The following is a 60,948-nucleotide window of genomic DNA, read 5'->3' as shown; positions in this document are numbered from 1 at the left end:
AAAAACAAAAACTGAAAAAGAGAAGGAAAAAACAAAGACTTGTGCCTTTGCACAAAGAACAAGAAAAATGGTAGCAACCACCACCTGTCGCCACACAGCGCCACCGTGAGCCATCATCAGCAATGACGTGGCCCTTACCGCCAGGTTAGCTTTCCTCTTCTTCTTCCCTGCCTCCACTGTTCTTGTAAATGAATAGTGGAGAGTCCACTGTTCCTGGGTCGGGATAGTGCCAACCCAGACCAAAATACTGGGTCATGTCTAGCCCAGTATCATTAGGAAAGAAAATGTTGGGCCAACATTGGCCTAACCCTTTTTTGGGCTGATCTTAGCCCAACTTGTTTGGGCTGAACTCAACCCAATTTCTTCTAGGCCGATTTCAACTTAGCTAAGATGGGCTCAGCCCATATAATTGGGGCAGGCCCATCCCCATTTTATTATTACAATATGATAATATTATATTATATAATATTATATATTAATTAAAAAAACAAACAAACAAAATTCCAAAAAAAAAGTTTCAAATTTTTTTGTTTTTCTCGTGTATTTTTCTATCAATTTTGCTTAATATTGGTTTGTATTTATACTGTAAAAATATAAATCTGGTATTAAAATACCTGATTTTCTGTGAATTATTGCAAAAACAAATATATGAAAAAAATAAAAAACATGTCTTGTTTTCATGCATACGACCAAGTCTCTCAAAATATACAAAATATCTCATATCATATTTTCATACAAAAAAAATATGTATTAGCATGCATTTTGGGTTTTAATAATCAGTTTATTAAAGCTATGAGAACTAGGCCTATATTTCAAAAATACCAAACAATATTTTGTTTTCTTTTAGTATCTGAGATTACGAACTTATATGTAAGACGTATTCCCGATATTAAAATGGTAGTTCTTTTATATATAGACATTAGAACGGTTATGTTTTTACCTGATAAGAAAATAATCTCTTTACTGAGGAGGACTTTTCTTAAATTTTAGATAGACCAACAATTTGAAAACACAACAATACTCTAGTTATATCAGACAATTAAACAATGTAGCTTAGATTAGGTAAGACGTATGAGGAGTGTTAATACCTTCTCTCTACGCAACTAGTCCCTGTGCCCGATCTTTGAGACCAGTTAGGGTTCTTAGTGATCAAATACTATGTGGCGACTCTCATTCCCTCCTTCCATCGATAAAGGATAAGAATTCCTTATCATGTCCATCTCCTACACCATACACACTTGGATTATACTAAGAAGATGCTCTTCGCGACACCGCACACGTGTGACAATGTCATATCCCACATCGGTAGGTGAGGGATTGGTAGCTGACCTTATTAAGAGTGATGGTTGCTAACTTGTCATATGTGTTTTGGGGCGTCATACTCAAATGTGAGCTCGTGTCACCAGGAACAAAACCGTGAGGGCGATAAGGTCCAAAACAGAGAATATATGGCATATTAGTCCAGGCTGTTACATTTGGTATCAGAGCCGACCTCACTAGCTGTCCGATTGTGCTAACGGGTTTGTCGGGCTTCTTAAAGGGGGTGGATTGTCATATCCCACATTGACGGGTGAGGAATCGGTAGCTGGCCTTATTAAGAGTGATGGTTGCTAACTTGTCATACATGTTTTGGGGCGTCAAGCTCAGATGTGGGCTTGCGTCATCAGGAATGAAACCGTGAGGGCGGTAAGGCCCAAAGCGGACAATATATAGTAAGTTGGGCTGGGTTGTTACAGACAATGTGCTAAACATTCAAACCAGAAATCTGGGCTGTATTGTTAGTTAACTTATGACTAGGAATTAACCTAGATAAAGGCATAATATGGAGTATTGCCCTGCATAAAAGTTGTAAAATTAGGTGTTAATGTTTAAATGGAACTAGAATCACTTAAATTAGAGCTATAAAACTCTAGATATTGATAGAAAACCTTAGACATGTCAAATTGAAAAATTCTAGACATTATGCACACCGAACCTTGAACTAAAATTTTGGGCTTGTAGCTGAGATAAATTGGGATAGATGTCTACATGAAAGATGTGTGCCATCATGTTAGATTTGATAAGAAATAAGCCTTGCTCCATTTGGAGTTATAGAACTCCAGATATGGATAAAATACCAGGCATAGATCTGGCTGTGCGTTACAGGACAAACCTGTTTACCACTGTATTTTGACAAAGTTGAGTGTATAAATAGCAGAACTGGGTTGACCCTTTTTATCCCGAATGAGTAATTTTATCTTAGCTTAGTAAAGAAATAAACCCCAAAAGGAACCAAGTTTTACAACTCTAGTGGGGGGAGAAACACTAAGCAATAATTTAGTACACTTGCCATTTATTGTTTGAATATAATAAGTTTGAGATGAAATTAATAGAGGTGATTCTTACATAAAGAATGAGTATGTAAACTTGCTAAAGCAAATGCTGATGGGAAAATATTTGTATGGTGCAGGAGGAACGTCGGGCACGAGGTCTTCTATCCAAGGAGGTCACACGATTGAAGAAGCCGGTAAGTGAAATCTTACCTCAAATGAACTAAGTTAAATTTTGAAACTTTGAATTCTTGAAAATTCTTGAAGATTCAAAAAGTTATGAATGATATATAAATGTAATATGGTTTAAGAGGAATTCAATTTGGGTTGCTTTCGCAATGAATGAAAGCCAATGTTAAACTTGTTTCCGGGAATGCAGAAACCATTAGATTTGAGTTTTTTTTTCGCAATGAGTGAAAACTGATATTGAACTTGTTCTCCGGGAATGCTGAAACCGTTGGATTTGGGTTGCTTTTGCAATAAGCGAAAACCAATGTTTGATTTGTTTCCGGAGGTATGGAAACAATTGAAATTGAAACTTGCTTTCTCATCGGACGAAAGCCAATGTTGAAATTAAACTTCAGAATTGTGAGAATATTAAAAAAATATATATAATTGCTTTTGTTGGGGATGAGAGCCATTGTTGGAATTGTTTTTCTGAGATCGAGGAAAAGCAATGGATTTGGTTTGTTTCCAAAATGAGTAGAAGCGAATGTTGGTATTGTTTCCGTAGTGTCGAAGAATGATGAATTTTGAGTTGCCTTTGATATAAAATTCGAATTTTGAGTTGCCTTTGATATAAAATTCTGAATTTGTATCTTGTATGACTAGAAAATTGTGCTTTAGTGTATTTTGACATGTTTCATAGTGGTCACAAAAGACATTATCATTAGTCATGAGGAAATTCTATAATACACGATAAGAGAGTGGGTGCTCTCAACTTCGATATCTGTAGAAGGTAAAATTATTATTTTAATTTGAAAATCTTGCTTAATTAAATCTTATTGCACGACCTTCACATATTGATGGACCAAATAACTAGAAGGCAGAAGGACTCCAGGACTTCAAGAATCCTTTGTTGTGCATGTAATTGATCTTGTAATTTAAATAATTAACTCTCTTTTGCAACAATACTATTCACTTGAATGTTTCATATAATGAATTCTTTAGACGTATGTTTGTTTTATGTAGGATGATAACCAAGTACTCTCAAAATAATTTCAATGCATATTCTCTTTTTATAACTAAACTGCTCTACTCAAAATTATATATATAACCATATGTGCATGCCTTAGGATAATCATATATGATTGTATAATCATTCTTCCTTCGATCTAAAGTACGTTTCGAAGTTATACTGTTAAGAATGTGTGTGATTTAAATACCAAAAGATGAATGGATTGTGCAATGTTGATAACATTTCTGAGTAAAGAAATTGAAATGAATAGCCTACGTGGTTATAGAAGACTTGAAAGACAAGTAGTTGTTGATAACTTAGTATGTTTAATTATAGGGGAAACTCTGCTGAAATTTCGTTAACCATCAAATGAATTTAGAAATATTTTTTTTTTACCATGCTATTTTCTATGTTGATTTTTAAGTATATTATGTTGTCTCATTAATTTGGATGTTACATAATTTGACTTTGAATCTACTTTGTCTCTATAGTTTTGGATAAAATAAAATACAATTAGGTTCCTGATTTTGTTTAAAATTACAGCTTATTTTTTTTTTCATGTGAAATCCTTTTAACTTGTTTTCGTCAAGATGTTAGTTTTTATTTTATTTTTTATTTTGAAAAAAAAAAGGATGAATTTGAGGACTAACCCCAAAATGAGTCCCGACAAAGTGTGAAAATTCCTAGAAAAATAAAATAAAATGCATGCAATCTGAAAAATGAAAGCAACAAGTAAACAACATAATGAAAATAACTAATACTAAAACATAAATAATAGTCAAATGGAAATATTTACAAAAATTACACAAGAAACTAGCAATAAAAAAGAACAAATGATGAGAGAAAGAACACAAGTAATTACGTTGTCGAATTTGACGTTATGATTTGGACTTCCTAAAATAAAAAAGATGTTAGAATAATTGGTATCATCTACTAATAATTAAAGGAAATTAAAAATTCTAAAAACTAACACTATTTCTAGAAATTCAAGATATGAGGTTTATTATGTTTAAGAAAAAAACAAAATATTTAATTTACACGAAATATTTACCTTTACCATGTGTTAATTTTATTCTAAATTTATCTTTTTAATTTCTATTAAATTTCTTAATTTATTTATAATTCATTCATGATACTTAATGGATATTTTCATATATTGGTCCTAAAAAGAATACAAAGTAAAACTCTCATCTCATGGTTTTCAAAATTCCCATTAGTGCAATCCTGACAAGTTTGAATTGTTATTTAAAATATAATTCATTTGAAATATGATTACATTAAGAATAATATATACAATTTCTAGAAAGATAATCTATATTATTCAAATTATAGACCAAAGATAAAACAAAAATATAATTATTAATTGCAATAGTAATTAACATTAAACATCAATCTTTACGGCATCCACCACAATCAGAGTGAAATCAATTTTAAAAACAACATTAATTAACCCAGAGGATTAGCGAACCAATTTAATCTAAAAAATAAAACAAAAATACCCTATAACAAGTTAATTATGAGTTAAACAATAACTAATAATTATTTATATATAATAGGAATATTGGAATTAATGATAATTCCACGTAATAATAATAAACTGGGGTGTACGCGCATGGCACAAGACCCTTAATTAATTTTACCAAGGCGGTCAAGCAATAAAATAATTAATTAGAAGCCAATTAGCACAAGACCGTTTTGTCCTTGTTCTAATCTAATGAGACCTTCGTTGTTGACAAGGAATTGGAAATCTTAATCCGATCCGTAATTAAAAAGCCTTCAGGCAATATTCATATATATATATAGTTAGCACTTAGCAGTACTTAATTAGTAGCACTGCAAACATTCATTAGCATTCATCATTAGTCAATTATTTAGCATAGCAGCATGGAAGAAAGAAGCTACCATCCCCTGTTCCTGATGCAACCTTTCAATCTGCTACTGGTAATTAATTAAAGAAAACGTTTTTATTATTATTAATTATTGTTTTTTCATACCACATTAATCAATATGTTTACCGTACTGTTAGTTTAATTACGATTACTCGATCAATTAAGCTGGGGTTACTTAATTAGGGTTCTCTAGCTATCTAGTTTTCTAGGGTGACATGCATGCCAGTGATGATGATATTAATGTTATTATTTAATTAAATAAATGACGTGCGATTAATCCGTCAACATACAATTACAGCGATGGATGATATCCCCCATTAACATCTTTATTTTTCTTGTGGATATACAGAGGTAACAAGATCAAAAAGGAGCATCCCCCCAGCGGACTACACTCTTGAAAATCGAGTCCTTTTCTTTACTGTCACAAATATTCTCAAAGCCAGATGCACAGAGTTACCAATCTGACAGCTTTGAGGCTGGAGGTCACGAGTGGTACGTTTCTTCTTCTTCTTCTTCTTTTAATAATCAAGATTTTATTAAAAGAGAAGTGGATTACCAATAAGTTAATGGAGATTTGTTGTCTTTCGTCTGACAGACTTGTATAATACAATTGTTTCTGATCAGGAGATTATCTCTGTACCCCTCAGGGGACAGTATCAGAAACGGGAATGGTTACATCTCTTTCTACATAATTCTGGCAGATCCCGATACCATGCCTGCTGGTTTTGAAATAAATGTCAGCTTTAAATTGTTCGTATATGATCATTTTCAAGACGAGTATTTGACCATTCAAGGTAATTAATTAGCTCTCAGATCTTATCTCGTCAATGATCTCACTATTTACTTGTTAGCAATTCATTTTCTTTGCTGAATTATTTGTCTAGACATCAATGGAAGAGTGAGACGCTTTAACAAAGTCAAGATCGAACATGGTTTTACCAAATTCATTTCCCTCGGGACATTCAAGGAACCATGCATCTAATGGATATTTGCTGAACGACTCATGTGTATTTGGTGCTGAGATTTTTGTCATAAGAAATACAAATAAGGGAGATCGACTGTTAGTAGTAAAAGAACCTGCTCATCGTTTTTACACTTGGAAGATTCACAACTTCTCCAAGCTCGACAAAAAAATATTTTCTCATCAATTTTCTGCCGGCGGAAGAAAATGGTATATACATATGTTTCCACCTTTTGATTTTCTCCTCGATTTATTATAGTTTAGTAACTTGACTTGATAGTAATGAAATAATTTCCTCAACATATATACACAGGCAGATATATAGGGCTTTATCCTAGAGGCAATCAATCCCAAGACGGACAGAACTTATCTTTGTACATATTCCTGACGGATTGTTTCGTATTCCCAAAATATTTCATGTTGTCTCCTTCATACATCCTGACATTGATGAGAAGATACGGTCTCAAAGGTCCATCCCAAGGAACGAAAAATATATGCTGAATGCGAAATCCGTTTATTGGATCAGAAACGTGGTCAGCATGTGGACCGCAAAGGTATAATGATTTCTTTCTTTCACTTCGTTTTCTCCTTATCTAATAATTATACATTTGCTCGCTCCTTTTGACCTAGCTAACATTTTCACTTTTCTTCTTCTTCTTCTTCTTCTTCTTTTCAGTTTGTTACTGGTTCAGTACGTTTTCTAGTGTTTGTGGATATGGGAATTTCGTGGACTTGAAGACTCTTGAAAACCAAGAACGTGGCTTTTTAGTAGATGATACTTTAATTGTTCAAGTGACATTTGATGTTGTTTTAGCCGATACTGATTCTTTCTAGGAATTGATATCGTTTTTATCCAGTTCAGGAATGTATTGTTGCGTACAAGGGATTTATATATATATATATATATATATATATATATATATATATATATATATATATATAAGGTTTAATTAGCAATATGAAAGAGATTTGTGTTTCGTCGGCCCCTAGATTTTCCAACAGGATCGCCGGCATAACATTCGTGCTAAAAGAATCAGATTGCACTACCCATTTTCTATTGGTATATCCATCGGCAACCTTAATCATCCCAAACACAAATGGTTGATTATTCTGTCACCTATTCGATAGGCAAATTATTATAAAAGCAGGAGATTTATTGATTTAATAACTTAATTAAACTCCAAATGGTGATAACTAATACTTCCATTTCACTCCAAATATAACGCATCATAAATGCAACCATGCAATTAACGACTCGTTTCCACAAAGAATGAGTACGTAGGTTAACTACTGACATAAATACTGGCTCTGTGTGTGTATATATATCGGCAATTGAAGAGCTATGTGAAATCTAAAGATAAAAATCCCGAGCCCAAACGTATTAAAAAGAAAACTTTGGAGTACGGACCAGAAAAACAACTTGAAATGCAATAACACAAATTGTTTTTGAATGCCAACCAAAGGGCATGATTTTCTCTTGACCCTAAGGATGGATACTTAACTTACTGAGATTACAGAGAAAATGTCATGCCAACACCATTGGTCAATTAATTATGCATAAGGTGATGAATGAGCGAAAACAGGAAAGTACTCTATGTTTCGACATGAATACACTTTACAAACAGAGCATGACGTCGCAATCCGATTGACACATTTAAACCCTACAATTTCCTTGCTAGAAAACCTTACAATGGTTTGACTAATCACCCTCTATCTGTAAAAAATCCAATCAAACAATCCCTAGTAGAAAGCAAATGAAAAATATCAAATATTCAAAGAAAACCGCTAATAAGAAAATGGGAGGAATTGAGCCTCCTCGTCATCGTGGGGAGTTGTTGAGGGTGGTGGAGGAGGAGGAGGGACTGAGACTGCCAAGGTTCCGCGTTGGCGCTGGCGCTGGCTGGACCTGCTTGGCTGTGAGTCCGGGGTTGGTTGTGGAGGGGATGCAGGTTGGGGTTGGGGTTCTGGGTCGTAATATATAACAACCATGAGTAGCTGATGCAGATTAGAGTAAAAGTGCCCTGGGAGCAAGGAGTTGGTAGAGAGTAATTGTCGTCATCAGAGCTCCCTGTGATATCGTCAAGGAGTTCAAATAGATTCATGCTCGCTACCGGTGGACTGTTATGAATCACATGAACATCTGCAATGACAACGTTGAGTTCCATGGAGGTAGGTTTCGGGTTTCTTTAATTCTTGAAAGGTTTGAGAGGGAGGGAGGGAGAGGGAAATTAAATCAACTGAATTCCACTTGTGGCTAGTGTCAAATGAGCATCGGATGGCTGGGTTTAAATAAGACTAGTCTTTTTCCCGGTGTCTTGCCGCTGTCAGATTAAATGTAAAAAAAATATTAAGAGTAAATGATATTTTTTTTTACAGTAATATTAAACTTGGTTCAACGAGTTAATATTAATTTTTTTTAATATAATTTAAATTTTTAATTGAATTGTATTGGAGCCGACTCAACTTCAATCGATCAATTTTATAAATTTAAAAATAATCTGGATGACCAGTAAAAACATGATTTAGCTTTTAAAAAACCCTCAAAGTGACAATGTTTTCAAAAATATATTGAAACAATAATAAATTGAATTGATCTCGTTATCACTGCAACCCGAGTCATGGATTCTATTGGGTTCGGTAATTTTTTTATTAATTTTTTTTATTTAATTATATGATAAAAATATATGCTAATAAAATTAAACAATAACCTTAAAATCAATATTTATTCGAGATTGTGATTACTTATAGAAAGTAAACAAAAACATATCATGCAATTTATTTCCTAACGAATCTAATATTGAAAGATAAAATAAAAAAATTAATTAAAAAATTAAAAAGAAACACATATTCTCTCAGTGAATAAACCCATCAAATTTATAAATCGGGTAACCAGAACTAGCACCCCCAAACTCATGAATCGGGTTACCAACTACACTAGGATTGCAATTTATTTTTAGCGAGTAATTGTCATCATCAGGGCTCCCTGCGGTATCGTCAAGGAGTCCAAATAGGTTCATGCTCACTACCGGTGGATTGTTATGAATGACATGTACGGTGTGACGCGGACTGAAAATAGGATAAAGAAAACTATAATGGCAACGTTGAGTTCTGATTCTTGTAAGATTTCGGGTTTCTTTGTAATTCTTGAAAGATTTCTGATTCAGAGAGAGAGAGAGAGAGAGAGAGAACTTAAATCTGTATGTTTCTATTAGTACTACATAATAAATGCAACTGAATGCCACGTTACTAACTTGTAATCGTCAGCTGAGTGATCATAACAATCCACGTACAATGTGAACAGAGAAACATTTTGAGAAGGCACAGTCTCTGCGTACTTTTGGTATTATCATGGACTCTTTGGTACAAGGATTGAATAGCAGCACAGTGTCTGGATCGGAAGAAACACATATCAAGCCATTACAAGGTCCAATGAAAGTGAAATCATCAAAACCCCACTTCTTCAGTGAATACTGCTATGGCATCATAATGTGCTTCATGGCCTCCAACAGGATAGAGTGAATGAAGAGAAGGGGATATCAGGATAAGTCTCTGCCTCTGGTGTTTAACATAACTGTCTGCTATTGCTACATTGAGGTTCATTCTAATGAATTGTGGGTAAGAAATTAGAGAGCACCAAGATTTGCTTACGCATTTGAATCGCAGAAGAGACTTTACAGGTAGCCTTGAGAGTATGTAGCTGATGATGTCAAGAGGAAGGCTTCCAGTCATCTTTTATATATTTTGTAATCAAGCCTAATGTTAGACTGCTAGCCTTGAGAGTACCAGGATTGCATCAGGCAGGATGGTTTTGTACTGTCATCCTTCTCATTTATAGGCAGGAATTTTACTTGACTTACTGCCCTGCATATGCTTTGTTCCTGTAGCCATGTTTGTTGTGACCTTTCATCCTAGGTGGAGCGAAAAAATAATTTTATATTAACACCTGTTGGAATAATCAAACTTTATTGTCTTCCAAATTATTGATTACATATCCAACTGGATGTTGAGGAATTCTAACTGAAACTCCAGGGAATTTCATTGTTAGCTCCTTGTGGCAAGGTCCAAGAGATTTGTAACTTGTGTGTAAGGGGGGGGGGGGGGGGGGGGACGATGCAATCAGAAGGTTGAGTTGTCGGTATGCTGTGTAGACAATTTTAGTGTAGAGCTATAAAATAAAAGAGAACAAGAAGGAAGAGAAATCAAGCACACACACAGTAGGAATTGACATGGTTCGGCAATTTAGCCAAATCTGTAGAGTTGCAGAGATTTCACTGTTACAATGTTACAAGAATAATTCTGTCAAGCAGCACCAACCCTAATGTTAGTGAGAATATAAATATACCCGCAGATGGTCGGACAATAACCAAACAATGTTATGGGTGTTTTCATCAATGAATGCCAAATGCTGAGTATGGTGTTTCATTTTATGTTGAAACATTGTCTGAATCATGTGTTTTTAAAGGTGTAAATTTTATCAACACTTTGCTTATAAGAAAATGGATCATCTCCATCACCATCATAGAGCAAGAATGAATCAGCAACAAGATTTTGATCGTTTCGATGACATCCATGCCAAATAATGTCCCACAGTAAGTCCTAAAAAATGTCATTATCCAATCCTACGAGGGATTCTTGGCCTATAATCTCTACTGACTACTACCTAATCCTAAGAACTAGTGATGATTAAAAAATAAAGCAGCAAGTTGAACATTGTCATGAATGAAATCTTGAAGAGTGTTAAGACAATCAAAATTTGATCAATTATTCCTCGGTCTTTTCCAGTCGATTGGTTCAAACACGGCAATCTTCTCCGCTTGATCACGAAGCAAAGTGTCCGAGTTTCACGTCTTCGAAACATCAAATAGTAACGAAATCTTGATGATCTCCAAATCATACTCGTTATAAAATGCTTTCCATTTTCCGAAGAGGACATGCGTCTTGCCTGCACAAATCTTTTACGTCATCCCAAACTGCATGCCATCAGGACCATAAGTGTTCACTTCAATTCCGTGAGCAAGATTCTCCCCTTCATTCAACAAAGGATGGAGGTAATTTCCGGCATCTGATTTGCTTATCGTCAGTCTGCTTTGACTATCTTTCAAATCACTAGCTGTTAACTGCTTCTCAAAAAGGCTTGCTGCATCTTTCAATCAGTTCGTTATTTAGTGTAGGGACTGAAGGGATATCAGGGGGGTTGTAACTTTTTATCATCCTTAAGATATGTTCAGGTCTTCCTAGTGGTAAGTCTCCGGGCAGATTTCTAAGATCGTTGGTTTCTTCTTCAAGAAGGTCCCTTTCTTTTACCATAATTGCTGAATCTTCAGTTTGAGGTTCTTCAATGATTTTGTGAAGGTTGGTCGCGGCTGTGATCACCAAGAAATTTTCTTTTTAATTTGGCCAAAGTAGCGCTAGTTTTTCTATCAAACTTTGTGTGCTTGAGAGCAACAAGTTTCCGCTTGCTGAGTTCCACAGGATATTCACTCATGGCGATTGTTTCCGACTTGCTTAATTCCTTTCTCCATGATAGATTTCTTGCAAGTAATATGCAGAGATTAATTACTGTAAGTTCTCTGCAATACAATGAAGGAATGTTCGTAAAAAAAGAGATATACAACTCATGAACCCTAGACTGAGAGAAGAAAAAACCCTAATGGAATTTCAGTTTTACCACAACTCTATTACCCCTAAAAAAAACGGAGAGTACCTTGATTTTTTTCTCAATGATAAGTAACATGCAGAGGTTAATGATTGTAGCGTTCGCTGCAATACAAAGAACGAATAATTTGTAAAAATAGAGAGATACAATTGCGTGTTTTTGCAATGATCATTGACTGCATGTCTGCGGTGTGATAAAATTATACTAGAGAGCTCAGGACGTCCATATTTTATTTTGAGTCAACACATCCTCTTTCCTACCGGATAGCATGGCATCGTCCGCCATTTGCAAGCTAATAGCACTGATGGGCTAATTTATGCATACACAATTTCTCCTTGTCCAGAGGAAAAAACAGAAGCATAAACTAACACCAGTTACACAAAATTAATCAGTGAATAATGTCCAAATCAAGCATACAAATTAACATGTTCATGCCCACAAAAGGTCATCTATTTATGATATCAACATACAGCTTTACCATTCTCATTAGAGAGAGAGAGAGAGAGAGCGAGAGAGAAGCATTATAGCATCTTAGAATTATGAAATCTTGATTTGTATAGAAGCGTATAGAAAGATTGAATCCAGCTCACCGAAAATTGCATCCAGCCAGCCAACTTTGAATAAAAGCAAAGAGAGAGAGATTTTGACTTCGAAAAAAGGCTAAGAGAGAAAAGCAAAACAGTATATAGTAATTGTTTGTGCCCTCTAGCAAGATTTATACAAGTTTTAGTTAATTTGTTGAAGAAGTTCAGTTCCTGTAGGAATGAAATCCATCACTTTTTTTTGTAGTTTACTTAACAATTGACTAAACAAAACCTAGAAAAGATACAGATAGCAAAGAAAAATAGAATCAGACAAAAATAAAATTCATTAAGAAAAGAGAAGCTTGTCATAACTCTAGCACCCCTTATTCTATAGACAATAGCAAGAGATTCTTTACAGGATCATGATTTTCTTTGTCAAATAAAACACAATGTTCATCAAATTGAAAAGACAGCAACCAACTAGATGCATATCAAAAAGGTTTGAACCCACCACTGTTGTTTCTCATTATGCTTGTTGTCTAAAACATTAGACATGACCATCAACAACGGGTGAAACCAGGCTCTGAATGTACACATCTGCTTCTATACAAGAGCTAGCACCATTCATCACAGGGTACCTGAAAGTACCATGTTTGGGATTGTAAATCACTAAAACTGACTTGTACTCCAACAGAACCTCACCTCCAACATCAATGCACAGAGGCACTGAATAATGAAACCACAAAGGATCATCCAAATATGGTATGCTAAACAGCTTAGTCCAGGAATCTCTAACTCCAAACTCCTTCAAAACCCAGGCATCAGCACGAACCCCTTGATAGTTACACATCACACAGAGCCGGCCTTGTAAGACCCCCAACACTCTCTCATAACCAACCGCCCCATAATCAGGCTGCACAACCTCCTCGAACATCTCTTGGGCTAAATCAAAAGCAACAATAGACCACGCTGACCCTACACTCCCTTCAGGCATAACCGGCCAACAAAGCTTCCCATCAACATGTTTTCCTGAAACATCATATGGAAGACCAAGCCCAAAATCCTCAAGCCTCCTCCAACACTCACCCTTCAATGCACAAACCTTAATTCTTGTCACATATCTACTACCTCCATACACACTCTTAGTCAGAAAACAAAACATAGCCAGCACCTTATAGTCATCTATTTGACTATCATAACCGAACCCAAAAACAGTATAACTCCCTAATTTCTTTGCAAATCCCAAATCAGGCAATCTGTTAAAAACCCTTGTAGATGGGTTCCATAAGACCACAAAATCCTGCTTAATACCCAAACACAGTAGCCCATCACAGGACCCAACAACCCAATCATAACGATAAGTATCCTTCAATAGATAGTAATCAAGCACAACAGCATCAGTCACTGGGTTATTATAAACAGAGTAAAGTGAGCAGCTCTTGAGCCTAAACAGTGGCTCGCTGGAGGAAATAACGATTTCTGGAGAGAAATCAGGGTCGTTTCTTGATAAACTCTTGACCTTTTCGAGATGGGTTTTGATGAATTGGGGATTTGAAATCAGGGATTTGAATGATTTGGAAACGCACCTGAATTTGATTAGGGATTTGGCTGGCAACCGAGATAGGATTTCAATGATGAGTTCGTGAGGGAGGTTTGGCAGTAGAGGTGGTGTTTTCTTGGTTCTTTTTTTATTGGTTTGTGGTGGCGAGAGGTTGTGATCGTTGTTTTGCCGTTTTTGAGATGGCCCAGGTGATGTTGAAGAAGAAGGGGTTGGCATTGGTGGGTCTTTAAGAGTTGGATCTGTGACTCGCGAGTTCTTGGAGTTGGTTGGGAATGGGTGAGTTGCCTCGCTTTCTCTGTTTTCAGACTCCATTTCTGGGATTCTCTTCCCTGTTTGGTTTTTGTGCGTGAATACGTTTGGGGGATGGATTTTATGATGTTTCGTACGGTTTGTCATTGCGTGAGGAGTGATTGTTAAAGTAGTTTTTAAAATATTTTTCGTAAATTGATGATTTTTTATTTAATTTTCCATGGTTTTGATATTCTTATAGTATTTTGTTGAACATAAACTTACCTTTTCCATCGTAATAATGAGAAGACTTTCTGCATCTATGGATAAATTGATGAATAAATATCTTTTTTTTAGTCATGGGTTCTTAATTTGATTAAAAAAAATGAAAAGAGTTAGAATAAATGTTGATAATTTTTTTCTCATTCAATATTAATTAGCATATTATTATCAAAATTCTTTTTATTGTATTAATACATAATTATCCATAAAACAATTAATAATATTATCATCAAAAAATTCTAGTCTTTTTCAAAACAACAATCATCTTTATCTAATAAAATGAGTGGTAATTAAAATAAAAATTTTGTTAAGAAATTAAGCTATTTGAGATAAGTAGAAAACATACGAATCTAAATTAGTGAAAAGATATTTTTTAACTGAAATCACTATTTTTTAAAAAAAAATTCCATAATTTTCAAAACAAGGTAAATATATATATATATATATATATATATATATCAAAATAATGTTTTCATATTTTATACGTGACTCAAGGCTTAATAACAATAAATATTATAAAATCATATAAAATATATTTTTTAAAAATTAAATATAAAAATTTGATTTTAAATGATCATTCATGAGAAATTTATTATTATTATTGAATTAATTCAAGTTAATCAATTTCAAATGCATGAAAAAGTGTGGAGTGTTACATATTATAATGTTAGACAAATTTTAATGAGAAGATTTTAACAATACCTTGAAGGATCATCAAACAAGTTTATAATTAACCTCTCCAAACAAAACATTTAATCAAAACATTAACCCCTTCGAACAAAATATTTAATCAATTACAATCTTTTTTTATGATTTTTCAAGGTATTATTATAATTATCTTATCAAAATCTTTTATATAAAAAACAATTATTATATCTCCAGTGACTCATTACTTCTTTCTTTCTTTTTTTTCTATCATGTCATCTTATCTTCTTTTTTTTTTTAACCATTGAATGTTGAATCCTATCTCCTTGCCATGTTTATAAAATTTTAGCTTTGACTTTTATGAAAAACATTCATTTTGAAACATGGTGGAAGCGGTTATGTATACTTCAAACCTGTTTGGAATTATAACAGCGCAGTTTAAAGTATTTTTTGCTTAGAAATGCATCAAAATAATATTTTTTTATTTTTTAAAAATTATTTTTAAAATCAGCTCATCAATACAATTAAAAATATAAAAAAATAATAATTTTTAACAAAAATAAAATAAAATTTAAAGAAACACAATAACCACGTTTCCAAACATTCTCTTAAAACCATAGTGGAGTGCAAACCGTTATCAAACCCTCAAACATTCTGATAAAATTTTAACGAGACTGTTATTTTTCAAAAAAAAAAAAAAAACCCATATAAAAGGGGGTGAATGCAAGGGAGCACTGTTCCCTCTCAAGGCGCATAAGAGATGGGTCCCTCTCGTTTCTCAAAAGGAAATGATTAGGGAGATCTTACAGCTTATTTATTCCTAAATTTGCCATCAAAAAACACCACTGGAATAATATACAAAATAGCACAACATGAGACACAAGGGCCAGATGCTGTCTCCAAGAATCCAATGTATCAAAATCGTAGTTTTGTTTGAGAAAACTACAGATTTAAGCCTGCAAGCATGAGGGATATCACTCACCTGGCCAAACCATCATTCAGACAACAGCTACATACAATGTATCAAAATCCCACTTGCTCGTGGATGATTTTGTACACATCCATGGCATCAACGACTAAGCAAGCCCAGTTACCTGCAAGCAAGTCACTCATGTGATGCAAATATCTAGAAAATAAAACAGCGAGGATTCTATCTGTGGCAATTTATATGGTTACTTGAAGGCATTCTATTATAGTGCCTTAAAATTTCGAACTATTAATACTTTTATCGATTGTATCGTCATATTTTATCTTCTTTCTCAATAAATTAACTAATTACCGGAAATCATACTAGTTACTAATATTACAGTACAATTACGACTCAAAAAGCACGTTGTTGCCTTCAAAAAAGAAGATAGTTTGAACTTTGAACAATTAATTATAATTTTAATTAAAAAAAAAAGGTTCCTTGTCACCGTAGAGAAGAAAAAAAAATGTTATTACCGTTTTTAAGTGCTTGCACTTGTCGAGTCATAAACTTTATCTTATTATTTCATAAACTTCAAGGCACAATAATTATAAATGTCTTAAAGCAACCATGACAAGCAGCTTCTATTTGGAAGTCCAGTAGATATTTTTAGTACGAAGAAAGAACTTACCAAGGCAATGGTGGAACACGAAATCAGACCAAGTAATAGTCAGACAAGAGAGCAGCACCTACAACACCAATCAAGCATAGCAGAGAAACAAAATCTGCCATCCCAATCGATGAGTCTGATAAGAAATAGATTTTATGGGAGTTGCTGTCACCTCTAAAACCCCGGACAATCATTGCCTGTAAGATGCCACAACATCTGGAATATTAAAAGCAGAAGTCTTTGGATAGCAAGATTTTCCAAGCTAATTGTAACTGGCTTTAGGTCTAATGCATATAGTCCACAATGTCATGAGGAGAACACATATCAGAAAACCATAATTACATTCAATAATTTAATATACATGGCCAAGAAGATTATACATCGATACAAGAATGACTTGGGAAGACGCACATATATCAGGATCTGCACTAATCATGGGGGTGTAGATTCTCAAAACTGTTTCCAAAATCAAAAATTACAATCAACCGTTTTTATTAAACATATATAAGTGTAATGCTGAAACGCAAAAGTGAATAATTAATCCAGTTGTGCCTTTACCCAGTTATTTTATATTTTTTGAGGAAGATGCTATATCGAAAATCCTACAGCATAATTTCAAGCAAGAGTTTATTTTTCAAATGAGATCACAGATTAATTTTCTCGTACTATTCTGGTCAAATTTGTTACATATAACCAGCTCCCTGACTTTCAAAGAACAGCCTTCGGTGTAGGTAGAAAACTCACCAATACAGTAGATCACAAGCACTAAAACTGATGATAAATTGTGAGGAAGAGTGGGTTCAGATATAAACCTGAGATATCTGCTCTGCGTGGCTAAAAATATTCTTGAAGATCCGACGTATATAGGAAGCGAAAACTGAAAAGTTAAACACCAAATTAAAAACTATAACAGAACATACATAGAAGATAGTCTACCATCCCATCCATCAGAACAATATCCGGCATATTCCTAGTTCTTTAAAACATGGAACTTATTATCCCTGTAAAACCTCAAATTATAATTTTTTTAGAGCAGGCACCAACCATGAACTCTTGATATTGTATACTCTTTATCCCAGTCAAAAACCATGAACTCTTTATAAAAGTGTATGCTGTGTAATAAATAAAAATATTGCTTGCAATGCATAACAATAAAAGTAAAGGAAGATGGCTGGAAGGTTCCATTAGACTAGCAATGAAACTCTGAGTCTCCATTGAGAGCTTAAGAAAAAGTTAACACAATCCAAAAAAGATACAGAAATACCAATAGACATTTTCTGGGTATTCGCCATCCAAATAATTTCCAGAAGAATCAAAACTCCCACGGACCATGCAACATCCCCTGTCCCTCCCAAAAACAAGAGAAAGGGGGAAGAGATTGTAGCCGTTTACTTACTATCTATCGTCTCAATAATCGTCAATTGCTTCCATTTTATCCTGCGAGATACAATCCCTAGTGAAACATTTCGGACCTGTAAACCATAACTTTTCAATTAAATTAAAAAAAAAAACATTTATTAATGCTATACTAAGAGAAATCAAATGGGAAAAAAAACATGTAATGTTATACTAGGAGAAATCAAATGGGTAAAAAAACACGTAATTCAATTTAATGGAAAAAATCGGACTCTCACCTCATCAAAGACTAGATTGATGAACCTCAATGATAGTAAGAGAGTAAGAGTTATTTCAGCCACTGGAACACCAATGTATCTTAAGGGAAGCATAAACCACCGCATAGCAAACGCTAGTTGTTCAGGAGTTGTGGTTGCCAGGCAAAGGCTCGCACTTTGGAAGACCTTTTAGGGAAAAACAGACAAAAAAAAGATGCAATTTGTTCTTGGACATATGTAGTTGGGTACAGAAATGAATATTACTAGTCTAATCAGCACAAAAAAAAATAGAAACTTTATGAATTTTGAATTAAAAAAAAATCAACTTTTTTGTTCTCTGAAGCAACCCCAGTAAACAATATGCAAGAGTGTTTCACGTGTGTGCAAGTAAAATCACCCCATAAATGTGCACAACGCAGATATGAAAGAATTAATTATCACAGACACACTATAATAAAGAAAGAAAAAGGATGTTGAGAACGAAAAGCAACTTACAGTGAAGGTTAAGCATGCAGCTGTGCTTGCTACTGACAAGCCCTTCCTTGTAAACTGTAAAGGCCCTAGCTTCATGATTAAATACGAATAGCCGCTCAAAGACATTGGAAGATTAGGCAAGCCTGTGATGGCAGGTGGTGGCGTTCTCAACTGGACAAGTGGAGGCACACCATCTGATCCTAAACCCAATGTAATAAATAGGATTCCAGAAAGCAATGACACTCTTCCCAATTGATCCTACAAGGATTGCTGCAAATTCAGCACGGAGAACAACCACGACAACATATTGCTTATTATTCAAATGTAACAACATACCACATTATTTAACACCAAAAAACATAACAAAACATAAAAAGTCATAAAATATTAAAGAGACATTTAGAACAATTCCCCACAAAGAACAACCTTCTTCCAGTCACTTTGAGCAGAAATCCTTTTTATTAAAAAAAGAATCAATATTTAGCAATATAAACAACGGAATTTAATGACAAGCATATCTTTTGCATAACAATATTGAAGTTGTAACTCAGAAAACTAAACTCAGATCTAAACAACCTAAACATGTATCGCAACCATTCTATTTTAGACATACCAACACAATGTCCCTGAATTACCAAAAATTCTTTTGCATTTTCTTTCTTTTTAACTAATAACAATGTAATCTAACCAAATTATTTCAAAACCTCTTTGCATGTTACAAGTCAGAGAATTTGATTACTTACCATCCACACATGCCTTGGGAGAACCAATACAGACAAAAGAGCAATGTAAACTACCAATCCGAAACGCATCACGATATGCGATCGCGCTGGTAAAACAACTAGAGCCAGAAGCCATATCTGCATAACCAATACACATGTTTCGAATTTACACAAACATAAACATTACTTTCTCAAAACTCCATATAAATGAAAACTATAAACTCCCATCATTTACAACATCACAAAATATTCAAGTCCTATCATACAATTAACTTCCACTGCTGATTTAATCAAAACCCAGCAAAATGGAAGTAACCCACATATCAAATCAATCAGATTTCTCCAAAATAATCAAGAAAAAACGAAATTACCCATATATCAGCAAGCCCAGATCTTATCCAATAGAAGAAAAATTGCAAGAACACAAATGAAAAAAATAAAAATAAAAAAGCCCAGAACAAAGAATTGGCATCTAAAAATCCAAACTTTTTGTTTACCAATTTGATTCTGGGGTCCACAGAATGTAAAAACGTGGTTGGTGAAGAAATGAATTGGCCAATGGGACTAGCAGTGGCACCGGAAATCAACTTGAATATCTTATCGCCGGATAAAGCTCCGATGGGTAACCGGCTGACCCAGTTGTTGGTATCGCCAGAATTGTCCAGTGAAGCTCTGACTTTGAAACTTGTCAGTTTCAAAGTTTGATGGGCATTTTTAAAAGTACTTTTAGGGTAAACTTGTGCAAGAAACGGAGAAATTAGGGTTTTTGAACTGGCTCTTGCAGGCAGCACAGGGAAAGTGACCGTTTGGATAGTACAGTGCGTGCAGTTCATCGGTGTGTTTTTTGAAGGGAATTTTTTTTTTTTGGTACGGTTCCTCTAGTGCAGTTTGTTATGTTCTAAAATGGCGGGAATTATCCCTTTTATTATTATTATTTATTAGACAGCACTTGAAAAATACGAGGGATGAACCCGTCAATATAAACAAAATGTGTGCTTGATTATTTATTTTTTTTATATAAAATATATTTAGGTGTTGCAAATATAATTTTTTAAAAAAATTTGCAACTCAAGTTGTAAACTTGATTGGGTAAAAAAATTAATATTATTTTAATTAAACAATAAAAAAATAATTAACAACAATATATGAACAAAAATATAATAATTATTATAACTTGAAACAAATTCTTAAAAAACCAACAATAATGATGTAACTTAATTTTCAAATTATTAAATAAAAAATAATGAATTAAGGTAAAAAAAAAACTAAAAAAATCAGTTTGAATCAACTTGAGTTAGTATGATAAACTTGTAAACCTGATAATTAGGGTCGAGTTAACTCTAGTTATCCTATCAAACTCGTGATCCAGTTCATGAGATCGAGATAACCCGATAAAAAAAAATATAATGATTATTATAACTTGAAACAAATTCTTAAAAAACCTGCAATAATGATATAACTTAATTTTCAACTTATTAAATAAAAATAATGAATTAAAGTAAAAAAAAAAACTAAAAAAATCAGTTTGAATCAATTTGAGTTAGTATGATAAACTTGTAAACTTGATAATTAGGGTCGAGTTAACTCGAGTTATCCTATCAAACTCGCGATCCAGTTCTTGAGATCGAGATAACTCAATAGAAAAGAAAATCACAAAACCTATTTAAAAAAATCAAATATCAACTCGCATTGACTTTTTAAACCTGTAACTCGACTTATTAAACCAGAATATCTAAAAAAAACCATGAAACTATATTTTCAATCAATCAAATGTTGAAGAATAAAATTAAAAAATATATATTTCAATCATACAAAACGATTCAAAGAAATTTAGCAATAAAAGAATGAAGATAAAATTGAAACACAAAATAAATTTGATTTTTCATTGTAGTGTGAAATTAAAAAGAAAAATCAATTTAACAAATGGCCCAAAAAAATAAAAAAAAATAAGGATCAAATTAGAAAAAAACCATTGATCCCAAATTAAGATTGAATGATGAAATTGAAAACAAACCAAAGTTTTACGAAAAGATCAAGAACAAAAATTAAAAATCAAAAGAATAAAAATCAAAGTAGAAATCTCTATAAATCCAAATGATAACTTTAAAACTTTACATGGCCAACACAAATTTCAAGGGGATAAAATAGAAAATAAGAGGAAAGTGTAGCTGACAACAATCCATGCCACAAGCAACCATACTCACCACCCTCATATGAAAAAAGGACACAACAACACTTTCAATGACACAACAAAAAAGGGATTTTGGCTACCAAAAGGTGCTAGATGCGCTGTCTAAAGAGTATTAGCATCTCTTACATATTGACACGTGCATAGCAAGTGCCAACAACTTTTTGTTTTTCTATTATTTTTGTATTTAGTCAAAAACCAAGTAGCCTCTAAGCTAACCTTATAATAATATTAAAAAAAATTAACCTTATAATAATATTAAAAAAAATTCGTTGTGAAAAAATAAAAAAAAATCACATTGACGCCAGTTTTATTTTTTTTGTTTTTAAGGTTATTTTAGTTATTTTACTATTTTTTTGCTTTTTATATTTGATCAAGTATCAAATTGCTTCTTAGTTCAACTGATAATAATAAAAAACCATTGTGAAAAACAAAAATTTTCATTGACATCAATTTTAATTTTTTTTTTCAAGAGCATTTTGATCATTTCATTATGCTTTTGAAAAGAAAAAAAATATATTTTCTCCCGATCAATTTAGCAATGACTAATGGACCTTCTAAAAAGACTTTAATGCTCTCATTAACTAGTTTTAAGTTTTTTAGTGGGAATTGTAAAGCCATGAAAACATTATTCCAATAACTAATGTTTTCACTCATATGCGATAACGCTTTTCAATCTTATTTTAACTTTTGTTAATTTCAATTTAAAACATTCACATGTAGTTTTATAAGAAATTATACTTTTAATTATGATTGTGAGATATATTTTGAGAATGAACTCAAAAAAATATTTAAGTTATTAGGTCATTGAATCAACATAAGTTAACTATTTTGATTAAAATAATGTTGTTTTTTCTCTCTCCTTTTTCCTTTGAAGTTGAGCTACTTAGGTTTGAACCGGGCTTAGTCAAGTTAACCAAGTCATTAAGAATCTAGTTAGATCAATTGAGTTTCATAAGGTTAATATTTTGTCGGATTCAACTAGAAACTCAATTCAAGTTAAATTATAAATTTGCATTTATCAGAACAACATGTCAATCCAAATCAAGTTTAATAAACATGTTTTTAGTTAGTGGTTTCGTATGCTTATTTTGTAATATTCTACTACATTTCATAATTATAATGTACATAAATAACTCTCATTTAGTGCAAAAACATTCACATCTAATTTTAAAAATAAGAATTATAATAAAGATAAGATTTCAATTGTAAAACAAATAAACTAGAATTATATTATATTAGATACTTGACTCGAGCTTTGTCATGGGTTAGATGTGATTTTTCAACAAAAATTTTTGTACACAGGCTTTTTCGACATGTTTTTGTAGTTAAAAGAAATTATAATTAAAAATCAAAAAGTTTATGCATATATGTAACAAATAAATTGAGAACCATGTGTGTTAATAAATGGAAAAAAAAACCATCAATGATAACTAAAAATAAAAGTAGAAATATCGTGAGACATGTGTAAATCAATATATTTAATTTGGTTATTTGCTATATGTGTAGAGCAAGACGTGAAATTTATCTGGTTGTATTTGCTAAATTTATTTATTAAAATAATTTTTTTTAATCAATCAAATAATAATAATAGAAATAAACATGCACATTAAATTGATTGAATAAAATAAAAGGGAAAACAAATATTATATTAGGTTGCACATATTTGAAATATTATCTGAAAAAAACATTTTTTATTTTAAAAAAATAAAGTCCATATATACAAAAGATAAAAAAAATTAGATGAATCTGAAAAAAATCTTCAAAAATTAAATACATACTAAAAAATTAATTATTATTTAAAAGAGACTCTCCGAACAAAATAAAAAACAAAAAGGAGTATTAATTTAAATATAAATAAATAAAAAAATTTGAAAAAAAAACATATAAGAAGAAGTATTAGTTAAAAAAAAAGATAGAAACGAAAAACAAATAAAAGAAAAGAAAAGGCTAGGCATGACAAGTTAAATCAACCCACTTGGCCTATTTAGCTAGGGCCCTTACACAAACATGCTTGCATGACTAGGCTCTTGTTATTGTCTTTGTTGCGTCTAGAGGGACAAAATGTTATCTGCCCTAAAATTTGTTTAAAAAAAAATTAGATGATGCGTCGCCTCCTGAAGTAGTCAACGCGTCATCTAGTTTTGCTTAGATTTCGACCACTGTGGTAGCTGAAAAATTAAGACTTAAGTTTTTTATTCAAAAACTCATTTTTCAAACTGTTCTTTATCCAAAACACTTATAAAACACCTTAGAAATCGTGATAAACATATTCATGACCTAAAAAACCAAAAAATTGTCCCAAAACTAAAATCAACCCATAACCAAAAATTTACCCAAGTCTATATATGTTTTTACACGAACTTTAAAGGTCAGTAAACACCTAATATAAACTCACCTCATCAAATAAAACCTTTTGACACAAATATCGACTATTTTGGTGCTTTAAATCGGTGCAACGATATTGTTCTCTCCCTACCGCCAGAAATCAGTGACCTCTTTCTCTCTTTCCTCTCTCAACTAAGGATTAAAAAATAATAAAAATGAGTTTTTATACCAAAATCAAATTGAAAAAATATTGAGGTATTGAAATTGTATAATATACGATATTTTTAAAGTTCAGGGACCAAAATGTATCTTTCCTAAAACTTCTAGCACATCACCCATGTTTGGCGTCTTTTAATTTTAGTCCTTATTCTTCCAATTAAACCTTTGACTAAAAAATCCAAATTAATTGGTCTTTCATCAGGATTAAATTGCCTAAAATAAAATTTTGAAAATCAAAATTAATTATTAAAAAATGTACATTGCCATCTACAATGTCTTGTGTGTGTGTGTGTGTGTGTGTGAATAGTGCGGCTCAACAGTACCTAGCCTACATGTTTTAGATTTTTACTAGTTATGTAACTTGCGCTCCGCCGCAGGTCAAATATTTTTATTTCTTATAAAAAAAACTGTATATACAGGTTTTTTCAATGTATTTTGTAGTTCAAAAATATTAAGTGGAAATAAAAGAAAAATTATTCATACATGTAAATCAATAAACTGAGAACTATGTATGCTAATAAATAAATAAAAAGTCATTAACAATACCTGAAAATAAAATTTGAAAAACCAAGAGATAGATGCAGATCAAAATATTTAATCTCACAAGATGGAACATTTACCTGATTACATTTGCTAAAAAAAAATTATTACAATATTTTTTTTATTCAATCAAACAATAATAAAAATAGACAAACACTTTAAATTGATTAAATAAAATAAAATAAAAAATAATATACAAAACTACACATTAATATTACTCACTCAATGGTCAAATCCAATTTAATTTATTACCAGTACAGATAGATATGTGTTTTTATACAGAACAAGTTGCCAGGCTTCAAATCGAAGGCTCAATCAAACTCTTCCTCCCAGGTTCTTCTGTCGTGCGACCATATCTTCTACTCCAACATGGATAGCACCAGTGCACAATAATTGGGTTCCACTCACAATTATTGTCACCACTTCTAGAGTACGCTGTTTATCAACATCAACATCCAATACCATGCACTGTTAGAAAGTCTTTCCCTCGTTGCTTGTAACACACACACACACACAAAGGAAAAAGAAAGACATACCAAGACTGAATCTGTCCAGCCTATGTCGATCTCTTTGCATGCGAATCTGCAATGCACATTGAGAGAAGGCTTGGTAAATTTGAATGAACCAACATGAAATAATTGAAATTCGATGTGAGTTTGAGAGTAAAAATGGAAGATTCTAAGTAAAGACAGAGTGAGAGAGCATAAGCATCAACCCCATGGATAGAAGGGTGAGTGACAATGATGCTAGAGAAGACGCATATGCTGCGTGTAAGTTTGGAGCATTCCAGAGAAAAACGTTATGAAGTCCAGTAATAGAGGAGGTGAAGCCCACAACGCCGGCAAGAAGGGAGAGAATGATGAAGAAACCTGTTGCCAAATTTCCCATCGGGAAGTATATCGGAAAGATGCGTGCTGGGATTGTCAAAATAGCCGCTGTATAGATTCACACAGGTAAAGCACGAGTGCATATCAGTCAGTAATTTCTTGAAAAATTCAATCCATAAGTGAAAATAAATATCTCTGCAAGGTATCTGATTCACCTGTTTCACGAGATCTTACAATCCCATGATTGATAGCCCATGAACCGATTACTATCATGAGAAAATACAGCCCCATATTGAGGATTAAGAGCATGAAGGCAGCAGATTTGCTTGCTCCAGAAGCCATGGCCTTGTGACGGGCTCAAAAAACAGAAGGAGAAAATTAGTCACCCTAGCTTGTTATGCTAAGAAGAGATCCGTTGTATTATTATATATGCAAGTAGTTGGTCTTATCCAGAAATTTTAATAGATAGTTGCTGGTTCTGCCAGATTGATATGTCTCTCTTTACTTCCATTATGAAATGGCGTTGTCTTGATTTTGAAGAAATGCCTTCAATTCCTTACCCTTGGTCCTTTCCATGGGCTTGCCTCATTGAACGGGAAGGAATCAACCTGAGTCTTGAAGCGGGGCTTGTCGGTCTGTTTACTGCAGGGCTTTGCTTTTGCTTGGAATAATATACTTTTCCTTTATCAGCAGATAAACAAGGAATAAAGTTTCCTTGAATCCTGTATCTACCTTCTAATATTAGTACCACCAGCTATTAGCTGCGTTCACATGTCCTTTCTTTTCTCTCGCTAGGTTGATGGAAAGTGAGCCAGACATCACTTCAACTGGAAAATATTTTTCTGCACAAATTTTCCTACACGCCCAGCAAACAAAGAAGAAGATTTTTCAGTTTCCAGCTTGAATGCTATAGCAGATACTTGTAAATGGTTCTCCGTCTCTCTTCTGGACTGTCCTATTCGTTCAATTGGTGGCATGGGAAATAATTAAGACAATTTATTATAGCATTAAGACAATTTCTAGATTATATTTGGCAGCCAGAAAGAAGCAAAATAAGAACCACCTTGCCAGGTGCGAGCTGATAATCATAGAGTTTATACGATGAGTTTACTTTTTTTTTTTCTTTTGCTATGATTTTTATAAATAAAAATCTTTTTAAATGAAATGGATCTAGCAAATATATTAGTCTTTAGATATCTAAATTTGACAATCAATCAAATCCAAGGTACTTAGACTTGACAGTCAATCGAGTCTAAGACAACATTGATTTGATAAATATATCAAACTCAAGGTATCTTGATTTGACAAGCAATCAAGTCCAAAGTAACATGGATCTAGTAAACATATCAGATTCAAATTACATAAACTTAACAGTTAGCTAAATTCAACGTAATGTGGATCTGACAAACATGTCAGATTCATAATACCTGAACTTGACAGTTAGCCAAGTCCACAGTGCTTGGACTTGGCAGGGAACCAAGTCCAAGATAAAGTGGGTTTGACAAACATACTAGATCCAATGTATTCGGACTTGATAGTTAGCTAAGTTCATGGTACCTATACTTGGTAGTCAACTGAGTCAAAAGTAATGTTGGTTTGACAAATATACCAGACCTAATGTATTTAGACTTGAAAGACAACCAAGTCCAAGATAATATGGGTCTAGCACACATGCTAGACCCAAGATAGTTCGACTTGACAATCAATCAAGTCCAAGGTACATGGACTTTGGTACGTGGGCTTGGCAATCAGTCAAATCCGAGGTATGATTTGGCAGTGTGCCAAGCCATGGCACACCTAAGGGAATGACTAACTTCCTCCCCTGGGCGTGCTGAAGGGAATGACCATCCTCCCTTGGACATGCCCATAGGAGGACCAAGAGAATGTGCATCCTCTCTTAGGCATGCTTAAGGGACCATCATCTCTTGGGCATGTTTGGGGAAATGACCATCCTTTCTTAGGCACGCCCAATGGAATGATCATTTTTCTTTGGGCATGACGTCTTCTCCCTTGGGCACACCAAAAAAAATGACCAGCCTTACTTAGGATCACTTAAAGAACGAACCCACCTCCCTTGGTTGTAGCCTGGGGAAGTGCTCAATTTTCATGGGCTCAACTACATTTGATATCTTGGATCTTAATCTCCTTATACCTTTTAAATGTATAAAAGTTCTCTAAGAACCCATCATATTTTTATCAAATATTAATATAGATGTAAAGGATATTTATTTTTTATTGAATGCTATAAGAGTAAAATTACATTTCAGACTCTTCTTGTCACAAAATGATAAAACTCATGGGTTATATATACATTATGAGATCTTTAAAATAAAAGGTTCAGAATCTTCATTCTCTATTGTATGCATATTTTCAAAGCATCTCTCTAGAATATTATTGTATTTTCTCTCTCTTAAAAGATGTTTAGTTAATCATTGAAGAGTTTCTACCTCCCATAAAAAAACCCTTTTGCAGGTACTAGTTATAAGTCATATTGGCTTACAAAACACCAAATACAAGTTATCAATCTTCCTAGCTAAGAAGAATACATGAGATTATTAGAATTAATAGATTAATCAATTATCCAACTTGAAAGCCCTATTCCTAGGCTCAGATTTTTGAAACATCATCTGTATCATATCTAAATATGATATTAGATAATTCCACACGAGTCCAAGGAAATAAATCAAGAACTCAATTTGATAGTGCCTGATAAAGTCTGCCCATAATTTTCAATTAGCTGCAGGGAAAGGTTCAAAACGTCGATGGTTTGAGCATCAAAACAAATTACTCGTTACTTGAAACTAATCATGAAGATCCTTTTCATCCACGGGATGTCTTCAATCTAAGAGGCCATTTTACAATCTTGGGCATGAATACTTGTTCATCAGGAACTTTATTTACAAGGATCTGTCCAGAAGAAATAAGAGAGAAGTTTCCCATGCGCAGGCCAACTAGATCCAAGTGTTGCTCCCTGAGTCTCTTCAGGTTATCTTCGACCAACAAATATCAGACATTCATAGACAGCTTCTGAGCAGCAAGAGCTTCAGCCTCAAGTGTTGGTTCGTACAAAATTGTAGTCTCAGCCAGTAGCGCAGTCACGACATAAGGGTCCATGTTTGAGGCTGGACGTCTATCCTCCAAGTAACCTAATAGCGAAACGAAAATAAAAGGCAAAATCAGGAAATTGATCAACAATGCAGATGTTGATTTCAGGACAGATCCAAAGTGAAGAACAATAACATTGTAAAAAATAGGAAATAACTCGTATAGTTGGGGAAGCTACCGATTCCAACACATTTATTTTAATCTATCCAAAAGACTTTCAGGAAAATGGTCACAACATCACAGGATTTGCAACACTTGTGGACAATGTTTATTCTTACTTGAAGGGAACGCCATGTAAAGTCTCATGCTTTTGTGAAAATATTTCTAATTAACAAGACATTTAAATTGATTGAAGCCAAATTGCTCTATATATATATATATATATACATGGATGATCCATTGGTCTTGTTGTGATGCCAAATATGACTAGAGGTTTAAAACTAATTCACTTAAAGCACCAATCACTTTGAAAAGAGTCTTTGTAAAATTAGCTTACTCAGTACCTTTTCCTTGCTTCTCAGTTTCACGTCCCACCCGGATGGAACAGCCACGATTAGCCACTCCCTGCACATTAACAATTGAAAACCTGTTAACAATTTATGGCAAAGAAAAACTCCCTTCTGATTTATGTGTTTTCAGTTCATTGGAATTTCATATATCTTAAGAGCATACCCAGGAAAATGTGTCAATGCTTGCTGTTTCATGCTTTCCTGTCAACCTTCTCTCATTTCCTTCACCATAAGCACTAATGTGTTCCTTATGGCGAAGTGACAGATTTAAGATTGCCTTCTTTATTGCTTCATAGCCTCCTTCCTCCCTCATGGTCTTTGTGCTGTCAGACATAGCAATATATATATCACTCAGTATTCTCTTACATTTCGTGTGCCTTGGTACTATAAAAGCATTAATTTTCAAGGTAAAATGATAATGCTGTTACCTGTAATTGGTGTGGCATCCAGCACCATTCCAATCACCCTACCAACACAGAGAATATATGCATTCATAATATTCAAGAGAACTATAAACTGTTTTCTGAAAATCAGAATAAAGCTAAATGAGAATATGTATTAATACCTCTATTGGTTTTGGATCGAGTGAGAGCACGACACCAGCTTGTTCAGTGATTCTCTGTCAGAACAGAGGATGAGAAAAAAAGAAATCATTTTGATGCTAAAACAAACTCAAATCCTCCCCCATAACCATCTTCAGTTTTACCCATCTCCAATTTAGGGTATTCCAAAACTTGCCAGCTGATAAATTATAGATACCTTAAAGTGCAGCACGAAACTAATTGAAGGAAGAAGAGGGCAAGTTTATGAAGAAAACAAGGGCAAATCTTTGACAAGGATACTGATAGAATAAGAAAAGTGACTGGAGCTTAGGGAGAGATGTTTTTCAATACACCAACTTTCTCCTTAGAGTTTCTTTCTTTCGTTCAAATTTTTAATACAAAGGTGAATTACCTCTAGAATGTATCTTGAAATCCAGATATGATCTCCAGCATCAATGCCCACACTAGGACCCACCTGATATTCCCACTGCATAACAACAAAATATTCATGTAGTGATTAAAGAAAGCTACACTGTTAGCTACATTATTGAGTTGTGCATGATATGAAAATGCTAAAGGCAAGAGGCAAGAGGCAAACCTGGCCTGGCATAACCTCCCCATTGGTGCCGCTCACATTAATTCCAGCATATAAACAAGCCTTATAATGTGCATCAGATATGTCACGACCAAACGATTTATCAGCGCCAGCTCCACAATAATAAGGACCCTGAAATAGACAGAAATCACCATTGTATATTAAAATCCCATGTCTTATATTGTTATGTCAAAAATAAAACTGGAATTTTTTACAAGCAGACTATTACCTGAGGACCAGGATAACCTCCAACAGGCCAGCCCAAAGGCCACTTTACATTTGTTTGAAGCAAGGTGTACTCTTGCTCTATCCCAAACCTATGTTAAGAGATCACAGAGGATTAGCACATCTAATCCTAACCACATATTTATCACAAAGTACATGAACTCTACTTCAAAGCCTGCGCATGTTGATTTGTTAAAAGGAAAAAAACTAACAGAAGACTGACGTGTTGAAACAAGTATGGAAGTAAAACCAAGACAGCTTTAAGAAGACATACCATGGAACTTCATCTACAACCTTCTTGTTGCTGAAAATCTCAGCAGCCCGATGGCGTTTGTTTGTAGGGATGGGCTCACCTTGTGGAGTGTATGTATCACACATAACCTTTGTAGAATGGACAAGACAATGTCAATGGAGTGATTTATGCAGTTCAATTTCCCTAAGAATTCAATTCATCAGAACCATAACTGGTTACTTTTCTTAGATAACACTCACCAAGATGTTGTTTCCTCCACGGAATGGGTCCTTGAAAATTGCCTGGGGACTGGGATAAGGTGTTAAGTCAATACTATTGCTTGATAATAGAAAGAAATGCAGAATGCTATCAGATTTTTCATGAGATCTTACTATAGAATGACCTCGCTATCCTCTCCTGGTGCTTGTCCAGTACTTGATCCATCATAGTTCCACTTGGGAAGCTCAGATGGATGTTCTATAGGCTTTGAAATTGTCTGTAGACATCAACCGATAGCAACGAAAAAAGAAAGGGCATGAGAAAATCTAATCCTTAAATGAAAAGGCATGCAATTTATTTCACCAAGTAATATCACCAACGTCTTATTACCCTTGACTTGCTACGAAGATCAATGCCAGATCCTCCAATCCTGTATCAAAATGAATAGTATCATAAGTGATCCCAAGTCTACTCATTGAGATGCCGAAAGATCAATGCCATAACCTTACTGATGCAACTAGCTTAAAATTTACTATTCCAAGTGAACTCAAACTCAATCCAGAAAACACAATATCATAGCTATTCGAACTGATCAAATTAGATTAGCATAGACGATAGTACCAGATGTACTCAGCAATGAAATTGTTAGTGTACGGAGTAAGATCTAAATTTAGAAGATCCTCCATCCTATTGATAGTGCCGTTCTCAGACTTGACGGCGAACACTCTAAATTTAGCAGAGCTTTTAGCTGTTCCTTTCTTGTTCTGCTTCAAAACTAGAGAACTCCACATCTTTGCAGTCATGGGACTTGCGGGTGCTGAGTTCTTTGCTATTCTCATCTGCCATTGTGAAGAAGGCGCCAGAATCTGTGCCATATTCACCTATTCCTCCCTGGAAAATTAGAACAAATATTCTGACCAAGATTTCAAAACTTGACAAACGGGAAATTATAAACACAGTAGTCTAGCCAACCATGTCAACTGTAGACAGGCAAATTATATTAGCAAAAGTCAAAACCAAAAGATGAAAGTGGATCAACCTCATAATTGATCAAGAAACAAACTTACTCTTCTAGCTACAGAGATGAACTTTAAAATGAATCTGAGTTATTTCTGGACCCTCCTATCAAATTTCCAGTTTGGTTATAACAAATGCCAAAACTTAAAAGATTTCAATTCTCACTTCCAAAATGGTCGAACAAATGTTCCTTCACTTAATTTCTGACATGCTGCAATATAGTCACTACAGTCAGCTATAAAACAACATAATTTAAAGAAGGGGGAGATCAGTTTTCAAGAATTCAATATAAAACAATGTTTCCCCTCCGAAAGGAAAGAGAAATCTAAAGTAGGGAACTTCGTATTGGACGGCCATAGTGATAGTCCACTGGTTAATAGGTTGGCTTATTCTCTTACCAATACCATTCCTCATGTGTGGACCAGATCATTCAGTGGCATAAAGTTCATAAAGGGCTCTATTCTTTAAATGACCAAAAGAACCCCCACGAACCCCATGCTTGCTGGTAGCAATCTAGCCAAGATTTTACTGTAGCGCAGGAATCTAATACCATCATGACAGCTTTGAAATGGAAAACAGGTTTTAGAAGATGAAGCTCTCTCAAAAATTAATCTCAAGATTGATCAAACTATGAATGATACACTCAAACTTGTAAGAAGTTTAGTAACAGAACCTAAGGTTGCTTTCATTGTCTCAAATATCAAGAACTTGGTAGATATGAGGAAAACGTGCCAGATATATGCTCTTTGCCTACTATCCAAAGTCTAATTTAGGTCATCATACAAAGCTACCATTGTCAAGGAAACCCATAAAAAGAGCTGGCAGAGAAGTAAACAAGGTTCTTAATTACCTGGGAACTGCCTGAAAATGGCTGGAAGAGAGACTGGAATGTGGGTTGTGCAGCAGACAGAAGTTGCCTTAGCAGAGAGAGGGAAGGGAGAGGGGGGACTGTGTATGGTGCAGAAGTATATATTAGTGTAACATTAAACTAAAGGCTTTAATGATCAAAACAAAAAGGTCTCTTGGCTTTTCCCAAGCAGATAGGGGCGAGCTATGAGTGGCGGAAAATAGGTTTTGGTCTCTTTGACGACACCAAGAGAAGCTCTGGACTACATAAAAATTATTAGAGATAAGGTTCTTTCGATCTCAAGGTTTTCAGCTCTCTATTTCTACCTCAAGCTAGCACTGACAGAAGCTGGGAGCTGAATTAAATTATATTGTGTATTGCATGCAAGATTAAGGTATATGCTCCTAAAACACGTGGGAAAATGCTCTACACCAGACTTAGTTGAAATTATTTGTTTTCCCCCCCTCCAAGAAAAAATGAGATGTGTTTGGTTGCGGGAGTAATTTGGTGTTTTTCCATGACAAATTGGTGATTAAGGTGTTGTACAGTGGTCTATACATCTTTTTCACGTTTTCGAAATAGTAAGTTAATTATATTACTCTTGAATTTAAAAAAAAAATTTAAATTGTTGATAAGGATATTTTTGTCTTTTTGTTATTTGAAAGGACATCTTTACTCCTGGGTCAAGAAAAAATAAAACAAGTGCTCAGGGGCTTTTTATTTCTTTCAAATAGTTTTTTTTAAGTTAATTTCGTAACCATGGCCGGCAATTTGATCATTTTCTCTTGATTAATTAATATTTAAATTAAAAAGTTGAAGGTGCGTGCATGCTTTTCAGTGGTCAAACATGCCCTATCATCATCATATCATGTGTGTTTTTTCTTTTTTTTTGCGCAATGCATGTCAATAAAATAATTTGTTGTGATGAGTTTTTTTTTCTCTTTTTTTTTTCCCAGATAATTACAAGTGGGTTCTTTTTATTTTTTGGTATTTCAATTTCTGACTTAATTCTTTTAATTTTTATTTTTTATTTTTGACCATTTTTAAATAATTATCTTTTTATATACTCTATTTTTAAAAATAAATATTACATTATATTTTTTATTTTATTTTATTTAGTAAATTTTATGTGTTTCTATTTTTATTATCATTTTATTGAATAAAAAAATAATTCTAATAAATAAATTTAGTAAATATAATTAGATAAATATCTCAAGTTGCGGGATTAAATATCTTAATTTACATATGTTTATTCATTTTTTTAATTATCTTAATTTTTTATTTTTTATTATTATTTTAATTGTAATGTCTTCCCTCAATTCACTCCATTTATGTTGGTTCATGAGGTTTTTTTATCGCGGAATTTTTAATGTGAATTTTAATTTTTTTTTTATTGAAATTTATTTATTTATTTATTTTTAATATTTTGTATAATTATAATGTAATGATATTTAAAATAAATTTTAAAAAATAAATAAAAATTATATTAAAATAAAAATTATTTTAACTGCAAAAATAACCAATGATAACGGTGAAAGACTGCATGGACTTTTTTTTTCCCACCGACCCTATATCTGTAATTACATGGAAGCATGGAATTGTGACCACGGCGATGTTGACAGCCTACCTACACTTCAAATTCCAAGCAGGCGTCGTCGTTTTAACTCGATGCATCAACAAACACAACCTACTACAAAACTATGAATGGTAGGCATGAGCTGTTACCGGAAAAACTGTGGAAGGAGATTCCGATTCCCCACCCACCCTCTTTGTTTCCGAAGATCCTCAGCCTTCACATTACGGTGATGCCATCAAACTTGCTGCTTACGATAAATATTAAGAGATGGTTAAATTTAGTAAATATAAATAGAAATATTGATGTAATTTTTTTATGAGTTTATTACGGTGATATTTGCTGACTGAATTTTTCATCATTAAATCTATCCGTAAACACCAATATGAATATTCTCACGGTATATACTAAGGTAATTGCAATGAAACTAAGGAATAAAAAAAATCAAATAGTATGATGATATGTAAGTTTTACAAACGATGTTACCAATGAAATTAACCCGACGGTAAAACTCATCCGTGAATATGCCAACGGAAAACTTCTATCTGTATATACCGATGACATTATAGAGGGTATTATAGTGGGATTCAAGAAGGAAAATCGTATGGTGACATTACATTTCTACCAACATAATTGTCAACAGCGTTACCATCAGAATTATTTCATCGATCATTTTGTCGGTAATATTTAATTTATATCTTGGCGTTCGACCCTCCTCTCCCCCTCTCTCATTTCTCCTTCTTTCTTATGCAATTTTTTCTATAAACAGTCACTCCCTCAATCTCAACACAATTCAACCTCCCACAACAAATCTGGCCACCACAATACTTGGTTTGTCAACAGCCGTGTTCTTATTCAAATTTTATTAAGGATTCTCCACCTTAAGTAAGCAAATCTACCCATTTTTTATTTGAACATAATTTTAAAATGTTAAATTTTTTGCATATTTTTATAGTATATGTATTTTGATTAGGAGTTTGAATACAATAAATACATATTGTCATCATTATTTTATACAGGTTTGATAAAAGTAATTGATGATCGTTCATGGAAGTATCAAGATTCACCCCAAGGGTTTTGGAGGATGAATTATTGTAATGAGATTCAGGGTTTTATTAATTACGCAATATCTAATCCAAGAAATATTAGTGGAGACGGTATTCGATGTCCATACAAGAGGTATAAAAATAAAAAGTTTATCGATCTAGATGTTGTAGCAATGCATCTTCTACAAAAAAAAGTTCATGGGAAAATACTTGTATTGGCATGCACACAGAGAACCATATGTTCCTCACAATACCATGGTAGAAAAGATGGTTGAGTCAACTTCTAATGTTAACAACATGCATAAAGTTGTAGATAATAATTGTAACAGCCTAACTTCTTCAAAGCCAAAATCATTATGTGAATATATAAATTCATTTCAATCATTAGCAAGGCATAACCCACATAGGGTAAATCAACATCCCATAAAAAGTGACAATACATCTTCTCACAACGATATTTAAGGTTTATCATAACAGAATTCATCTCTCAGTATAGTGCAATACTCATATGATTTCCGAATATAATATTCTCATAAAAGAGAATATCACATACATACAATCACCACCTCATGTATACAAAATTGTACTTTCGCATCCGTATTTCATTACAAATTTTGATACAAGTCCTTACAAAAATACCGAATGGCAAATGTTCAACTAGTTCATTTTTTTTTTTCAAATACATAACACCTAAAACATATTATTACATAGCACTTTTCAAAGTATGTGAACCCATTCAACGAGCTTTCCTACACACCTTGATTGTGTGATGTCCCTATTACAAAAACAACATGGATACAAGAATTTTAATTAATTTAAACATGATAATAAACAACTAGAGGAACATTATCGTTACTTTTCATTATTAACTTAAAATGGATACATTCCTTCTTTTACTTCTCATATGCATTGTGCAATCCTTATTATTTCGTTAAGTGTATTATTCTCACTCATACGCTCTAACTTCTCTATAGGAGTTATGGAGCTGAAGTTTAAACATCGGTTAGGATTAATTACTTCACTTTAACTCGGTCATCCATTTTGGATGTTTTTAGCCGTAGCTAATCGTAACATCCAAACTTGGTCATCCATCTTGGATTTCATTAACAAAACTAATCACAAAATCAAACTCGTCATCTCTTACGAATATCATTAACTGAAGCCAATCATCATAATCAACTCGGTCATCCATTTAGGATATCATTTGCTAAAGCTAATTGTCATATTTAACTCAACCATCCTTCTATAATGCCATTAACCAAGACTAATCATCAACGCAACCTGGCCATCCATCTAGGATGTCATAAGCTGAAACTAATGATCAACACAACTCGACCATCAATCTAGGATGCCATTAGCTGAAGCAACTCATCAAACATAATCCGGCCATCCATCTCGGATGACATAGTTAGTTTGACATTCATCAACAACTCCATCAACATTTTATAGTTGTTTTGACATTCATCAACAACTCAATCAACATTTCATAGTCGGTTTAACATTCATCAACAACTCAATCAACATTTCATAGTTAGTTTAACATTCGTCAACAACTTAATCAACATTTCATTGTCGTTTTGATAATCTTCAACAACTCAATCAACATTTCATAGTCACTTTAACATTCATCAACAACTCAATAACATATCATCCATAACAAAATCATTTCAGAACATTAACATTATACAAGAAAAAGGTATAAACCACCAACCTGCTCCTCCCGTGGGGTATCCTTGTTCAATCGCAAGTCCGATCCCGGTAGCACTACCTAACACATTAATAATCACAAGTCAACACATTTTTATTTGGAAATCTTATAACTCGTCACCATACATATTCCAAAAATACACATGTTCGCATTCAAGTGTTCCACATATTACATAATTATACCGTGAAATCATTACAAGCATTTAAGTCATTTATGACATGGAAATCTATTATAGAAAATCGGCAGCAAAACTGATTTGTTGGTGACACAGGATTCGACAGTGAAAACTAATTTGTAGGAGACACAGAATTCAGCAGCGAAATTCGGCAACAAAAACTGATTCGCTAGCGACTCAAGATTCGGTAGTGAAAACCAATTTGTTGGTGACTCAGAATTTGACAGAAAAATTCGACAGCAAAATTCATTGGGGACACAAAATTCGACAACAAAAATTGATTCGCTGGCCATAGAGGATTCGACAATGAAAACTGATTTGCTGGTGACACAGAATTCGACAGAAATTGCCAGTGCATATATGCTACTGCTAACTCAAAAATAGTTGATGAAAACTGAGTCATTGCCGACCCAAAAATTGTCAACACAACACATGTCTACAGCTGACGCTAAAATCATCAGCGCGCACAGGCTATTACTGAGTTGCTATTAATCCAGAATCATCAATGCAACACACATCTACGATTGATAATGAAATCGTTAGTGCACATAGGCTACTACTGACTCAAAAATCATTGACAAAATTGAGTCACTGCTGATCTAGAAATCATCAACACAACACATGCCGTTGTCGATTCAGAAATCAAAAGTGGCAATGGAGTCATTTCTGATTTTACTCTTTCCCTCGACTAAGCATAAAGTTTACGTTAGTTTCCCCATTTCATAACTCACCCCTAACCGAGTTTGAACATATACAGAAATCAATTGCATTCAAAGTTTTATCACAAAACCATCAACAATACATAGCCAATTCTCAGCATACATCTCCTTCCAAAGAATCCCTTAATCATCACTTTAAGTTCTTTATGGTATTATCCAAAGTTCATCAACACCATTAGTAGCAATTCAATAACACGTAACAAGCTCTACATACTATTTCACGTCAATCTAAGGATATTTGCCTATTTTTTGCTAAAGCATATTTGCCTCTTTCCTTTAATCTTTTGCATGCATTCCATCAAATCTGACACAATAATATTCCTAATAACATGTCATGTTCATACATATAACCATTTGATTCCTAAATAAACAAGTTCATCCATTAAACACACAAATTCAAGGCATTAACATGGAGTGATTTTAGTTTTAGCTTCCACATGCTTCTAAGGTTCAAATGACAATACAATTCTATACATAAACATCTTTCTAACATATTTTCATTTAATTTCTTTAATCACATATGCAGAAGTCTTGTCATTAGCATAACCATTGGTTTTGTTTTGGTTCCAGCATGATCTAATACTCTAACATGGTCGCAATCCATGCATTTCATCATAGGAAATTCGTATTTTGTCCAGCCTTCAATATGGTCAACCCTCCCCTAGATTCACACCTTCAAAATTGTTCATGATTATTTATGTGTGTAAGAGACCATATAATGACAAGCTAACTTTAGTTGATTAAAGAGCCCATGTCCATCATTTTATTTCAAAGTTCACTCTCATGTCATGATTCTATCTTTATGAAAATCCCTCTCAGAAGGAAAAAGGACAGAAAGAGAGAGAAGCAGAATCTAGAATTTCTAGTCATGTTGTGAACAATTTTTGAACTTTAAAGCATAAAACATACCAAATAACTTGTCTTTGAACCGCATTGCCAGAGTGCTTTCCTACTGATTTACCCATTGTTTGCCAAATTAGACCTACCAAGGTTAATGCTAAAGAAATTACGGATTGGAACAATTACGTGTAAATAAAGTAAACTCAACTGTACAAAAAAGATAATTAATGACAAGAAAGAAAGAAATCTAATAGTTTTATTGCAAACAAAAAGTTACATGGAATAAGAAACTAGTTTCATGCCACTAAAAGGAATCACTCCAATATTATAATCACACCAAATAACAAAAAGGTTTTTATTACAACATATCCTACTGGAACTACTAATCTTCTATATATGGTTTCTTGGAATAACACTTATTAAATAATTAGACTCCTGACTGCTAATAACTAACAGATAAGGATAACATCAGTTATTACTGCCACTTGGATGATAATCCAATAAGATTGACATCAATTATTGGATATCAACTGCCCTATCTTTCCAACATAAATGGTTAGAACTTTAGCCTACACAGAGTACTTCAATCCATTGGAATCTGATTCATCAAAATCCTTAGCTTTATCACCCCTATTTATATTGTTAGATTCAGTCAATTCCTTCTACTTCAGGTGCTCCTATCTTAATCACCAGAATTTGAATCAATTTCTCCACTCCTCAAACAACTTGCCTTAAGCAAGTAATGTTGAATATAATCTTGAAGCAATTTAGGATTAAGAAGATGAACTTCACCTTCATGTAACTATACTGCCTTCGAATAGGGTTTGGATGCCCATTGTACCAAAAACTTGATATAACTCCCCCTCTTAGTAGGTACATACTAATATGCCAATATAGAATCTACAATTTCAAGAGTGGATGAAATCTGAGGAATAATTGAAGGAGGATCCTTTAGTTCATAAATAGAGGTAGAACCATGATAAGCTGTGAAATCTTCCATATTGAAATTGAACTAAATTAAAACTATATTGGTAAACCAACCAAATAAGAATTAGTTCTTAATTTCTTGAGAATCTTGAATGGACCACCCCTTCTAGCATATAACTTGTTATATATTTCAGTAGGAAACCTCTCAAGTCTTAATCTTATTAACACTAGATCACCTTCTTCAAATTATATATCCTTTCTGTGATGGTTTGCCTGAGCAATATACTTAACAACTTATTCTTCCATTTTACACCTAACATTCTCATGTAAAGAAGACATAAATGCTATAAAATTCAATCCTGCCTCACTAACCTTCTGAGGTAAAGGTAAGGAAGTAACATTTGTAAGTACCTTGGGATGTAAACCATACATCAATTTAAATAGCATACATCATATTGTTCTGTTGATAGTGTTGTTGAATGTAAATTCAGGTTGGGGCAGAATTAAGTCCCAACTTTCACCATAATCATTAGTTAAACATCTAAGCAGATTATCAAGACTCGTGTTGGTGACTTCGGTTTAACTGTCGATCTATGGGTGAAAGGCACTAGAGAAAATAAGTTTAGTGCATAATTTAGCCTATAGTGTCTTCCAAAAGTAACTGACAAATTTGACATCTCTGTCAGAAACAACAGAAAGTGAAAGGTTATGAGTCACACAATTTCTTTTAAAAATATAAAAGCAATATGGGAAGCATTAAAATTCTTTTTGCAAGAAATAAAATAAGTTATTTTGAAAAATTAATCCACCACCACCATGATAGAATCATTGCCTCAAACTGTTCTTGGAAGTCTCAATACAAAATCCATGCTCAATTTAAGCCACAACCTCTATGGAATAGGTAAGGGAGTTAAAGACCAGTATTGTGTTTGTTACCCTTGTTCAATTGATAAATTATATACCTGCTCACAATGGTGTTGACATATTTTCTCATATTTGACTAAAAAACGATCAACAACCAAAGAAAATGTTTTGTTTTGCCCAAAATAACCTATTATTCCCCCCTATGCAATTCTTGAATAATAAACTCCCGAAATAAACCACTAGGAATACAAATATACCCACCTTTAGTTAAGAAACCATCTATAATGGCATAATCTGTTACTAGAATAAAAGGATTATTGTGTAAGGAACTCCATGTCTTTTAAAAATCTGAATTTCTATTAGAGCCATAATGGTGCTTAAAGCTTGAAAAAATTGATGATAAAATATGGCTAAACTATGAAAACTTTTGACCTTAAAAAAAGATTGCGATTCTGGCCATTCCAAAATTGCTCGAACCTTCTCTGGATCAGTTTCGACTACTTGTTAAGATTTAATAAATCCCAAAAAATTCACCTTGGATAGAAAGAAAAAGCATTTGCTGAGATTTGCATAGAATTTCTCTTATCGCAAGACTTGCAAAATCTGCTCCAAATGTTCTAGATGTTCTTCCATAATTTGACTGAAAACAAATATGTCATCTAAAAACATGATAACACACTTGCCTAGAAAGGCTTCAATGTCTGAATCATTACTCTCATGAACGTGTTTGGTGCATTTATTAAACCAAAGGGCGTTACCAGTCACTCGTACAATCCGTCTTTCATCTTAAAAGATATTTTCCATTCATCTCCAAATCATATATGAATTTGATGGTAACCACTCCTTAAATCTAGTTTAGAGAAGATTTTGGCACCCCTTAACTAATTAAACTTGTCGCCCAGCCATGGAATTGGAAAACAATACTTGATTGTAATCTTATTCACTACCTTACTATGAATGCACATCCTCCAACTCCCATCTTTTTTGGCATGAGAAGGGTTGCTTCAGCATAGGGACTTAAGCTTTATCTGATGAACCCTTTGTTTACAAGCTCATATACTTTTCGTTGTAATTCTTTGTGTTTTGTGAGGCTCATTCGATAATGTGGAAGTTTTGGAAATGAAGAACTTAGAACCAAATCAATTTAATGTTGTATACCATGTAGGGGTGGTAGTTGGAAAGGGATTTTTTTGGGAAAATATCTTCAAATTATTGTAGTAAATGTTGAAGCGCTGCTAGCAAAACTTCAATTATTGGTTGCCTTTTCTTATCTATAGCCTTACAAACCAGTATGAACACAACTGGATTATCAAGTAGTGTTCTTTGAAACCCTTGAAGTGATAGTATCATGGTTGAATTCTATTGAAACTCTTTAATAGGAAGAGGCTTTGAAATTAACTTTTCCTTTTTGCATGTTAAGGAATAAGTATTTTCATGCCTATTATAATTCATCTTTATGTCAAATAGCCATGATCGACCTAAGAGTAAATGACATACTTTTATGGGGAGTACATCACACCAAACTTCATCTTTAAAATGGTTGTCCAAAGAAAATGGTATCAAACAACAATGTTGGAACATAATAGGATGTTTGTCAATGATCCAACTAACATTGTATGGGGGCTTGATGCTTCTCTTTTTGCGATTTCATGTTCTCCATTGCTTTGGTAGAGATGATATTAAATTTAATATCATTATCAATAATTACATTAAGTGTCTTACCCTTGTGTGAAAGATGTCAGTCCTCTTCCAATCATCTTCCACTTGTGTCATGGAATTAGTTCGACTAGATACCTTCTTGTGAACCATATAAATAGGTAGATTAATTGTTTGCACTCCTTCCTCTTCAATCTCTTCAATATCTTTTTCCACGGTGTCTTGATCTTTATTTGATGATTCTAGTGCTACTTCAAGATTCAATTCAGAGGCATGCATAATCTTTTTTCTTTGTTATAGGGCACACTTCTGCAAAATGCCCATATCCCATACACTTATAACATTATGGTCCTACAGAACCCATATTTTCTTTATTTTGATCTCCATAGGAGGCTGCAATTTTAACAGTGTTTATGTTGCTTTTTATATTGTTTTGCATTGGTGATGGTCTACTCATTCCATGTCAATCTCTCACGGCTTTGTTTCTTTGGAGTGCTTGTTGCTAGGGGTGAGTAAAAAAACCGAGAAAACTGGGAAAAAAATAATTGAAAAAATAGAACCTTGAAAAAAACCGATAAAAATTTTGAAAAAACCAATCGGTTCGGTTCGGTTTCGGTTTTATAAGCCTTAAACCAAAAAAACGAACCGAACTGAACCCAAACCAAATAAAACTGGAAAAAAAACCGAGCCAAACCGGTTTGAACCGGTTTTTGTCCTAAAAAACAGAACCAAACCAAACTGAAACCAGTCGGTTTAAACCAATTTCGGTTCGGTTTTGGTTTTTTTTAAAATTGGTTTGGTTATTTTTTTTATATAAAAACTGAACCGAACCAAAAATAACCACCCCTACTTATTACTTTTATGATTACAAAGCTAATTGAGAGGCTTCATCCACTGTGAATAGTCTGTCATTGAACATGTCCTTTTTTATCTCCCCTCGTAAACCTTTTACATAATAAGCAAAGATTTGTTGATCAGTTTCCTCACTATTAGATCCTGGAACTTTTCAGTAAAAATCAACTAGCATGCTCATCCCTTGAGTCCAACGAAGCATATCTTGATACACCATCTATTCATAATTGACTAGCAAATTTTTTATCTCTAAACAAGCTTTCATTTCTGCCCAGTCTTGTATGGATGGTTGGCTTATAAGCCTTGGTAGTTTTTCCACACTTCCCCACCATGAACGAGCAGCCTCTTTTAACTTTAGTTTAACAAATCTGGCCCTCTTATTTTAAAGCACTGAAAACTATTCAAAGTAGTCCTCTAGAAACACCAACCAATCATGAAAAACATCATGATCAAACTTTCCATTAAAATCAGATACTTCTACTTTCATTTGTTTAGTGAGTTTATTCATAACCTTCTCATTTTCCCTGTTTCTACCTCCACCCAAATGTTCTCCCATTTCCTCTTCACCTACACCCACATCTCCCTACTAATTCTGTCTCAGTCCACCCCTGCTATTATATCCAGTAACACTTCTCTGTGACATCCAAACAACCAACAATAGTTCCCAAGGTATGAGTAACAAGTTCCATTTGTTGTTGAAACTGGTAAAACATTAAGGTAGGGTCATTTAGTGGAAGTGTTTGTTGTGTAGAGTTCAAGTTGGGTTGGGAAAGACCATGATCCTGCAATCCCTGGTTTATAGGATTGTCCACTGCAAGTACCAAGCATAAAAAGAATAATGGATTCGAAACATGCTCTGATATCAATTAACGCCAAAGACATTATGGATTGAAACAATTACATGTAAACAAAGTAAACTCAGTTCAACACTCAGTTGTACAGAAAAGATAATTAATTGACAGGAAAGAAATAAATATGATAGTTTTATTGCAAACAAAGAGTTCCAGGAATAAAAAACAAGGAGGCTCATACCACTCAACAAAATCACTCCAATATTGGAATCACACTAAATAACAAATAGGTTTTCATTACAACATTTTCTACAGGAACTACTAATCTTCTATATATAGTTTTACAAATAACCCTAAATAATTAGACTCCTGCTAATAACTAACAGATAAGAAAAACATCAGTTAATACTACCACTTGAATGATAATCCAATAAAATTGACATAAATTATTGGATATCTTTCCAACATAAATGGCTGGAACTTTAGCCTACACAGAGTACGAATTTGATTCAGCAAACTCCTTAGCCTTATCACCCCTATACACGTTGTTAGATTCAGTCAACTCCTTCTGCCTAATTCTGCTCTGGATGCTCCAGTCTTGATCACTAGAATTTGCATCATAGATCTAATGCTGTTGATACCATCAGCTCTCGGGACCTGCCAAACAAAGCTCACAATTGATTATAAATGTCTCTCTAATATTCCACCTTTAAGGAGAACAAAAGAAAAGGTGTGATAATGCTCTAAAGCAGATTCTAGAAATCAAAAACCAAATTAAACAATGAAGTCATCAGGAAATTTACCGATTCATGTGCATAAAAAGGCAGAAACTCATTATCCTATCGCTGCAGACTGTAGTGCCCTCTCCTTTTCATAAGAAGTTGTTACCATTTCCTCAATTTCTTTGCTTATATTCTTTGAAAGCATACAAATTTTGAATGCTATACAACAGGGATGCCACACAGTAACATGCCACACAAAATAGAAGTAACTAGAGCTCCAGCTCTGAATTCTAGCTTAAATTTCAGCTTTAAAGGCTTGCAAGCAGCAGGCATCGAATTTGACAGCAACCAAGGAACAGCATGAGGTTTAACAGATAAGAAAACCTTCTTGAATCTTGACTTGTTAACCTCCTATAGTCAGTTTTGGATCCATGACAGCACAAAAATCTCTCTTTTTGCAGTTTTCGTTCAATCCTTACCAAGTAATAGAATTACCACAGGTGCTGAATACAGCCCAAACACTTCTTTGTATCAAGAGCACTAGAACAGTATCAGAGATTAAATAAGTTAGGGAAGAATTATTGAGATGCGAATTCACATGACAAGATGAAATTATTGACAAGAATTCTTGAGAGAATTTACATGACGACCACACAATCACAAGGGGAAAGGGGTTCTTCTTGAACTTGACTTAATCTCTTCACACATGAGAAGTATCTCACCAGGACACAGTAATTGAGATACAGAAGTGGGAATCTGTATTCTGTAAAGCAACATGGTCTCGATCATCAAACTTCAAAAAGAATTCAAGAGGCTAAAATAAAATAGAAAAGGAAACCCCAATCAACAGAATCAGATGTCATCATTAAATCATCAATCTTCGTAACTTAAACAAGCCAAGAGATCAAGATCGAAGGAGAAGTGTAGAGAATTGGCAGAGGTTGTTTTCTTTCAAGTTCGACAAAAGTAGTCCCCAAAATAAACCCTTAAGAGTACTTAAACATGAAAATTTATCAGAAACAACCAACAACAACAATAAACCTTTACCACTTTTATTACAGAATCTAATAACTGATCACTTTTTACTACATGTACAGTAGAACCTACAGCATGACCTAGAGCCAAGAAATGTCACCATATGAAGAGGAAATAGTAGATTGTACTGTTCTTAAGGTGGAAAATTGGGTAACAATAACTTACATGAGTTATAGCAGCCTAACTGTTTTGAGGAAAGACCACCACAGCACTGCTGGGCTGAAAATGATATTTCTATTGAAATTCCCATTTTGAGAACCTCATCACAGAAACACAGTATAATTGTTCCATCTGATACCAGATCCATTAGCATGCTTACTGCGGATGAATACATAGAGATCTGCTATCAACCATTTCGTTGAGATCTTGTACAACACATGATGTGCAGTTTTTGAGAAGAAATCCTTTGAGAACAATGTTATAACATCTTAATCAATGGGCACTGTAAGAATGAAATATCAAGAGTCTATTTGGTCGCACATTTCAGCAAAGAGAGTTATTGCTTCATGGATCCTTCTACTCTTACAATGGCCATTGATCAAGATGTTATGACTATGAAAGCCAGAAGCGCAACCTTGGTTGACCATTATATTTTAACTAAATACACTGTTTCTTCCACATAATCCACCCTAATAACCAGCCAAATTTCACCATGGATGGGCTAGGTTCAAGCCAACCATCTTGACTGAATGATATAAAGTCATCTAAAACAGTTGTGATTGGTATTACCACCAGACACACCGTTTTTTTATAGCAAAAAAAAAAAAAAACAATTAAATCTAATGCTAGATGCAGAAGCAGTGCAAGTTAGGGTATGAGAATTTGGAACTGGAAGATTGAGCAGTAAAAATAAAAACAGGAAAGTTTGCAATACTCATTTGTTGTTGAAGGTGAAAAGCGGCTGCAGAAGCCCTAAAAAGGCTTTTCGCCCAATCATCTCATCTACAAAGGTCGCTCTCATTGTTTCTCTCCAGATCACTGCAATCTGCTCCATCTTGAGTATCTCGTTTTTAAACAGAAAAAAGGATGCCCTCCCCATGGGCCCCGTGAGTTCATGACGAAACCAAAACCTAAAAGGCCCAAAAAGGCTCTCAACTCTCAAGTTCACCAGCGTCCCAGATCAATACCAGAACTATATGTTATTTCACGCAGGTCCCAGAATCTAAAACTGGACAATTACCTTCTCTACTAAAAGATCTGGGGTTTGTGATGGTGCTTCACTACCTCCCATTCAAACAGGTGTCTTTTTATTTTACTCCCGAAGATCAAACAGGTGTCCTTTTCTTTTAATCCCCCGGATCAGGAAATAATCCCAGCAATTCATCAAACCAAAATCAAAACTACTTATTAATAAAAGCATGAAAAAAATTAAAACTTAATTATAAGAAAACCCATAAATCAAATTAAACTAAAATCCCCAGATAAAGAAAGAGTGTTTTTGTTTTAATCCCAGATCATGCAATAATCACAGCAATTTATCGAACTCAAAATCAAAACTACTCACTAGTAAAAGCATGAAACAAATTAAAACCCAATTAACCAAGTCACCAAACATGAAAAACCCACGAATCAAATTAGATTGAAAGAAAATACAAAAAACAATTATTAAATCATACCCATATCCTCTTATTTCATCTGCTCAAGAATCCCCATAGATTCAATCATTTGACAGACACCATGGACAAAATTCAAAGAGTCCAAGAGAATGACACTATCAAAACACACACCCAACAAATAAGCTTAAAACAAATCATAATTACACAACTAATAAAAAAGTGGGTGTTATTGCAAATCCAATAGAGAAGCTTAGATCATCTCCAAACTAGAAAAATAAAAAAAAATAAAAAGAACTGAGTTCTATTAGTCGTGAGACAGAAAGAGTGTATTTTTATTTATGCTAGAGAGAGAAATATATAGAGAGAAGGGGAGAATGGGATTTATCATATAAATAAGAACACAATCTCTTTTTATTCTCTGCGTTATCTTCACTTCTCTCTCTCTCTAGCGTAAATAATAATAAATAAAAAATTGAACATGATTATTCATTTAAATTGGAAATTTTGGTTTTAAAATTTTTTAAATAAATTTTTTATATGATTTTATTACATTTACTATTTTTTTTAGATTTCAATTGCATATATTATTTTAAACTTATTTGACAATCATTAAATGTATTTTTACGTAGCATACCTTCACTATATGTTAATAAAGAAATTGAATTTATTCAAAAAATATATTTTTCTTATTGTTTTAAATTGCTTAATTTTTAACAAGTTTTTATTTTAATCATTTTTGCTTTTTATTATAAAATTTTGCTTCTAATAAAAAAAAACATTATGTTTTTTTAAAATATTAAAAAAGCTTTTTGATGATATTATCAATTGTTTTATATATAATCATGTATTAGTATGATACATGTAATTTTAATAATAATTTGCTTATTAATATTGAACAACAACAATCAAATATATGTGTGTGTGTATAATTCCTTTTGTTTCTTATCAAATTAAGAATCTATGATTAAAAAAAAAGTCATATTTTTGTTGAAAAAATATATTAATACAAAAATGAGGAATTATACTAGAATTTCTCTGAATGAAGTTTAAATTATTTATTTTCTAACAAAAAAAACAATTTTATTCTTGGATAATTAAATAAAAAATTAAAAGAGTTTCCTACTATATATGAGATTAAATATCTTAATAGCATTAAATATTTTAATAGCATTTTTATATCAACTTTTCAACTTAATATTTGATTTTTATAAACATACTCGGTATTTAATTTGAATCAACATATTTGTTAGAATTTACTAAAACATATAATATAGTTCTCAATTTATTTTATTTAGTGTATATATCAACTTATTAGTTTGCAATTCAATTTTTTTCTTATGAAATAAAAAATCATGAACAATACTAGCATTTTTTGTGTTGAAAAACAATTTGATTCATCACACAACGAAATGGGAGCACCATAACTAATATGGTACTGATTGGTGAATCTTCATCTAAGGTTTTAGTGTTTAATGTGCTATATGATATAACTTGATTGTCGATTCAAGATAAGGCTTGAGTTACTAATTAGGGGATTGAGCTTAATTATTTTAAAAAAAACCAAATAACATTATTTTAACTTATGTTTTATAAAAAAAATCAACGAATTAGAAATCAAGTTTTAACCAGGTTAATCTGAGTTAACTAAGTCAGTGAGTCATCACATGTTTTTGATCAGGTCAATTAAATATTTTCCTTTTTCTAATTTTATTTTTTTTAACTCAAGGTGTCTAGGTCAAACCATCTAGATAGTATTGGTTTTACAACTATAATAATATATGTTTTTTGTAAATTATAAAGTTAATGGGCATAGGTTGAAAAAAACATATATAGCATTAAAGCCCTACTTGAAGTAGTTTATTTACAGTTAATATCCTAATGTTTAAGTAGAAAAGAAATTATTTTAATTTATAAATCATTAAAAAATCTCATTTAATAATTTAAGATTTTAATTAATATAATTATTTAACATAATTTTAATTAATTGAACGGTTAAATAATATAAAGTAGTGGTAGCAAATTTCAAATTTAAAAAACTTTTACACGAATGGTTTTATATATTCAGCTTTTCATTGAATTAAATCCTAAATGTAATGTTTATTTACATTTCAAATATCTCCAAAGCAAATGTAATATAAAATAAAACATCAACACTTTACTCATAGGATTTAATTTAAAATCTGGGCAATTCAATGAAAATAATTTAATAACAGTAGAGGAAACAACACTCAATGAAACTTTTTTTTTTTTAACAATGAAATTTCATTAATAAAAAAAAAATTACAAAGCCATTGAATATAAGGTAAAATCCAATAAAAAGAGATTGAATATAGTGACTACAAAAAAAAAAGTTCAATATAAACAAATAACATATAGAAAAATAACCAATTTGCTTTAAAAAACAATTCTTGAAACGACATTTTTTTAATTAGACTCCGATAAATTTAAATTAACTCATATAATATAATCTGTAACCTGGATTTTGGAAGTTGGATTTAATAACTTTGAAAATAACCACATTAGGTTTTTTTTTCTATTTATTTGGTTAAGGAACAACCTTAATTAGTCTTTACTTGTGTCTACGGTAAAACATATAAAATAATTTCAAGCGTGGTTGTAGTTGCTTTTCGAAATACTTTTTATTTATAGATATATTAAAATAATATTTTTTTATTTTTTAAAAATCATTTTGATATCAGCGCATCAAAATGATATAAAAATACCGAAAATATATTAATTTAAAGCAAATAAAAAAATTCAATTTTTTTCAAAAACGCTTATAAAACACAAAAATAAATAGGTAAGCCGGCATGGATATTTGGTTGATGTATGATGGTTCGCTCCTTCATCCTGAACAAATTGGGCAATTATCATTCAAACTAACCAAAAACAAATAAAATGAATTAACACGGTAGCAAAATTTTTTAGTAAAATAGTATATTTTTAGGTATTATGGTTTTTAACTGTGATATTTAATTAAATATAGTGGTTTTCAACTGCGATAAAATTTTAATTGATGTCGCATTTCACAGCCATGACATCAATTAAATTCAGAATTAACAAGTTATCTGATTTTTAATGGTCAGTTAAACTAGTCAACCAGTTTATAAAAAAAAAATCATAAAACTATCAAAATCGACAGCCGGAGTAACAATTACATGGCTACTTAAAGGAAAACGGCCTTTGAAAATTCCGATAGAAATTTAAGTGCGATCCAAAGGTCGGATAAAATATTATGTCTTTTTTTAGCCATCGTTATAGTCTAGTGTGACCAAACATTTTTTTGAGCTTAAATGTGTCTCATTGATCCAAAAATATATTTGTTAAACTATCCACGTAATTTATTTGGAACAAATCCACATCTAGGTACGACATACTCATATTTAACCGCTCAAAATCATCTGTTATCGCAAAACTGACTGCATCATTGATACTCATAAAACATATTCAGAATAAAAAGTCTATAAAAACAAGCTTTCTGTATGAAACAGTCAACCAGTTCATATAATTGGACCAACCGGTCGACTGATTAAGCTAAAAAATTGACAATAAGACTACATGTTAAGTTATCATACTTTAAAAGCGCAACATATTTAAATGTTATTTATTTTTAAGCACAACAAAATAGTTGTTATATTTCAGAATAGTAATATTTATTAAATATCTCATTTTAAAAGCATAATAAGATAAAAGTATGTTATTTTTTTAAAATAATATTATTTTGTCAAAACTTTTATTTTACCATGCTAATTATTTTTTTTTAAAATCCGTTTCTTGTTCTCCAATTATCCAACCCAATCAATGCTGCTGTTGCTAAGGAATGGTGGTTGGCGATGATGACATTTTATTTTGCACTTTTGGGTCCATTTGAGAAGGGGTCGTACAGAGAAATACCATTAATATGGAATTTTATGGCTGAGATTTAGGTCTGTGGCTGTGTGCTGTCTTGTGGCCACAGTTTAATGTGGGTCTTTTTATAGTTCGGTTTGGTTTAAACTATAAAAACCAATTGGATCTATTAACTTAAATTTTAAAAAATTCAAATTGAACTAAACTGAAATCCGGTTCAAACCGAACCAGTTCAATTCAGTTAAATTTAGTTTTTTAGCTTTAAAACTGGGAAACCTAATCATCAAATTAATAGGTTTTTTTGAATTTTTTTTTAATGGGCTTACATTAAATTGAACCTTTAAATTTTCTTGTTGGGCTAAATTTATAGGCTTTTTAATCAAAACTCTTTAAAAATTTCTAATTTGGTTTAGTTTGTTAATTGATATTTTTTTGAAATGCTTATAGTAACAATAAATTTGAAATGCTTCACATCTTGCTATCTTTAATATGCAAAAATAGAGGCTATGAAAATTCAAATCAATGCAATATGCAAGATGCATGATCAAATTTGGGCACCTCAAATTAAAAGAGGTGTTCACACTAAAAAAGTTTACATTAGCAAACAAATACATTAGCAACCAGTAATAAATTATCATAAACATCCAGCATAATTTGAAGAAGAAAAATCCAGCACCAACACTACAGCTGCATCCAAAACTTCTAGCAACAACAAAAGCTAAAAGATCCAGCAAGGATAATACTATAAAGAAACACTAGCAAATTAGCAACATATTAGAGTTCGACTATTAAAAAAATTAATAGTGCAAAATTTTAAAATGAATTAACAAGGTAAAGTAAATTAATTATCTAAAACAAATATATTTCAGGATTGCACCAACATCATCAATATAACCTACAAACAATCAGTGGAGATTCTTAAACTGTCACCAAATTTTACAAAAACATAAATTAAAATGTTAGATTAAACATATGTAAATAAATGATATTATAAAATAACTACATTTAAATTTATAAAAGAAATTACCTAACTCAATTATCTCAGAATTTTCAATATAATCCATGAAGGTTTTGATGTTGATTATCCATCTGAAATTACAAAAACAACAACATGAATCTTAAAGTTAAAGTTAAAGTTAAGTAGCTAACACATTCAATTGCAAAAGCAAGAAAAAAACCCATTATTCTGCCCAATTGTCCACTATTATGCCAGTTAATGCAAAAGGAAGAAAAAAACCTTCTAGTGAATCAAGCAGAAGTTGAGCATCATGTTAGGTTCATATAATTACACTGTAATGGACCAATGGTTTATAGCAGATCATAATGGACCAATGGTTCATATAGTTACACTGTAATGGACCAATTGATCAGTTTTACTCGATTTATTCAACATCAAATATTTCCATGGAAAAGGTTTTGCAAAAACACATAATAATTTTAACTGAACAGAGCAATCAATATCTAAAAATTTAACAAATCATGAAGCTAACAAAATCAGCATTAAACTTGAACTTATTATAAATCTAACATAACACCCGACAACCATGTTTTCATATTGCAGCCAACTTTGTAACCTATCTATTGTCCCACTACATCAGTCATCAACCATACTGCTAAAATTGATAGTTGAACAAGCTTCTACAAACTCAATGATTTTATTAAAACAGTTTATCCATAAAACAACAATAAAATCTTGCCCATAAAACAGTCTATCAATTCAAGGCAAATAAAAAACACTGGCAATCAAGATAAAACGGATTGATAGGATGTTTTTCGGAGTATATGTAGCCATGCCAAAATAACTTCTATAAGGAAAAGAAAACAAATTTAACCCTAGAGTTGTAAGTTGAAAAGAATAATGTTTGCCCAGATTTAAAATAGAAATGCATATCTTGATCACCATATAAGACAAACTAGAAGGAATGCAATCATAGATGGGTCCACAAGCATCTATCTCAGGAGAAAAACAATAACCAACTACCACAGCTCACATTAAGTAAAGCATGGAGAGAGAAGGAAAAATGAGACGAGATCTGATGACAATCTAGGGAGAATACACATCCAAAATGATCAGATCAACAGTAAACAAAAATCGACAAAAGGCATGACTGAAACAAGAGAAAGGAGAGAGGGCAGGGGAGAGGGGGGGCGAACCTGAAGAAAGATGCAAAAAACCTAGCTGCAAGAGGATAGAAAAGGAGAAGTAGAGGTCAGCGAGGAAGTAGTGATAGGAAGGGCAAAGAAGCATGAAAGTTTGAAACAGATGTTACTTTACCTTGTCGTGTTTTCTCTAATGGAGGAGCCCTCTCCTTCTGCTACAAGTATGAATTTTTTGTTCGGGTAGAGAAGAGAGAAATGCAGGGGGCAGAGACGTAGAGTGGTTGAAAATTGAAATGGAAAGGAAGGCGAAAACTAGTCTCTGCTGGGCGGCGGCTTTTCGATGTAATGTTATTACTAGGGTTAGGTTAATTGTAAAGTGTAGACTATAGTATTTATAGGTCTTTTATTTTATGGTTGGTCGGTTCGGTTCACCGGTTTCTGTTGTCAAACCAAAACCGAATCAAACCGGCAAGATTTTATGGTTTTAAAAATTGGTTTAATTGGTTTTCCATCTCGGTTTGGTTTTCTCGGTTAATTTTTCATCGGTTTTTTTAGTTTTCTCGGTTAATCGGTTTTTTTGAACACTCTTAGTTTAATGTGTGTTGATATCACTGTGTAGGGTAATTTTTCAAACATTTTTAATTGGAAATAAATAACAATAATTTTTTTATTTTTATTTTTAATATATTAAAATTATTTAAAAAACATCAATTTAATATTTTTTAAGATGAAAAGCCATTTGAAAATAACTTTAAAAAGCAGAAGCTACCACATTATAAAATGAACATAGTCAGAATTTGACTTGGTTTAAACTCGGTGGGTTGGTTGGATCAAATTTGTGAGTTGATGGTCTACCTATTTTTTTTTAATTGAAACAAAGTTATTTCAGGGTTCTTAAAATTTGAAACGCATCGCTTTAATAAATAAAATAAATCCAATTTAAAATGAAATTTTGCTCGAGCTAAGCCTGACTAGTCCCCAAGTTAACAGGTCATCAGATTAGCCTTCATGATACTTGGGTGCCAAAAAACATGGTTTAATCCAGACTTGTTAGTTACTCTACTAATTGAGGGGTGGGAAAGAAAGCATGTGTATTGGTTGGTTTAAATTTAAGGAAGAAAAAAAATTCTATAATGACAATAGAGAAAATGACACTCATTAAAACTCTTTTTTTTTTTTAATTTTGAACAACAATGAAATCTCATTAATCAAAAAACAATATTATATATATATATATATATAGTATAAAGTAAAATTCAATACAAAAGAGATTGAACATAATGTCTCTGATTTTTTTTAATAAAAAAGTCAATATAAACAAATAACATAGAGAGAAATAACCAAATTCCGGAGACCTAAGTCTAAAATGTGGTGAAACCACTTTGTTGTCCAAGTCCAGCGGGTAGGGCACATCCTACAAATTATTTCAGGAAATTAAACTAGCAAACGTTAAAGCAAGGGTAAGGATATAACTTACCTTAGTTTTTTTTTTTTTTTACCTTTTTGTGATGCGAAGGAAATAACCATTTTAGTTTGATTTTTGAAAAATTCATAAAAATACTTTACATAAAAATTTAGTTTTTTTTATGGTTGGGTTGGTGATCTCGACCAACATGATTCAGCTTATAAAATAAATTTAATGAGAAATGTAGAATTCTCTAATGTTTAAGTTAGTATATATATATACATATCTGAATTTTAAGATTTTTTATATAAAAAAAATTATATTATTAATGAAGAAATTAACATGAATTAACGCTCAAGCTAGGACTAACCATAATTTTTTTTTTTTTTTTTTTTTTTTTTTTTTTTTTTTGATTATCGTGGGTGTCCGGGCCAGCTTGCGCGCACCTCGACTAATCCCACGGGCCCTGAAGTTAACGACCATGTAAGCCTCCAGTGGCCATCATATGAGCAGCCATAGGGTTTGAACCTGAGACCTAAGAGGGAGCAAACCCCTTAGTCCCAAGCTCTTACCACTAGGCCACCACCTAGATGGTTAGGACTAACCATAATTGCTTGTTATGTTGGTTGATGTGTGATGAAATAATTTTGTGTTATACATATTATTAGTGAAAAATGTTGGTAATTGTTCTTGAGAAAAAAAAATTATATATATATATATATATATATGCAATTATGCATAAAAAAATTACGCGGGCAGCCCATAAAAACCCAAAAAAAACTACATAAAATGACATGCCAGTCAGGATTGAATAGACTGCGACATAGTGTTAAGACGAGAAAAGTGAAGAAGAAGGGTGCCCTATCTACGACTAGCAAGTGCCTAAATAAGGTTGGCCAATGCAAAATCTGCTAGGGGATAAAACGAGGCGGTGGTTGTTTGAGAGTTAGCTCCTCCTTCTTGCTCTCCAATTATCCAACCCAGTCACCGCTGCCGTTGCTAGGGGATGGTGGTTGGCGACGATGACATTTTATTTTGCCCTCTTGGGACCATTGGACAGGGGCCGTGCAGAGAGATGCACATGCTAAACTACCATCAGCCTGGAATTTTATGGCTGAGATTTAGGTCAGTGGCTATGCTATCCTGTGGCCACAATTTAACCCCTATTTTATAAGATGCAAAGATGCAATCCAGGTCACCGGGTGATTCAGTTAATTTATATATCAATAGGTGAATTTAATTTATTTTTTAATGTAAAAATGATGTCGTTTGATGGTTTTTAAAACATGAAACAATGTTATTTTAGTAATAAAAACAATCTAGTTCAAAAAATAACCTAATCGAGACTAAACTCTGAAATGCTTAGTCATCAAGTTGATGTGTGTATGTGTGTGTGTGTGTATATATATATATATATAAAACAATCTTAAATATGTCACTATGCCATCAGGAACGCTTTCTGCTTATTAATTCACAATATTTAAAAGATATGGAAAAAATATTATTCCTCAAGTCATTGGAGACACACACTCGCGGGCATTGTGGATTCAATATGTTCATGAGTTTTTTTTTCGTTTTTTTTATAATTTTGTCCTTTAAGGACCTAATTGATGAGTAATTTAGCTAAAATTATTAAAGAATGAAAAAATAAAATATACAGGACCAAAGTGAAAATGGAGGAGATGAGTGGCTTTTTAAACTTTTCAGAAAAATATTCAATTTAATCCTCATGCTTTCCAAATTATAAAAACTAGATCCCTCCAACTTTCAAAATTTTAAAAAAATCAATTTTGATCCAAAACTTCATTTTTTTTTTATTTCTAGTTCCTAGTTCGAAAGAGAAAAGAGAAAGTCGCTAGATTCCAGCAGTAGAAAGAGTAAATCATCATTGACATTGATTTCGGCCACCAAGACAGTCAATCTTGGTTTCAACAGGTTTCATTTGGAAAGCGAGTTTTTAATTTCACCTTTAAATTGCCTAAAAAAACAAATTTTAGCTTGAGAAGATTTTTATTTTTGATTTTTTTGAGGTCATGAATGAGTTATTAATGTATTTAAGATGTTTTCTAAGTATTTTTAGTCAAATATAAGTTAAAAATGGGTTTTTAGAGAAAAAAAAACACTCCTCAATTTTCTGGCCACCATGGTAGTCAAAACATAAAGAGGAACAGGTGACACGTCGCCTGCTTATTTTTTTTCTTTAAAAAAAATAGGGTAAATAACATGTCATCCGTTTCTTAAAAAAAAATTAAGTCAATCTAGATATGTGGCCTTGAGCTTTTTAAAACCCAAGCACACGAGGCCACTCGGGCTAGCCCCGCGTGCCTAAATCTTTTTTAGGTCCATTGATTTTTTGTGTGTTTCTAGTTTTTTTTCCTTTATTTTTTTTATTGAATTTTTTTGCTGGCCTTTTTTTTAAAAAAAACAAAGTTTTAAAAAGTTTTATGATGTTTTTAATATAATATTATCTAATTTAGTGTGTGGCTTTTAAAAAAATTCTTAATTTAATGTATATTTACCCTTAATTTTTTTTTTAAAAAATCATTTCATTGTTTGTTTGTTTTTTTAAGTTTTGTTTTTATTTGGCTTAAAAAAATCTCTTTGTTGTCAAACTTAAAAAAAATTAGAGCTATTTTTTTTATTTCAGTCCCACAAATCACTCCTATTTCTTTGTTAAGAAGAAAAATTGGTGTTTGATAAAAAAAAAAAAAAAATTCTCGTACGCTTGTGCGTATAATTAAATGAAACTGGGAAGCAAGGGAAGGGTACTGAAACAGGCCAGTAAGCTAATTTCACGAAGACTCTTTTCAAAGTGAATTAGTTTTACACCTCTAGTCATATTTGCTTCACAGCAAGACCAATGGATCATCCATTTTTATATATAAATAGAGCAATTTGGCTTCAATCAATTTAAATGAGGCCACAATTATCATAAACATCCTGTTCCCCTTGATAGGCCTGCTGCGCCTGGGAAACTTTTCTCTTATTTCTTCTGGACAGATCCTTGTAAATAAAGTTCCTGATGCGGACGTGTATTCGTGCCCAAGATTGTAAAATGGCCCCTTGGATTGAAGACATCCCGTGGATGAAAAGGGTCTTCATGATCAGTTTCAAGTAACGAGTAATTTGTTTTGATGCTCAAACCATCCACGTTTTGAACCTTTCCCTGCGGCTGATCGGAGATTATGGGCAGCTTTATCTGGCACTGTCAAATTGAGTTCTTGATTTATTTCCTGTGGGGGAAGTACCAAATATCTCATTTCTATGCGCTGATAAGATCTATGATTATCAGCACCTACCCGATAAGTTGGTTCTTATTTTGCTTCTTTTCGGCTGCCTGAAATTGTCCTAATGCTATGATAAATCTTGTCTAAATTCTTTCCCATGCCTTCAATTGAACACCTGCGTGTGCAGAAGAGAGATGGAGAACCATTTATACGTATCTGCTATAGCAGTCAAGCTGGAAGTATGAAAAATCTTCTTCTTCTTTGTTTGCTGGGCGTGTAGGAAAATATGCGCAGAAAAATTAATTTTGTCCAGTTAAAGTGATGCCTGGCGACTCCCTTCCATCAATCTAACACTATTATATTTACTAGTTTTATCTAAATAAATTTTTATTGGTATTTATAATCATAATCTATCAATATATATACTACAGATGAACTCACGGACAAAAAATGTTAATTGAAAAAACTCTCGTATGTAATTTATGGTTTGTCGATAATTAATATATTAATAGATTTACATACGGACAAAGCATGCTAAAAGAAATCTACCCGCTTTATTTTGTTGATATCTCCATAACATATCACTGATAGAAAACTCATATGTAATGCCATTGATGTTTTTATTTGTCTATTGATATATCCATAAATAAATATAATATATCATCGGCATAATATCACTTGTAATTTCATCGTTAAGTTAACAGCAGTAGTGATATTTGCAGCAATTCTTTTTCAATTCTCTCTGAAATATACCGAAAGAGTTGTTCCGTCAATAATCTCGTTAGTAATATTTTAAAAATATATATTTTTAAAAAATATATTGAATAGAAGTAAAAAAATAATTAAAATCAATTATTTATTACAAATTTAAACATTTGTACGTTCAAATATAATAAATCTGAAATAAAGGCAGCGCTGGAGGAGGAGGTTGGTTGTTGCTGAATTGTAGGGCCAATTAAGAGTCGCACATGTACTACTCATCTGTGATCTCATCTTCATTACTGATTGGTAGAGTTCTTCATAATCAGCAGTGAATCGTTCATGTTTTCATTAAGATGGGTCGTCCAAATTTGTACTCGTTAGTCTAATATCACTGCAAACTTCGGAGTTCTAGTGTTTGGAATCGATTATGAGCATCCAATGGTCAAAACACAACTGGTCGTCCACAAGTTCTCGGTCATAGTGTTAGAGAGTCCATACACTCGATTTTAATTATAGTCTATAAGATAAAAATTTTATCAGATAAATATATTTATAAAAAAACAACTAATAAAAAAATGGATGTAAGAAAAAACATTCCTACCATCTCCTTCACAAGCGAAACAGATGGAACAAAGCCGCCGGTGTGCATGGTAATGGGACCATGAACACGCCGATTCTGATTTTCCATACTTGACTATGACCATTACGTGAAACACGCAGACATCATGTGCTAAATGTATTCCACTCATACAACCATGTACGGCAGTCTGAAATCCTTCCACACCACCATATCATTCCAGGTTGGAAGCTTTCTTTCTTATGCATATTTTTTGGCTTTTTTTTTGCTCCTCATACCAAAATCACACAACCTGTATGGTACAAATTAATTATCTATTAGTAAATAAAAAATAAAATCTTTATATTTGAAATAAAAAAATTATCCTAAATTGAATCTTACCTAATTGCAGCATGATTCTCCCAAACCTTTCTCGCAACATTATTATCAGCTCTCTCACATTCAAATTTTCCCTTGAATTAACCAAATTAACATAAGAAAATATTTAAGTTATTATTAACATTGAACCTTGTAAAACATATATCGACTTGCGGTTTCCATTCAAGATTCCATTCAAGATGTTTGGAAACCTGACTCCATTGAAACAATGAGATTCCCATTAACAATTTAAAAGCTGGTTTTATTGTTCTTACAGCCTCAATGTTTGTAAAACTAAAATTTCATTCATTAAATGAAATTATTTTTTTGATAAATTATTAAACATGCCATTGTGAAAGCAAAACAAACTTATATACAAAGGTCGTCCTTCCACTGAGCCTCGTACTTGCAGGTAAATGGATCCCGTTGTGAAGAGGACCCCCTCGACATTGTGGCATCACACTCGATGAGCCTGCGTCATAAGTCGATGTTTGTGCCTCAAGTGCCTATTCTTGGTCAGCACCTAATGACTCGTGGTCGTCAGCATCGATGTTAAAAGAACCAGCAGTGATTCTGTCCTCATGACATGTAATAGACTTTCCTCTAGACATCTACACAAATTAATAGATAAAAAAAATTAACAATTCATATTTTAAAAAAAAATTGGCAACGTCCCTTATATGAGAGACCACTCACAAGTCGATTGATTTTATTCAATTTCTTCTAACAATCTAGCATAATTCAATTTCATATAACATTTTCATTTTTTACGTGATAATATTTTTAACCATGAATTTACATTTTTTCAAAATTTAAAAAAAATCAAAATAATAATTAAAATTAATCCTACATATTTAATTGAAATTGAACAATAGATTTGAAAAAAATCAACTAAAATTCAACAAAATAATGAAAAAATTATTCCAATAACAACTAAAATTCAACACATTTATTAATTCATAAAATTGTTAAGAACACAAAATTGAATAAAAATGAAGAAAAAAAAACAAAAATAATGCAAAACAAAAAACACATAAAAAAGGAAGAAAAATGAATGAAAAATTATTACCTTAATGACATGCTTAATTTCGACTAATAATTAAAACAAAAGAGATTGTTAATAAACCCAAAAAAATAAAAACAAGAAGAAAAATGAAAAAAGACATCATACTTGAGAATGAGAAGAGTAGTAAATGTTTGATTTCCGTTAAGAAGAAAAGGGAGAAGAGAAGATAAAGAGAGAGAAATGACTTTGA

The 60,948-nt window shown here is 32.7% G+C and overlaps 4 protein-coding genes and 1 long non-coding RNA gene across 8 annotated transcripts; all 5 read right to left on the bottom strand.

The window, feature by feature from the left end:
* Positions 1 to 10,866: 10,866 nt before the first annotated feature.
* LOC133704264 (F-box/kelch-repeat protein At3g23880-like) lies at positions 10,867 to 14,495 on the bottom strand. The gene is made up of 3 exons (XM_062129046.1): positions 13,028 to 14,495; positions 12,041 to 12,096; positions 10,867 to 11,906 (listed from the first exon to the last, which is right to left on the bottom strand). Exon 1 carries the CDS (start codon positions 14,471 to 14,473, stop codon positions 13,064 to 13,066), a length of 1,410 nt encoding a protein of 469 aa, XP_061985030.1. The 5' UTR covers positions 14,474 to 14,495; the 3' UTR covers positions 10,867 to 11,906; positions 12,041 to 12,096; positions 13,028 to 13,063.
* A 1,529-nt stretch (positions 14,496 to 16,024) lies between these two features.
* Positions 16,025 to 20,529, bottom strand: LOC133704759 (protein ABCI12, chloroplastic). Its single transcript, XM_062129720.1, has 8 exons — positions 20,116 to 20,529; positions 19,640 to 19,756; positions 18,918 to 19,154; positions 18,444 to 18,608; positions 18,206 to 18,281; positions 17,622 to 17,686; positions 16,831 to 17,006; positions 16,025 to 16,326 (listed from the first exon to the last, which is right to left on the bottom strand). The coding sequence occupies exons 1-7, from the start codon at positions 20,449 to 20,451 to the stop codon at positions 16,854 to 16,856; spliced, it is 1,149 nt and encodes a 382-aa protein (XP_061985704.1). The 5' UTR covers positions 20,452 to 20,529; the 3' UTR covers positions 16,025 to 16,326; positions 16,831 to 16,853.
* Positions 20,530 to 25,087: 4,558 nt separating this feature from the next.
* Positions 25,088 to 26,304, bottom strand: LOC133704931 (membrane protein PM19L-like). The gene is made up of 4 exons (XM_062129998.1): positions 25,936 to 26,304; positions 25,609 to 25,828; positions 25,430 to 25,475; positions 25,088 to 25,328 (listed from the first exon to the last, which is right to left on the bottom strand). The coding sequence occupies exons 1-4, from the start codon at positions 26,060 to 26,062 to the stop codon at positions 25,209 to 25,211; spliced, it is 513 nt and encodes a 170-aa protein (XP_061985982.1). The 5' UTR covers positions 26,063 to 26,304; the 3' UTR covers positions 25,088 to 25,208.
* Positions 26,305 to 28,486: 2,182 nt separating this feature from the next.
* Positions 28,487 to 33,325, bottom strand: LOC133705260 (glutamine synthetase leaf isozyme, chloroplastic-like). 2 transcript variants are annotated; one of them, XM_062130401.1, is made up of 14 exons: positions 33,015 to 33,325; positions 31,769 to 32,038; positions 31,538 to 31,577; positions 31,321 to 31,424; positions 31,189 to 31,237; positions 30,971 to 31,077; positions 30,701 to 30,788; positions 30,475 to 30,603; positions 30,289 to 30,363; positions 29,900 to 29,953; positions 29,763 to 29,800; positions 29,498 to 29,657; positions 29,329 to 29,389; positions 28,487 to 28,866 (listed from the first exon to the last, which is right to left on the bottom strand). In XM_062130401.1, exons 2-14 carry the CDS (start codon positions 32,020 to 32,022, stop codon positions 28,727 to 28,729), a joined length of 1,299 nt encoding a protein of 432 aa, XP_061986385.1. In that variant the 5' UTR covers positions 32,023 to 32,038; positions 33,015 to 33,325; the 3' UTR covers positions 28,487 to 28,726. The 2 variants fall into 2 exon arrangements, with proteins under 2 accessions (XP_061986385.1, XP_061986386.1); XM_062130402.1 differs by lacking the exon at positions 33,015 to 33,325 and adding an exon at positions 32,215 to 32,505.
* Positions 33,326 to 44,406: 11,081 nt separating this feature from the next.
* Positions 44,407 to 47,908, bottom strand: LOC133705586 (uncharacterized). Of its 3 annotated transcripts, none has more exons than XR_009844312.1 (3): positions 46,085 to 47,866; positions 44,966 to 45,647; positions 44,407 to 44,819 (listed from the first exon to the last, which is right to left on the bottom strand). It is a non-coding gene; the product is annotated as an uncharacterized LOC133705586 (long non-coding RNA). The 3 variants fall into 3 exon arrangements; XR_009844311.1 differs by having other exon boundaries at positions 44,966 to 45,424; positions 45,527 to 47,865; XR_009844310.1 differs by having other exon boundaries at positions 44,966 to 47,908.
* Between the last annotated feature and the right edge of the window lie 13,040 nt (positions 47,909 to 60,948).

This window comes from Populus nigra, chromosome 10 (genome assembly GCF_951802175.1).
Source record: "Populus nigra chromosome 10, ddPopNigr1.1, whole genome shotgun sequence".
Lineage (NCBI taxonomy): Eukaryota > Viridiplantae > Streptophyta > Magnoliopsida > Malpighiales > Salicaceae > Populus > Populus nigra.
The sequence above is the reverse complement of the archived record's forward strand: the minus strand, read 5'-3'. Positions and strand labels throughout refer to the sequence as shown.

Bases quoted from the DNA above. Each gene is read 5' to 3' on its own strand.
- LOC133704264 (XM_062129046.1), bottom strand. From the start codon at position 14,473: ATGACAAACCGTACGAAACATCATAAAATCCATCCCCCAAACGTATTC.
- LOC133704759 (XM_062129720.1), bottom strand. From the start codon at position 20,451: ATGAACTGCACGCACTGTACTATCCAAACGGTCACTTTCCCTGTGCTG. The intron at 19,757-20,115 runs GTAAACAAAAAG...TTGGTTATGCAG, and splicing joins TGGACCCCAGAATCAAATTG to ATATGGCTTCTGGCTCTAGT. The intron at 19,155-19,639 runs GTAAGTAATCAA...CAATCCTTGTAG, and splicing joins TCCCAAGGCATGTGTGGATG to GATCAATTGGGAAGAGTGTC.
- LOC133704931 (XM_062129998.1), bottom strand. From the start codon at position 26,062: ATGGCTTCTGGAGCAAGCAAATCTGCTGCCTTCATGCTCTTAATCCTC. The intron at 25,476-25,608 runs GTTGATGCTTAT...TGTGCATTGCAG, and splicing joins CTCACCCTTCTATCCATGGG to ATTCGCATGCAAAGAGATCG. The intron at 25,329-25,429 runs GTATGTCTTTCT...GTTGATAAACAG, and splicing joins GCTGGACAGATTCAGTCTTG to CGTACTCTAGAAGTGGTGAC.
- LOC133705260 (XM_062130401.1), bottom strand. From the start codon at position 32,022: ATGGCACAGATTCTGGCGCCTTCTTCACAATGGCAGATGAGAATAGCA. The intron at 29,954-30,288 runs GTAATTCACCTT...CTGTTCTGACAG, and splicing joins TTTCAAGATACATTCTAGAG to AGAATCACTGAACAAGCTGG. The intron at 29,801-29,899 runs GTATTAATACAT...CTGTGTTGGTAG, and splicing joins TCGATCCAAAACCAATAGAG to GGTGATTGGAATGGTGCTGG.